Raw genomic sequence first — 72089 nt, 5'->3', positions numbered from 1 at the left:
CACCGTTGGGTGGCTTGCGGAGTATAAATATAGATGTAGATATTGGGTCAGATTTGTGTATGGATTCAAGACTTCGTTGCATGTAGAGGTCAACATGTCGCAATCACCGTAACAAAATCGACAAATGTAAAGGTAACTTCAGGTGTATCCCCAGGAAGTATGAGAGAACCATTACTGCTTATAGTATATGTAAATAATCTACTGGATAACGTCGGAAGCTCCGTAAGGGTGTTCGCAGATGATACGGTTGTTTGTAAGAAGGTACCAATGCCAGAAGACCGTAACGAACTACAGAAAGACATGCAGAGAATTGACGAATGGTGCAGGGAGAGTCAGTTAACTCTGAATGTAAATAAATGTGACATATTGGCATACATAGGAGAAGAAATCATCAACTGTACATTTAACTATTGGGGACAAACCAATGAAATATTAGCTATCCTAAAATACCTTGGAGTAACCGTCTGGAGCGACCTTAAGTTGAGTGACCACATAAAACGAATAGAAAAAACAGATGCTAGACTCAGATTCATAGGAATCATCTTAAGGAAAGGTAATTAACCCACGAAAGAAGTGCCTCACAAAACACTTGTTCGACCGATTCTCGAGTATTGTTCATCAGTCTGGGAGCCTTACCAAACTGGATTAATAGAAGATATAGACAGGATTCAAAGAAGAGCCTCGGGTTTCGTCACGGAATCGTTTAGTCGGCACGAGAGCATTACGGAGATGGTTAACAAACTGCGATTAGAGGCGCATTGTGAACCAGGAAGAGGTTTACTATTGAAATTCCAAGACTGAACATTACGCGAAGAGTCAGAAGAACTTACTTCCATCTACAGACGTCTCGGGAAATTATTGCGATGAGAAAATTCGAGAAATTATAGCTAATGCGGAGATTTACCCAAGCATTCTTCCCACGTGCCATTTGTGAATGGAACGGGGAAGGAGGACATCAGATAGTGCCAGAAGTGACCTCCGCCCCGCACCTTAAGGTGTATTACCAAATATAGATGTATATGGAACTGAACGGGTTGTATTGCTTTTATGCTTCTTTATGGTTCGCTTCCTCGTTTAGGTCATCCTGCTTCGTAGACGGAATTGTGTTACTTGTTGCACTCGTGTTGTGCCCCATTTTGATGTTAGGCAACTCTCTACTACTCTTCGTCACCTTCGTCTTTATTTTATTTCTTCTGCTGTCAAATTCTACGCCAATAAGGGTGTTTCTCACCTTCAGCAGAAGTCCTAAGTCTGCATTACGCTCGACCAGTATCCACTCTCTAGAAAAATGTTCAGCGATGTACATTATGTACTTGTACATTGACCTAGAAGTACAATTTCATAGACAGGTCAAAACTTTTCGCCTTACCCAAGTGACATGTCCCACGTGCGCAAAAGTGAGAATGATAGCACATGCCTTTCTCCTGTATTGTATGATTCACTGAATACGGGTCGTAGCGAAATCCGCCCACTAGCCTCCATGCCGCAGGTCCGCACCTGCCTAAAGCAAAATACAGTGCGCCACCATCGTAACGGTTTCACGTTGGCTCAACACACAAAAACACTTCCGCATGTCTGTGGAACACTGTGTGTTGCCGCAGTCTTGACACGGAAGACTATCTGGATGCCGTCCTCCACTCTAGTCTATTCCTGCAAGTCTTTTCATATCGGAGTTAACTCTGTTTGAACTTATCGTATTCAAGCCTTTGTTTCCCTCACCCCCTCCGCACTTCCTTCCGTTAGTAAATTAACTATTCCTTGATGCCTCAAGTCCGCCCCGATAGCTGATTGGTCAGCGCGGCGGTCTGTCACACCAAGGGGCTCGTGTTCGATTCCCGGCTGCGTCGGAGATATTCTCCGCTCAGGGACTGGGTCTTGTGTTGTTCTGGTTATAATTTCATTGTCATCAGTGGAAGGCAACGGGAAACCACCACCGAAATCACTTCCCTGGACACTCATGCGGTGGACCTCTCTGATGAGGCTTTCCCCATGACAAGACCTGCTGTAAGGCAGAACACAAAAGGTTTTTTTTTTTTTTTGATGCCTCAAGATGCGTCTTATCAACCTCCCTACACCCGTCCTTTTTTTTAGTCCGCTTGCGTCATAAATTTCTTTTCATCCCAGTTCGATCACTACCTCTTCATTACTAATTCCATCTTCAACACTCTTATGTAACTGTACATTTTCAAAATTTCTATTGTCTTGAGCTTCCAGCTGCGTCAGGTGGTCTATACTTCATTTTGTCGACATTTCACTTGCATGTGATGCAGCACTTCACACAAACACTTTCAAAAAAGGCTTTGTAATACTCAAATGTATCATAAAATGCATTCGGCTATGCGATTTACTAGTAACATATGAAAATTTGTGCCAGACCGGGACTCGAACCCGGACTTCCTCTCTGCGCGAGCAGTCGCTTTAACAGCCTCGGCCATCCGAGGACACCCCCAGGACCAAGTTAAACTTCCATGTGTCCCAGTTCATACGTCCCATAGTGCTCACTAACGAATCGTCTGATTCCCAAACAGGGAGAGACACCCTTTTACTCGTCAGATTGCCTTGCTTTGGCACGAAATACAGTATCTGTATTTTTCAGCATCTGTTCAATTTGATGCAAAATTCCTTTGGACATGAATGCATAGAGACACTGCCCTACTCTACCGCTTTAACGTATTTGTTCTTTACAGGAAAGCTTTCCTTGGTATTGGCGTTCTGCAGTCTATATCAGTGTTTCCCATCCTTTATTAGACCATCATTCCCGAGTGCTATCAGACATTAGCTAGTACCCCCGCCCTCCCCCTCACACTGCCATCTGTTGCTCACCCATCCCTTCCCCGCATTGTCACCAACCTTAGCACGTAACTGAACTGTGGGATGAAAGACTTTTCCTGGAACACTTTTATTTTTAAAGTGGCTAAAGATGAATGATATTTAATGTGTGTGTGTGTGTGTGTTAGAATAAATGACGAAGGAATTCGTGGTGCATCTAAAGTGCTACCCACTTCTTGGAAAAGAAAGCTGACTATCCACAGTGAGTGTACACATTTGTTACAAAACATGCTTCACCTGCTTTACTCATCACTTGCTTGAGCTGCAACCCCATTTAAAATCAGACAAGTTACGATGTGTACACTATACTTACTGTTCATAAATCACTTCACTGCTGCACTCCATACTTCTGAACCGGCAAAATTGGACGACTTCAGGCTGTTAATGCTTTGTGTCTAACCACTCTAATATAATAATAATATAATAAAACTATGTACTGCACTATAGTAGCCCTTATGTAGTTACTGCTGCCAATTAATTCATTTATTTATTTCGAAGCGAATAACGAAGCAATTTTTGGATTACTGCAGGTACTATCTGCAACCTGGAGAAGACATTTACTTGAGATATTTGGCATTTGCTATGTATATGCCTCACTTTTATCATCAGTAATGTACATGACAAAGCATAACATGTGTGTAGTGGATGGACTGTGTGAGGAACCTGTAACCTCAACCGTATTTATGCAACTAATTTAGGAAAAGTAATTATTGGTAACTTTTATAACTAGAGTTACAAAATTGTGGTAATAGTAATGATCTTTTGAAGTAATTTAGTTTCTTGATTCAAACAGAATTGAATCGTTTAGTTTTTACCACTCATAAAATTTCATTTTGCCCCTCAGGGGGTAACTACCCTCAGGTTGGCAATCACTTGTTTATATCCTCGTTTCTTCCGCTGTCTGAGTTATTTTGGCTTTACTCTAGGCGTGCTGTATAGCTGGAGTCATGAACGATGGCCATCGAGTTCAGACTAGTTCCGCGCACCTACGTCATGCATTCTCTGACAGCCAATGAGCGTCCAGTAGTGTTCTGAAAGCTCTGCTGTAAATGACGTAGCCAATGCGAGCGTCAAACGTAATCGTAGCGAGTTATTTAGTGAATTTTTATACCATTTGTGGGTAATCATCATAGGTACGGTGACGGTAAGCGACAAATTCTTCACGAGCAAGCGAGAGACATAAATTCTGTGAAGTTTGGAAGATAGGAGAAGAGGTACTGGCGGAAGTTAAGCAATAGGGGCGGCTCGCCGAGTCGTGCTTGGATGGCCAAGTGGGTAATGCTCTTGCCGTGACAGGCTGATTTCCTTGGCTCGAGTCGTGGACCGGCTCACATTTTTGATCCACCAGGAAATTTAAAATGTGTACAGTGTTGTGAAACGTTTTAACAAGCATTTCGTCCCTGTTACTGAAAGGATGGTGTTTTCAGGTCCAGTAGATATTACGATGGAATATCTCAGACCAGCCATTACCAATAATTACCTTAATATGAAGATTACCCTCATTACACCAGGAGAAGTAATGTCCACCATAAAATCTATAAAAAATCTATTAGTTACGATAGAATATCAAAAACTTAATTGCAGGGCGTTCCTCTGAGTTTAGTCACATTTTATGTTATTTGCGTAACCAGTCACTTATTACCGTTAGCTAAAATATGCCAGGGTTACGCCTCTGTATAAGCGATGAAACTTCTGACAGCATTTTCGAAAATTTTAGAAAGGTGATTTTGGAGTTGCTTCTTAAGCATATCAGTAAACCCCAGATACTTTAAAGAATCAAACTGCCATGTATAAATCAGTTTCAAAGGTCTCATTACTTTACAAGCTCGATAATGTGTTAAGTATTTGACGTTAAGCATGTAAGGGAGAAAAAGTTTCGAAAGGATTTGAAATTATGTTTAAAATTTGTTGGATGTCGCTAAATGCTCTCATTATCAAAGACTGGATGAATATAGTCTGGGTTATTCCCACCCCATTTCCAGCGAAAGCTAGCTTTTCAGCGATTACGACGTGATATCAACTAATCTATGTATTGTACAATGATATAATAGTGCATGGACAATCAGTGGTATATGTCAATACTGTCTGCAAAATATTTAGCGAATGGAACTAGAAATAAAGACGTAATAGTTTAAGATGTCGTGCCGAATGTTGAAGTTTCACTACCTGAACGGCGAAAATGTAAGCGATAAACTTTTGTGTGAGGGGGGGGGGGGGGGGGTGCCAACGAGAAAAAGTTTCATAATGGTTTGAAATTATGTGTGAAGTTCGTTGGAAGTCGCTAAGTACTATCATTCTCAAATACTGGTTGAATATAGTTTGGGAAATTTGATTTTTGATTTGCTCACACGAGTTGCGTTGCCTCAAAATACGTTTCTGACTGTAATACTTGTCTTACTGTGTTAAATCTTTAACAGAAGATTATACCTCTTAATGAGTAGATTATGACAGCATTTTAAATTTTTAAATCCGACTAATAACTATACAAAATATTGAAAATCAATTTTGGGTTGCGTCCGGAAGCCGTTAGATACGCAACCTGCAACCGAAAATGCGAAACATAAACAAGGCCAGCCGTTTAGTAATACAGATGACTGTAAATAATTATTCTATCGAATCACAGTTTCGATTTCTAGAGGGTTCAAATATTGAGAAGGCAATTTACACATACAGCAACAATGCAATTATTTCATTAGTCAATAAACTACAGGTTGCAGGCATATTCTGTGATCTATGAAAGCCATCTGACATCTGTCTAAATCATAATATTCTTTTAGGTAGATTACAACATTATGGTGTAACATTACGTGCTGCAAAATTGTTTAAATCGCATGTCTGACAGTAAACGATAGGTTGCCAACAGAAAAGAATTCTATATTAAGATTCTTGAAACTAATCACATGTGGTGTGCCACAAGGCTCCAACTTAGGGCTCCTTAATTTTTCTTGTCAATGGATTTTCGTTAGGAACATTGCCAGATACCAAATTGGTTTGCTGATGACACAAACATTGCAGTAAATGAAATAGCTAGTGCAGTTTTAGAAAGACTGTTTGACGAATTTTTATGGACATTAATAAATGGACCAATACTTTTTAAAAGGATGTAAGTCATCATTTTTACCATATCAGTTTCTCTTGCATATCAGCTAATATAGAGGTAGGCTATCGTTTGTATATAAAAGGGCACCAGTAACGCTATTGATTGGACAGTAACAAGGAAAAAAGTTCATAAGTATTTGTAAATGGGGGGTTGTCACTGTCGGACACCACATTAAAAATGAACAGCTGTCCATGGAAGTGGCTGAAGAGTGAATAGCAGCTGTTCATTATTTTGAGGAGGAAGTGTAATCATTTCTCAGCTGGCCATGGAAATGGCTGAGGAGCGAATAGCAACTGTTTATTATTTTGTGAATGAAGTCTAATTATTTCTCATTCATTTATAAAATCTTATTACCTGAAAACTGATGGAATTACTGATAGTGACTCTAAAGATGTAAGTAGAAAAAGGAAGAGTTACAAAAGTAACAAAATAAAAGCAACTTGACTGAAGGTGAAGCCTGTGTAAAACACAGAGGGAACCCAACTCAAGCTAAAATAACTGAATTCTCTTACAGGCAAGCTAATCTTTCAGTTTATTTACCACATATCTATTATATTACTTTTACTTTGAAATTATTGTCACAAAAATTAACAAAAAATAAGTAGCCTAGTACATTATGCTAGGTTGTCACAAACATAAACTCAAATATCATCAGTTACAAAACTAAAGCAGCTGTGATTAATACCCTTTCTCTTATCCCAAAATTAAATTTATTTATTTTCTTCAGATGTAAGAAGAAATGTTTGCAAGTAATTGGGGAGGAAAACTACTTAGACATTTTTACAAACTTTTACAATATTCCTGATAAGAACGTTAAAGACTTACTTCTTCAAGCGTTAATAGATTCCCAAGAGGCCAGGTGGAAACAACCAAGAAAAAAGGATAGCCCTGTGGCGATACATTCTGATAGTTTTTTATATCACGTGTTGGTTGGTTGGTGCACTCAGATATAGAGGTTTGCATGAAAACTTTCCTTTCAGTTTTTGACATTAGTGAGAAACAAAGACTAAGACAGTTTAAGCTCTCTTGGAAAACCCCACAAGACAGGAGAGATAGGGGCGTTACACATAGTCTCGAATCTTCTGTTCATGATGCAGTATGCTAAAGTATTCAGTCCTTACCCTTACGAGAATTTCATTACACTGCTGAAAAGTTATATTATCGTAGTGCAGACGTAAATATGAAAACCGCGTCGAAATTATTCTTAGAAAAGCCTCCAGAGAGTAAAGTAACTTACTACTTTTATGCGAACTTCTTTAGGAACAACTTCACCTATCGATTTGGACGATCATAGGTAGGTACCTGCTGTGCCTGTGAAGAGCTGACATTAAAAAATACATCTCCATTTCTCACTGTTGTAGCGAAAAACCAACAGAGGGTGCAGAACTGGTGATACATCAGCACAGAAGTCGAAAATTTTACTCGGTTCTCAAGTACGAAGCCTCAGATGAAGCAAAGAAGGAGCTGAATGTGTTATCCTTATCATTTGATTATACGCAAAACACTAGTTTGGCAAAAGTGCGAGTACATGAAATATTTTATTTAAGGAAACGTCCAACGAATTATTTTTCCTTTCGTGATATAAAAAGAAGACATAGCTCATATTACGTTTACCACGAAGGAAATGGTAAAAAGGGCACTAATGAAGTCTGTTTCTTTCTGATTGATTACCTGAAGCCTGTACCCGAAAGCATCATAGAGCTTAGATTGCTCTGTGATAACTGTTCTGTACAGAAAAAGGACCTGTCTCACTGCAGATGCTTACAGTCACTTGCAGATCCTGACCGTTTTAAAAAAATACAGCAATATTACCCTATACGACAGCTTAGCTTTCTTGCTTGTGACAGAGGTATTAGGATTATCTCAAAACGGCTTCGCCGATACGACGGTATGTTCACTACCCATCAGATTATAGAACACATTATTCAAAGTAATGATAAAGTATCCAAGTTCTTAGCAACAGAAGTCGAAGAATACCACATTTTCTGAGTAAACAAAGAACGAGCCTAGAAATGAAAGCTTTAACTTTGTAATCAGCATTCTGTTCCAACTTGTTTACACGCATGATAGATGTGAATATATCCAGTAACATGAACGTACTGTAAAACAACATATTCTTCACGGTATCTAAGAGAGAATTTGTTCCTCCACAATGAACAAGAGAAAAAAGAAGGCATGACTTGAAGATGAAGCAGTATATTCCACACGAACGTATGGTATTTTATGAAGAACTTTTCAACTGGCCAACAGATAATAATGCTGCAAACAGCGACTTAAAAATTATAAATTCCAGTTTAATTGCATGCTTTTTAACATTCTGAAATGTTTTGCACTTTGATCAAAGTTTTCTTCTTTGTATGTGATTCTGAATGGCTTACGTGTAAAATGTTCAAATGTGTGTGAAATCTAATGGGACTTAACTGATAATGTCATCAGTCCCTAAGCTTACACACTACTTAACCTAAATTATCCTAAGGACAAACACACACACACACCCATGCCCGCGGCCCGCGGGAGGACTCGAACATCCGCCGGGACCAGCCGCACAGTCCATGACTGCAGCGCCCTAGACCGCTCGACTAATCCCACGCGGCCACGTAAGTGTAATATAATGCTGTTAATTATCAGTCTTCCATTATCTTTCTCTATGTTCTTAAGCCACACCTTTTTAAAAGAGCGGATTTTTTTCATTTTTAAAATCCTAATAACTACTATTAGGTATTACATATAATAAGAACTTACAGGAAAAACCAATAAATTTTCACTAAAACTAACACTTATGAAGTTCAGATTTACACACTTTCAGATAGTTTGTTCCTAAAATAGTTTTAAATTTCCCACAAATTTATGTTTCTTGACTTACGTCCTTTTAAAGAAGACCGATTAAAATAGTTCCTAGCCACTGTATTGTCACTAAACCTCAAGACACGCCATATGCAGTTCAGAAATTATCAGAGATTTCCCCCTAGTGAGTTGTTACATGCCAAAATATGATGAGAAGAGGTAGACAGTGTCAAATTCTTGGTATTACAAGTTTGCAATAAATTTGGTTGTGAAGAGCACAATGTTGCTAAAGCGCCTAAACGAACAAATCTTCATTTTTCAATGCGGATGTTGTCAGACATAGGCGCTATAGAAGTCATACAGTTGGCATTCTTCACCCACTTTCTTTCCATAATGTCGCACATGATGGTTTTTTTTGGGGGGTGACTCATGAACCAAAGCTAAAACCTTCCGCGTCCAAAAATGTGTAATATGAATTATTTCTGGTGTGGATTCAAGAACGTCCTGCAAAGGCTTATTCAAGCAGCTGGGGATGCTGACTGCTGATTTCCAGTATTTTTATTCCTTGATAAAATTTGCCATAAATAATACAGCTCTTTTTCAAATCAACAGCTCAGTTCATGGAATCAACACTAGAAATAAGAATAATCTTGACAAAGATTTAAAACCACTTACTTTGGTCCAGAAAGTTGTCTATTGTTCAGGAACAAACATTTTCAATAACTTTTCAGCAGCTGTGAAGAATGTAACTACTTAGTTTGCTAGGTTGGTGTGCTCATATTTTTAATAATACCAAAACAAGTGAGTCTTACATAAAATCCTACTTCTGCACATTTTCAATGTAGTAAATGTTGTAAACTGATTGTCTCTTTGATGATGCGTTGCCACAGTAGCCTAGGAATTATAATATGCATCTCACTGCATTGAACATTTACATGTTTTGTGCCAAGTTCATTATTGCTTCTCAAATGAAAATATATTCATGATTTCTTGACTTATTCCACGCCCATGAGGACGTTTCACTTGGGATCTGTGCAAGGTATGTTGCATGGCGCTATTTTTAAATATGTGTCTACATCTACATCTACATCCATACTCCGCAAGCCACGTGACGGTTTTGTGGAATCTTCTACATTACTCAGGATCTCCGCTCAAAAAATCTACGGAGCTTAGTACATCTAAACCGATCTAATGAAACGTGAACAACGTATTTTGGAGCTTGATACCTCATTTTCTAGTGATTGTCGTCTACATCATCTAATTATATATTCGTTTGAATGCTGTTTAGCTTTATTGATCGCTGTGGATACGTAAACATTTCAGTGTTTGCTAATGGTTTGAACTTCCACTAGATTTCGTCAGAATAGAGAATTTAAAGCGGGTTCAGACAAGGAGATTCCATGTACTCAAAACTATTCTAATCAGTCCATGGCGAAATTTCGATGATCATTTGATTAATAAGATAGTTATCAGATACCATAATGCTAACAGCCAAGACGTGGAGAAGGCTGTTGGAAGGGAAGATATGACCTCAGGAGCAAATGGATTAGAGATAGCTGCTGTATCAGAGTCACAGTGAATGGAACACTACGGGGTATCATGTGGTATTCCAAATATTCGACGCATCGCTAACAGCGAAGTTAACCGAAATGCTATTCCTAGTACCCATACAGCTTTTGCAATATGTCAGTTCTTTCCCGCCTCCTGCTCTATCCAGACAATGCCATCTTTCCTTGAGATGCCACCCTAAGCCCTTACTAACCTAGCAAATCATCCAGACTGGCTCTCTCCATGTATCAGAGACGGTGTATTACGGTCGCCTGCTTCACTTTGACTTCAAAACCCTGTGATACAAGGGTCATTGTTATGCCGCACTTCATTTAATGAGTACAGGATAATTGGGATAATTAAGCACAGGAAGCCTTTGAGGCCAGAAATAACATTAGAAATTTGAATTACTGAGTGCTTAATTTCTACTGTTACCTTTATGTGTGTTGCGAATTCGGAAGTAATACACAAAATAGCCATTGCAAATATTGTTACCTCGTGCCCACAATAAAGTTCAAATCTGAAACCAGCTCGTCAATGAAGTACAATACTTAGCAGTGAAAACACATTTATTACAAACAGTGACGTACGGAGAGAACAGAACTGAGCCCTTGGACGTAAAGCATTACTTGTTTATGTATGAGAATTATACGTATCAAGCACTCGAATATGTAAAAGAAATCTGTGTATGTGACCATACACGATACGTTATGTTTTTTTGCTCTCTCTTATGACAAAAACCTAAATTGTCAAATCAGAGTAATAATTTTATGAAACCGTGGACAGAGACGGTAATTAACGAGTCACATTTCTAGAAAAATCGAGAAGTCATAAAGTCATTCTTTTTAACAAAGGAAACTAACTGTCTTCATTTTTTCCTGCCGCATATTTGCGCTTTTACCTGTCTGATATCGAGCTGTGAACATGTAAGTGGCAGCTTCTGTTACTAGGCCGAAATGGATTGTATTCCAATCTTAATGCAGGTTGTGTTTATGTCAGAACGATTTGAAACTCCTAGTTTCATGTCTGATGAATATAATTTCATAAGTATTTCTCTGTTTTTAAAGTGGCCACACCAAAAAGACTGGGGGCGAATTGTTCGTTGGTGTAACGACAGGACTTTTTACGTGGTCTTTCGTTATTTATCCCTTATTACAAATCAGAACCACCCTGAGAATTATTTGCTGATCGTATCCTCATTCTCGAGTACATTTTTAGGGAAGAATTTTGTCAAAGTGATCGATCATCTAGGACCAAACAATGGCGTCGCCAGTCGCCTCAGTGGTCGATGTCCACAGACCCACAGTTTAAGTTTGACAATGAATCATTTCATAAATGCATGTTGACTTATAATCATTCAGGATTCTGCAGCACTTTGACCAAAAAAGGAGTATCTTTTATTCATCGACTTTGGAGCTTCCTCTTTCTCGTCGCGGCATTCGATTTATGCAAAAGTTCTTAATATTCATAGTATCTTGATATCGTGACTTACTGAGAAAATTTTTATTGAAACTTCTCAGTTCATAGAGAGAGGAGGAACACTTCCATGGCGCCCGACGTGGGGCACGAAAATCAAAATTTCATTGTATGTGAGCTCAAAGTTTGTTTTTCTGTTACGTGATTGATTACTGTCTGCTGAGTAAAGCCAAAAATAATAATCCGAAGCAATACTACCAAAAGAATCATAAAACCTGTACTGGACTTACTACAAACTTTATTGTTAAAGGAAGCCACAATGCGTCACAATTAGGTAAGAACACGAACGCTATATGCTTACATTTTTGCGTCTTTACAACTTTTTGGACAGTGCTTTAGATAGTTCATGGTCCACTTACATAGATCTCAAATTTTTATTATGCAAAAGTTCACTATTCATAAATCTCATTGTTGTGAAAAGTCTTACGGACATGACCAGCATTACACAGTGCGTAAACAAGAAGGATGGAAATTGTGCCTCTGATGCTTTATGCGGTGGCATTCCTCTTGTCACTTTGCATTGAGCTACTTCTGCTGCGAGCTACACATTGAATTTTTTTGTGCAGTGTGACGAGTGATTTTAATACACTTTGTTATTCTGCAGTTTAAATAAATTTGGCGAGATAATAAACGTGGGTAATATAGAGGATGTAGGAACTAAGTTTAATGTTGATGGCGCGAATGTTGGCGATCCAACAATACAAGGCGTAGATTCTGCCAACGTAGAAATTTCCAACGTAGAAATTGAAACAAATGTGCAATCAGAGTCTGCTGAGAGGATGGTGCAATCAGTGAAGCTCACGACCCATTTAAAGAATTGTTTAACATTTCAGTAGCCCGTGATAGTTCCCAGTGCTTGGCAAAGAAAGAAAGAAATCACATGAACGCTAATTTCAATCGCAGACTGCAGGAGCAGGCCGTTCAGATAAATACGACACCTGAACGTCTATCAAAAGAACAATCCATGCAGTTAAAAACCGATTTTGATCAGATCGTCAAGGAACATTTAAAGCTAAATTTTGAACACTTTTCGCAGCAACAAACGGTGCACATCAAGGAAAATTTTGGTGTTATCCATAGGAAGATAATTGAGTTCAGAGGTGCGTACAAAGAAGTACCCGAAGTAGTCAAGAAAGTGACAGTCAATCACGGCGTGTTAAAAATGTTGCACGACGTGTTAGAAGGCAATGTTAAGCGACGTTCTGAGCAGTTAAGTGACTTCACTGTCAAACAAGAGTCCTGAACTAACGAGAATCTTGGAGCTCGGCGAACGAGATCTGTAGAGGTAACCGCTGATTAGGCAAGAGAGAAACTTCAATCAATGAAAAACTTGACACAGAATTACGTGCTGCAGCACAGTCAATGGCTGCAAAAGCATTACTTCACTCAGGCGCTTCAGGTGTGAACATCCAAAGCGAATTAGTACAGATTAAATATGTATTGAAGAACGAGTTCCTGAATGGTTCGAAAGCGCCAGCGCACAGACCACTGACATACTTTGTTCGTTTTGAACAACGATGAAGTAGAAATTTCAAACGGTAAATCTGATTGGGAAAAGCTGGTTAGGATCACTTCACCCGTACGTGTTATACTGTGTCGAAGCGAGTATGATTTTTAATCTTATATTTTGTGGAAGTTGCTTTTGTCTTTGTGTGTCGATTTTGTGCCACGTGTTTAGTAATCAATGACCCTTCTGGTCCACCACGGCACCGCAATAGGCTTTATTTTAACAGTTTGCTTGTTTAATGAGCTATAATTTCTGCAAGAATATCTGTTCTTTCGTGCGCTTTCTACAAAGCTGCACAACAGTTTGATTCGGAATGCACCACGTGCTCTAGTTCGGCCGTTTGCAAGCAGCAGACGCAGTTAGTATGTTTGAATAATTATCGCACAACCTCGCGCATTGGTTAAACCTCTGTCCAGAATAGTGCATGCAAAGAATCGTAATGCGAATCTCACTGAGATATTTTTATGGTATGAATGCAAAGGAGATGATAGTATCATTGTCTCCCACCCCCCGCTTTCTGTGTTTCTACTTCCTGTAGTTAAATTGTGCTCTGTTACATTCTCACGTAATTCTTACTTAAATATTTCTAGACAGGTACCAGTTATGTTAGGATGTGCAACCAAATACTTAGATACGATAAATAATCTACGTGAAAGATAAATTCTGTGGTGTTGATCTTACCCACTTACTCCGATTTCCAATCCTGAATTAATCAAGTTGCTTCATGCACGACATGGAATGCTATTTATCTAGCTACTTGAAGAAATTTGCATACTTGTAATTAAATTATTAAAGTAAGTAAACTAATAATTTTCCAGCTCCGTTTTTTTTCTAAATGGTTAGGAAGGGCTGTGGCTGGTGGCGACCCTGAACTCCTGAATTTTTATCATTATTTCTGTGAGAGAAGCAGCTAGAAATGCGAGATAAAGTATATGTCTCGATGAGAAACGTCGTAAAGATAGTAATACGTTACAAGATTTTTTATGCTGCCAGTACCATAAAGGCAAATGTGCGTGTGTGTGAACAGGTGCGACGAAACTGGATTCATCGTAATGAAGCATGTGTCGAATCGAATGGCGGGCATTTTGAACACTTATTATAGTACTGGTGTAAACGGAAACAAAGTAATGTGGTTTCATTTTCGTTACGGTACCGTTGTAGGAAAGCAGAAGAATCTGAATTTAATTTTAGTTATGGTATCGTTGTTCAAAGAGGAAATAGTTGATTGTAATTACCGCACAACAAATTACGTGGTAATTGGTTGATTTTGTACTAAGGATAACACATTTTATTTGATGTTAGCTTTTCTTTGCTGCCATGATCTTCATTATGTTATTGCAAGAGAGAAAATGTCTGGTTGTACTTAATTCATTGTTTACGCAAAACGAATTACACGTTCTTGACAATCCAGTGAGTGTTTACATTGTTGGTTTGGCAGTACCTAGCCGCCGCGCCGCGTCGTTGTACACGTTCAATGTTTACACTGCTCTGGTTCGTCCGTTGCCTTTCTCTGACCGTGGCGTCGATACCAGTAATACACGGACAAGGTCGTGTGGCGTTGCTGACAACGTAAACAGAAATGCGTCTACTTCAAATCTACAAATATCTGTCTTTTAGAAATACAAAAATAAAGAAGGCGATACAACGACATTTCATTTGACTTTTAGTAAAGCACACCGAGATGTACCATCTGTATAATTTTGGCGGCTTATACCGTTTACACCTTGTATACAGGGCATCCACAAATTATCTTCACAAAGTATGACTTAAATAACTTTAAAACTGTACTGGGCAATAACAACTTAATGGTTTTCAACATGTGGCGAGGTAAGTGGTAAAGTGTTGTTTCTTCATTTATATGTCAGTTTGTCTAGTGATGCGGCGTCAGATGAATGTGGCGGACCAATGATACAACTGTGCTGAAGGCAGCAACACACAAAGTCCTTGGGGCTACATTTTCCCATTTGATGTGTAATATGAAGACACACTGATTCTCATATGGGAACGTCATGACGGTTCAGCTTGTCGATTAAATTAAAAGCTGACACATCAGAGAAATACTTATCTTTCTCGAGAGTCATTGTATCAGTTTTGACTAGCAAATCCACTGCAAGCCTTTCGCCCTGAGGTTTGCCCTCGGCTTTAGCACCTGCACCTTATAAAACATTACGTAGTTACGTCTTATTAAACACTCTGTACGTTGTTGATGTGGCTATTCCAAATCTCTCGCCGCCATATGCTTCCTTGCAACCGCCTGCCGTACCTTGTCCACGCTGGCGTCTCAAACAGATGGGCGATCCGCCCTTGTTTGTGGAACACACTATTTCCATTGATGACGCATTAAAGTGTTATTTCAAGTACCGGTCTTAGTTTTCTTGTAACATTCAGTAGGAACCTGTTTCTCTCGCTTGTGTGTGTATTTTATTTTATTTGAATACATCAAAATTTTCTATAAAACTCTGTAACGCAAGAACGATTTAATGTAAAAGTCATACCAAAGAAAGTCAGCGATATAAAATCAGCCTGTGTCTGAAAGAAAACAGATATTCGAAGGTATCTTTCGCTTGTCTTGTGATTAAAGCGTGGGTCTGTATATTTTTCTTACATCTTTTTTTTTTTTTTTTCAACCTGCCTTAGAGAGCAGACGTATATTGTTAAGTCAACTCGATGTTTCCTGAATTTATTCTTAGAATTAAATATGAACGAGACGTAAAAATCCTTTTGTTATTATTCTTATCATTAGTTTCCCCGGTGTGGATATTTACATATTTGTATATACAGTATAAACTCGTTAGCGCGAACTCGCATAAGACGAACTCGCGGTTAACGGGAAAAAAATATTGGTCCCACCAGGAATACATTAGTTCTTATGCTATGTTTTATCGGTTAACACGAATTTCGGTTAAGGCGAATTACGAACACTGTTTCAGGTCCTAGCGTAATTAAATTTCACTGTAACACAAGCTTCCGATCTTTGAGAATTCTAAAGCGTAATTGTTTTTCCGAAATGAATGTAGGAAATGTAGCTACAAAGGTAATTATACTTATTGTTGACTCGTTTTTAACGTATTGTAGGTCGGTAGCCGCGATTATCGCCTCAACAATCAGCGTGTGCTGTACATTGTAAGACATTCAATAATGTGTGCAGCAGCATTTAGGAACGTACTCAAGTGCCAGATTTGACAGGTGTTCTGTTAGTCGTAGCCGTATCGAGTTGGAATACTGAATAAAAATTACAGTTACAACTGGTACCGTAGCACGCGAAAATGGCAAAGAGGAATCAGACAGCTCTAAATGTACAGTTAAAGCTTAAGATTCTAGATGAAGTGGACCGTGGTACCAAGATAACAGCAATTGCATAGCAGTTTGGAATACCTAAATCTACTTTATCTACGATTATTAAGAATCGAGAAAAAATTATTAATGCTGCGGCATCAGGTTCTGGAAACAAATGTAAACGACTTCGTACAGCCAAGTATGAAGACATCGAGACATTACTGCTAGAATGGTTCAATCATATGCGTGCATCTAACATACCTTTAACTACCCCTGTGATTCAGTCAAAAGCAAATGATATTGCTAAAGATATGGGCATCGAAGACTTCCATTGTTCTGCTGGTTGGTTGTATCGGTTCCAAAAGAGACATTCAATTTCATCTGTACAAATTTGTGGTGAAGCAAATAAAGTTGATGAAGAAAGTGCGAACAGCTGGTTGCATGAATTCAACCGAGTGAGGGAAAAGTATGCCTCGTGTGATGTGTTTAGCATGGATGAAACTGGATTTTTCTAAAAGCTTTTCCAAATTACACCCTGGGGATAAAAGGTGATAAGTGTCACGGTGGAGCACGAAGCAAACAACGTGTGACTGTTGTACTGTGCTGTAATGCTGACGGCAGTGAGAAGTTTCGTCCCTGGGTTATCGGTAAATCCGAGAAACCACGTTGTTTTAAAAACATAAATATGGACACTTTACTTTGCATCTACTCTTACCACAAGAAAGCTTGGATCGATGGCACATCATTTCGCAAGTGGCTTCTTCGTTTCAAAAGTCGAATGATTGCTCAAAATAGACATGTTCTTCTTACATCGGACAGATGTACTGCCCATAACGTTCATGATCTGAAACTATCCAACATAAAGGTTCAGTTTTTTCCACCCAACGCCACAAGCCGCCTTCAGCCTTTGCACCAAGGCATAATCTCTCTCATAAAGAGAGCTTATCGTAAGCGGCTTGTAAGAGCTACAATTCGTGCTGCTGAAAACAATAGTACAACCCCAAATTGGAATCTGCTTGACGCAATAGAAGCCATCGCAGCAGCCTGGAACTCAGTATCGCCACATCAGATAGGAAAGTGCTTTAACAGAGCTTGGAGACATAGCAACACTGAAGATGTCCACGAGTTAGAAGATGCCACTTCACCTGATGAATGGACAGTTCTGGCAGGACGTTGCGAACCCTGGGTTTAGTTTCGAAGAATTCATTAGTGTAGACGACGATGTCGCCGTATGTGCTTCTGTGGAATTGGATGTGCCAAAAGCTGTGAACGAGGTGCAAGAATGGTCATCAGAAGAAAGTGAAGAGGAAGAGAATACAGATACCATTCCACCTACCAGTCAGGAGATGTTTACAGCCTTGGACAGTTTAGAACGGTTCGCTTCAACATCCGACGTCACTGCTGGGTTTACGGACGCTATCATTACACTTGGTTGTGAAATTACAAAATATTATCGTTCCCATGAACGTCAGCGAACCATGACCGAATTTTTTCCAAGAAAGTAACGTACATAATTTGTGAGTACTTGTAATTTTACAATCACTTTATAGTGTTATAAGTCTACAATAACGTGAGTGATAGTGTAGTGTATTACACATTAGTGTACTGCTGTACATGTATACTTATTAAAATCTGTGTTTTTCACTTAACATGAATTTTTTTTAACACGAACTCCTGATTTTTCGGTCCCTTCGGATTCGTGTTAACGAAGTTTTACTGTACTTTTTTTAGATAGTTTTTGGCTTAAACAGCTTAGTCGGCAGATCATTGTGAAGAGATGTAATGGCGGAACGCGCAATGCGTTCAGTCTCTTTGTTTCCGCTCTTAGCAAGTCGCGGCTCTGGGATTAGATTCCGATCATTTTAATGTGTCTAGCGCTTATTGTGTCCAAGAAATTATTGTATATGATTCGGTCATTCGTCTCTGAGCAATGATTCCGTCAGATAGCCATTCCCGTCAAATAACCATCACACTAAACAATACTAACAGATGGTGGTTGTCATAAACTGGGTCAGGTATTTGTTAAGGTGCGTTTAACCCGTGCACCTTGCGCCTAGTCGCCGTGCGGCTGTAGCTTGCCGCACACGGAAGTGGAGGTCCCCATTGTGAACACAGGTGTGAATGCAAACATTCGCACGCACATGTTGAGCAGGAGACATGCACTTACTCGCGTGTCTCTACTTGTATTTGCGGTAAGCTACAGCCGCACGGCGACTACTGGCAAGGCACACAGGTGCAAACGCACCTTTAGCAATATATCTACATCTTTTGCCGGGCATACTACGTGCTCACACCAAGCACGACAGCGGTGCGTCATTGAGACCACGTTACCACTATCTAAATGACGTGTTGCTATGCCTCCCTCTATGGTGTTATTACTAAAGATTTTAATTTATTTGAAATACTATGAAATTAAACTGATCGCCGCTATTACGAACTTCACGTTCAGTCTTTAAAGGCACATCTGCGGAAGAGCGTAATTTACATACGAAATATTTGACACGTAATAAATAAATAAATACAGTATCAATTAAAAATTAAGTACTATGAACGGTTGTATCGATTGTAGGATGCAATCGCAGAAACTAATGTAGAATTACGTTCCTCAGTTATTTTTGTGAAGGGGACGCCACCTTTTCGTTTTAGAAGCGAGCCAAGATGGACGCTTTTCTGCGATTAATGCAGATTTATACGGCACACCGCCATTATTATTTATATTTTACAGAGGCGGAATCGTACTAGGCGCACTTGCGTATTGTTGCATACAGATACTGAGTTAATGTAAGTCTTATTATTAATTTATTGTTTATGTGTGACAATTGAACATAGTGGTATTACTTAATATTTATTTCATTTTATGTCAAAGGTCATCCTGCGTGTTGACATGGTAGAAGGGCACTTGTTCATTAAATGCACATGAATAGTCCGCATGGTGAGCAAATGTTTTAGAAGTCTGATAAAAGAAGTTTTCGTTTGAAGAGATGGTCCGGCCCCGGTAGCTGAGTGGTCAGAGCTACAGAATGTCAATCCTAAGGGCCCGGGTTCGATTCCCGGCTGCCTCGGAGATTATCTCTGCTCAGGGACTGGGTGTTGTGTTGTCCTAATCATCATCATTTCATCCCCATCGACGCGCAAGTCTCCGAAGTGGCGTCAGATCGAAAGATTTGAACCCGGCAAACGGTCTATCCGATGGGAGGCCCTAGTCACACGACATTTACATTTGAAGAGATATCCAGAATCGAATAAAAGAATCAGAACGGACCTTACAGAGAAATCCATTGTCAAGCGCGCCTAACAAAAGTAATGCATTTACAAATATTATTTATTTAAGAAATTACTAAAGTACTGTAATAAGTTGGCTCACTCCCTAGCATTTATCCATACAGGATCACGTCAGAATTAATAATAAAAATTTTTAAAAGCGCAAGCTACAACTAAATTTCCATAGAAAAGTAACTCGTCAGCATGCCAAGTCCGAATAACACAGGTCTGCGACATAAAAAACTGTTTAAAATTTATTAAATGATTTTTATAGTGTTTTCAACGCTGATTTCAGAAAACATAGTGAAAAAAATCCAACACATGCAGTTATTTCACAAACTGTTTGTCTAGTTTTAGCTTTTTTCGATATTTCAGCACTCTAGTGAATTTGAATTTTGGTTTTTAGGATCTCAAAATTGGCTCTGAGCACTATGGGACTCAACTGCTGAGGTCATAAGTCCCCTAGAACTTAGAACTACTTAAACCTAGCTAACCTAAGGACATCACACACATCCATGCCCGAGGCAGGATTCGAACCTGCGATCGTAGCAGTCGCGCGGCTCCGGACTGAGCGCCTAGAACCGCTAGACCACCGCGGCCGGCTTTTAGGATCTCCATAAACTGTTATTTTGCTGATTTTATACTAGATATACGTAAAATAAAGAGTAATTAGGAGAAATCAGCAGTATTTTCATGTCAGTGCCTGTCTGTCGCGCTGTCCTTTCTCCCGCCATCACCAAGCAGTGAGCTTCTGCTATTGTCCTTCAGTTCACAGAATCTCTTCACTCTGTGCCGTTCACGTGTTGTTGTTACTAGTGCTTTAAAGTAGTGACTTTTTTCTTGTGGTGTGAAGTTGTTTTATGGACAATGGACAATGGCTACCAGAGGTTGTATAAACTCACCAGATTGCTTCTGTAACATTTGTGGCAACTATACCGTTAAAAAGCAACAAAGAAACATTTCCGATTTTGTTGAAAAAGTATATTTCGCCTATTTTTGTATAGAGTTAGGCGATCAAGGTAAGCCTTGGGTCCCACACAAAGTTTGTTCAGTGTGTGTTGAAAACTGAGGCAATGGATTCAACGTAAAAAGCAGTCCTTACTTTTTGGAATACAATTGGTTTGGAGGGAGCCCAAAAATCATAGTGATGACTGCTATTTTTGTTCTTGCAACGTACGAGGTCTCAATTTGAAAAATAAAAAGTATATTTCTTACCCTAACATTCAATCAGCCATTCGCCCTGTGTCTCATGGACCTGAAGTACCAATACTCTCTCCTCCAGATTCTTTGGGTGATATAGGTGGTCACGAGCCATTGGCTCAGCAAGGTGATAGTGAAGAAGACAGAGATTGCTACGATCCTGGCACAACCGATCCCATTCTATTCTCACAGTCTGAACTGAACGATTTAGTTACAGACCTAGGCCTTTCTAAAGAATCGGCAGGGGTTTTAGGATCTAGATTGAAAGATAGACGTATGTTGGCTCTGGGTACATTATTTTCTTGGTATCTATCGAAGGAAAAGGAGTTTGTATCTTTCTTCTCTCAAGAAGGTGACCTGGTGTTTTGCAGTGATGTTCCTGAACTTATGACACGTTTCAAAGTAGAATATGCTCCTGATGAGTGGAGACTTTTTATTGATTCTCCAAAAAGAAGCCTTAAAGCAGTACTTCTACCCAATGGCAATAAGTATGCTTCTATACCAGTTGGACACTCGATTCACTTAAAAGAATGTTATGAAAACCTTGACCTGGTTTTAAACAAATTCTGCTATACAGATCACAAATGAATGCTATGTGGTGATTTAAAAGTGATTTCAATGCTGCTTGGTCAACAAAGTGGCTATACAAAGCTCCCTTGCTTTCTCTGTGAATGGGACAGTAGAGACAGAAAGCAGCACTACATAAAAAAAAGCTTGGCTCTTGACAAAAACCTTATCGTAGGGGTTAAAAATGCTGAGAGGAAAAGCCTTGTGGATCGCTAAAGCTGTTACTACCACCACTTCACATTAAGTTGGGGCTGATGAAACAATTTGTTAAGGCATTGCCAAAAGAAGTGAGTGTTTCAGAGATCTTTGTGGACAGTTTCCTGGTTTCAAAAAAATGGTTCAAATGGCTCTGAGCACAATGGGACTTAACTTCTAAGGTCATCAGTCCCCTAGAACATAGAACTACTTAAACCTAACTAACCTAAGGACATCACACACATCCATGCCCGTGGCAGAATTCGAACCTGCGACTGTAGCGATCGCGCGGTTCCAGACTGTAGCACCTAGAACCGCTCGGCCAGCCCGGCCGGCTTTCATGGTTTATCCGAGGCAAAGCAAAAGGAAGGAATCTTTGCCGGACCAGATCCAAACTACAAGACAATCGTCGCAGACATGCTCGACAACTTTAAGAAGCTGGGCTGTAACATGAGCATTAAAGTTAATTTTCTCCACTCACATCTTGACTACTTCCCTGCAAACCTTGGTGATGTAAGTGAAGAGAAGGGCGAAAGATTCCACAAAGACATCAAATAAATGGAAAGAAGATATCAAGGAAGATGGAACTCAACATGATAGCGGACTACTGCTGGATGATAAAAAGAGATGACCCTCAACCAGTCCACAGTTGGAAAAGCAATAAAAGAAGCTTTGACACAAATCGAAAGCGTAATTATAAGGACTTATGAGCGTAAAGAGAAATAGAAGTGTACTGGAAATGTAGTTTAGAACATGATTTACAAACAAAATAAAATTTTATAACGTTGGAAAAAATGTGATAAATTGCTTAAATTTTGTTATTAAACCCAAAAATACTCCTTTTTTGTGGAAAATCCGACGTGATACAAAAAAATGGATTGCATTTTTGAAATCAGCGCTGAAAAGTACGTAAAAGTCAGTTATCAAATTTCAAATAATTTTAAAAAAATATTTTTTTTCAGACCTGTGTAATTGGTCGAGACGATGTTTCCCTTGCACTTGGATATCGGACTTCGTCGCTATGAACCAGGCTAAACACTTCTACTGTGGCCCCCATATTTTTAATCAAATCTGCGGCAACTGGAAAGTAAACCAGCTGGAATTATCTACTATAGTTTTAAAGTTATTCAAGTCTGTAGTTGTAAAGATAATTTATAGACGCTGAGTATATTCTTCTCTTAGCAGCGTTACATTCCTTTCTGGCCACTGTGTGACTCACGCAACTCAAGCCAATAACAAAAGCAGTCCGAGCTCAAAACTTCAAATGTTTCAAATAGCTCTGAGCACTATGGGACTTAACTTCTGAGGTCATCAGTCCCCTAGAACTTAGAACTACTTAAACCTAACTAACCTAAGGACAACACACACATCCATACATGAGACAGGATTTGAACCTGCAACCGTAGCGGTCGCGCGGTTCCAAACTGCAGCGCCTAGAACCGCTCGGCCACTCCGGCCGGCTCAAAACTTCAGACAAACGCTCTCTATGGTGCATGAGCCAAAGCAGAGAACACACTCACTTCTTTCCATGGTGCGCTGAAGGATCGACAACCGGCGGGACAGCAGCGAACACCTGCGAATGTGAATCGGAACACAAACGAATGCTAGTGCTGACTTGCCTCTTGCACCAGAGAGAAATTTCGTTCCTTCCGATGTAACCTGGGCCTTTACACCGCACCATCGTTTGGTAGGTGAGCTTCTGTGTATTCCTGCGTATTGTGTAGGCGGCGCTCTGTCGGCCAGAACAGCCGGTATGCTAACGCCACTTCCGGTCGACGCCGGCACCCAATTGATATGCGGTCTAACGCAGCGACACGTGAGCTGTGAGCTCTTAGAGGCTACAAGTTTCCCAGTATTCGGCCCTGTCTGCGGCTATAGTGCGCGCTACATATCAACGGGCATTTCCCCTGGCTGCCGTAGAAACTGGCCGTCATAAAAAATATAATCTTGCCCACGTGGCAATCGGACAGTCGCTTCAAGTTATTTTCATTGTGGTCTTCAGTTCGAAAACTGCTTTGATGCGGTTCTGCGCGATAGTCTATCCTGTGCTACGCCTCTTCTTTTCTCCGCAACTACTGCGGCCTACACCTATTTGAACTTGTTCATTGTATTCAAGCCTTGCCCTCCCTCTACACTTGTTACCTCTAACACTTCATTACCAAATTTACGAATCTTTGATGCCTTAAGAAGTGTCCTATCTACTAATTCCTTCTTTTAGCCAAAATGTTAGGAATTAAAGTCCATGGAGCAGAAATGAAAACTTTGAGGTTCGCCGATGACATTGTAATTCCGTCAGAGACAGCAAAAGGACTTGGAAGAGCAGTTGAACGGAATGGACAGTGTCTTGAAAGGAGGGTACAAGATGAACATCAACAAAAGCAAAACGAGGTTAATGGAACGTAGTCAAATTAAGTCGGGTGATGCAAAGAGAATTAGAGTAGGAAATGAGGCACTTAAAGTAGTAAAGGAGTTTTGCAATTTGGGGAGCAAAATAACTGATGATGATCGAAGTAGAGAGGATATAAAATGTAGACTGGCAATGGCAAGGAAAGCGTTTCTGAAGAAGAGAAATTTGTTAACACACAGTATAGCTTCAAGTGTCAGGAAGTCGTTTCTGAAAGTACTTGTATGCAGTGTAGCCATGTATGGAAGTGAAACGTGGACGATAAATAGTTTGGACAAGAAGAGAATAGAAGCTTTCGAAATGTGGTGCTGCAGAAGAATGCTGAAGATTAGATGGGTAAATCACGTAACTAATGAAGAGGTATTGAACAGAATTGGGGAGAAGGAGGAGTTTGTGGTACAACTCGACTAGAAGAAGGGATCGGTTGGTAGGACATGTTCTGAGGCATCAAGGGATCACCAATTTAATATTGTAGGGCAGCGTGGAGGGTAAAAATCGTAGAGGGAGGCCAAGAGATGAATACACTAAGCAGATTCAGAAGGATGTAGGTTGCAGTAGGTAGTGGGGGATGAAGAAGCTTGCACAGGATAGAGTAGCATGGAGAGCTCCATCAAACCAGTCTCAGGACTGAAGACCACAACAACAACAGCCAAAATGTGGCACAAATTTCTTTTCTTCCTAATTCGATTAACCACCTTTACATTAGTTATGCCATCAACCAATCTAATCTTCAGCGTTCTTCTGTAACACCACATCTACATCTGTGACTACTCTGCAGTTCACAATTAACTGCGTGACAGAGTGTTCATCGAACCACCTTCAGTCTATTTCTCTACAGTTCCACTCCCTAACAGCGCACAGGAAAAACGACCACTTAAATCTTTCTGTGCGAGCTTATTTTTTCATGGTGATCATTTCTCGCTGTGCAGGTAGGAACCAACATAATATTTTAGCATTCGGAGGAGAAAGTTGGAGACTGAAATTTCACGAGAAGATTCTGCCTCAACGAAAAACTCCTTTGTTCTAATGACTACTACCGTAATTCATGCATCATGTCCTTTGCACTATCTTCCCTACTTCGCGATAATACAAAACAAAGATGCTTCTGTTCTCATCTTCTCTGAATTGATTATCGACCACTTTTCCTTTCTACAAAATCGTAAAGATAATTTATAGACGCTGAGTATATTCTTCTCTTAGCAGCGTTACATTCCTTTCTGGCCACTGTGTGACTCACGCAACTCAAGCCAATAACAAAAGCAGTCCGAGCTCAAAACTTCAAATGTTTCAAATAGCTCTGAGCACTATGGGACTTAACATCTGTGGTCATCATTCCCCTATAACTTAGAACTACTTAAACCTAACGAACCTAAAGACATCACACACATCCATGCCCGAGGCAGGATTCGAACCTGTGACAGTGACAGTCGCGCTGTTCAGGACTGAAGCGCCTAGAATCGCTCGGCCACAGTGCCCGGCTGTTCACAAAGGCAGCAGTCCAGACGTATATACCTTCGGAAAACACCTCCTAAAGCTTGAACTTATCATAACTGAAGTCTGAGGTCACAATACCACTTTTAATGCTTATTCTGAAGTGAACTAGGTGTGTCTTTCTTCATTAACTTAAATTTGTATTCGATGTTCACAAATTTCTCGCTTTTAGAAAAGTTTTTTTCTTGTTATTGCCAGTTTGTATTTTGTATCCTCCCTACGTCTGCCATCGTCGTTTCTTTTCCAAAATAGCAAATCTCATAGATTACTTTTACTGAGCAGCGCCTGATTTAATTTGCGTCTACCCATTACCCTTGTTTTATTTTTGTCGGTGTTCATGTTACAACTTTTTCCAAGATCTTTAAGGTCTGTGACAAACCTGAACGTCATCGACAAACATCAGAGGTTTTCTTTCTTCTTCCTAAATGTTAATTTCCTTTCTGAATTTCTCCTTGGTTTCGCTTACTGATTTCTCTCTGGATTGGATAACTTTAGGGATACGTTGCAACTCTTCCTCGTTCCATCTCTTCTCTTGTAACCATAGAAACCGGCATCTCAAAATGAGTTCACAGACGGCTTGCTGTTATCGTTGTTAATTTAAATGGTGGCAAGAAAAATCTGCTGAAACAGACTACATAATATGCTTTTAGTGTGTTTGGGGATTATTCTTTCATTATATTTGTCATATTTCATGGAGCCCATGTATAGCGGTCATTCTATTGAAATGAATTAAAAGAAACGATTTAACGTTATGCAGTACTGTGTTGCAATGCTAATATTGATTATGAAATTAGAAAAGAGGAATGAATGTTGTTAACTACAATAGATATTCTATTTTTATTACGTTTTGGCGCCCACATAATCTCTGCCACGAATGACTTCTGTAAAAGTAATTCATAAGTTACATATAGTTGAACCCTGCATTGTTATACTGTAGACTGAGGACTCCAACTGTTGTCATGTTCGCTCTGCTATTATTATGATTACCTAAAGCTTGAGACGCTCATCATCTACACTCAGGTGATAAAATCGATGGTGAAAAATACTGCAGTAGCTCACCATCATCATTATGAGCCATTTGACATCTACACTCCTGGAAATGGAAAAAAGAACACATTGACACCGGTGTGTCAGACCCACCATACTTGCTCCGGACACTGCGAGAGGGCTGTACAAGCAATGATCACACGCACAGCACAGCGGACACACCAGGAACCGCGATGTTGGCCGTCGAATGGCGCTAGCTGCACAGCATTTGTGCACGGCCGCCGTAAGTGTCAGCCAGTTTGCCGTGGCATACGGAGCTCCATCGCAGTCTTTAACACTGGTAGCATGCCGCGACAGCGTGGACGTGAACCGTATGTGCAGTTGACGGACTTTGAGCGAGGGCGTATAGTGGGCATGCGGGAGGCCGGGTGGACGTACCGCCGAATTGCTCAACACGTGGGGCGTGAGGTCTCCACAGTACATCGATGTAGTCGCCAGTGGTCGCCGGAAGGTGCACGTGCCCGTCGACCTGGGACCGGACCGCAGCGACGCACGGATGCACGCCAAGACCGTAGGATCCTACGCAGTGCCGTATGGGACCGCACCGCCACTTCCCAGCAAATTAGGGACACTGTTGCTCCTGGGGTATCGGCGAGGACCATTCACAACCGTCTCCATGAAGCTGGGCTACGGTCCCGCACACCGTTAGGCCGTCTTCCGCTCACGCCCCAACATCGTGCAGCCCGCCTCCAGTGGTGTCGCGACAGGCGTGAATGGAGGGACGAATGGAGACGTGTCGTCTTCAGCGATGAGAGTCGCTTCTGCCTTGGTGCCAATGATGGTCGTATGCGTGTTTGGCGCCGTGCAGGTGAGCGCCACAATCAGGACTGCATACGACCGAGGCACACAGGGCCAACACCCGGCATCATGGTGTGGGGAGCGATCTCCTACACTGGCCGTACACCACTGGTGATCGTCGAGGGGACACTGAATAGTGCACGGTACATCCAAACCGTCATCGAACCCATCGTTCTACCATTCCTAGACCGGCAAGGGAACTTGCTGTTCCAACAGGACAATGCACGTCCGCATGTATCCCGTGCCACCCAACGTGCTCTAGAAGGTGTAAGTCAACTACCCTGGCCAGCAAGATCTCCGGATCTGTCCCCTATTGAGCATGTTTGGGACTGGATGAAGCGTCGTCTCACGCGGTCTGCACGTCCAGCACGAACACTGGTCCAACTGAGGCGCCAGGTGGAAATGGCATGGCAAGCCATTCCACAGGACTACATCCAGCATCTCTACGATCGTCTCCATGGGAGAATAGCAGCCTGCATTGCTGCGAAGGGTGGATATACACCGTACTAGTGCCGACATTGTGCATGCTCTGTTGCCTGTGTCTATGTGCCTGTGGTTCTGTCAGTGTGATCATGTGATGTATCTGACCCCAGGAATGTGTCAATAAAGTTTCCCCTTCCTGGGACAATGAATTCACGGTGTTCTTATTTCAATTTCCAGGAGTGTATATCTGTTAGATGATAGCTTCCTCCAGACTCGCCCAGTCGTTTCTGCTGTACTATGCATTACTGCATCTCCCGGAAATTTTCTAACGCCGTCTAGTGCAGTGTCTCGGTGCGTTTTCCGCGATGACACTTTTGTATAAAATATTCTCTGACTTCTTGCCGCGCCAGTTCAGGATGAAGCTTTCAGCTTTCGAACATTTTCACCTTCTTCGTCAGAAGCAACTGACTGGTACTGGAACCACTTTATCCACCCATATAGAAATCTTGGGTGTCTACTTCAAAAAGTGGTGCCTACACATAAACCCTCAGAAAACAGTTATATCTGCATTTCACCCACGCAACAGAACAAATCACAAACCAAAAATCAGATCCACAGGGCAAGTCTTGGTGTACTGCAGCACACCAAAATACATCAGATAGTACTCTCATTTACAAGTAGCACCTGTGAAAGGAAGCCCCTAAAGTCAAAACGAGAAACAACATTCTTAAGAAACTTGGTGGTATCTTATATGGAGCTAATCCTCATGTTTTAAAATCCACGGCGGTAGCCATATCGTGTTGTTTTGCTGAAGGCTGATGTTCAACCTGGATCAGTAGTGCTCACACTAAGAAGACCAGCCGACCGCTGTGACCAAGCAGCTCTAGGCGCTTCAGTCCGGAACCGGGCTGCTGCTACGGTCGCAGGTTCGAATCCTGCCTCAGGCATGGATGTGTGTGATGTCCTTATGTTAGTTAGGTTTAAGTACTTCTAAGTCTAGGGGACTTATGACCTCAGATGTTAAGTTCCGCCCGCATCTCGTGGTCGTGCGGTAGCGTTCTCGCTTCCCACGCCCGGGTTCCCGGGTTCGATTCCCGGCGGGGTCAGGGATTTTCTCTACCTCGTGATGGCTGGGTGTTGTGTGCCGTCCTTAGGTTAGTTAGGTTTAAGTAGTTCTAAGTTCTAGGGGACTTATGACCACAGCAGTTGAGTCCCATAGTGCTCAGAGCCATTTGAACCATTTTTGTTAAGTTCCTTAGTTGGTTTCGAATGGTTCGAATGGCTCTGAGCACTATGGGACTTAACATCTATGGTCATCAGTCCCCTTCCTTAGTGCTTAGAGCCATTTGAACTAAGAAGACAGACGTTCAACTCAGTCAGGGGATGACAATAATTATGGGATGTGTTCGGAGTACAAATGCTCTGGGGCTTCTTGTTCTCATCAGAATCCCACTTCCAGCTCTGAGAAGATCAGAAGCTCTTCTGAGGGTCTGAAATAACATTCAGATAAATCCTCAGCTATCCACCCATTGAGATATTACACAAGCAGAACAGCAACGCTTGAAATCAAGAAAACTGTCGTGGCACACAGTAAACAACCTTGTTGGTTCCTCTTCCAGTGGTGACCATTCATGGAAAATCCAGTGGGAGCAGTCATCAGTAGTCAACAAACATCTAGTTGAGAATACTTCCATGCAGATATACGGATTCAGCATCCACTGCCGTCAATGAAAAGGATTCGAACCGGGCAAAGCACATGTTGTTATCTAATGCACAAGTGGGGACGGACAGGTTCTCCAAATTGTGACGTTAGCGCCTCCTCACAGTCAATCCAACGTATCGTTAATGACTGCTCTCTTCGAGTGTACGCTAATGGACGTTCACCACGCATCGAATGAAGCGATCGAGTGGATCAGGAAACTAGATCTGGAGATGTAAGGTCACACGATCTTGAGATTGTGCACATTTGTCCAAGAATGTTGTATACATTGTAACCTCCCCACAAAAATTGTATAAGTATTCTTATTCTAATGCTAATGGACATAGAGCTAAGTGTAACCTCCCAGCAATGGAATTTAATATGACAATAAATGAAAAAGAGCAATCTGAGCCATGTGTAAGCTCCCCACAAAAATGAAAGTCAATTCAATAAAAATGAAATCTCAGTGACAATGAAAACGCAAATAGACCGAAATGTCGATCTTAGGCCCTGTTCACTAATTAAACTCAAATTCTTACCTCAGTAAAACTGCATCTGCTCTTATTTTTCGCCATAGCTTGGAGGAAATGCATCGCAAATATTCTCTGAATTTAAGTGAAACTTTTCTTTAAGGAAATGCATGGGAAACTTTCTTTCAATTCAAATGATTGTTTTCTTAAAAAATTGCTTTGAAAACAAAATTATTATTGGGGCTATTCTTGGACAAATTAATTACAGTTAAGATACATTACATTAACAGATGTGCGCAATGCTGCTTCATTACCTTATTTAAAAATTATACCTCGTCCTGAGTCTTGACCAGAGGCCCATGTCGACGCCCGCCGACTCCTCACACACAACTCCGACTGTCTCTCGCGCGCTACTACATGCTCTCGCGACTCGCTACGTACAACTGAACTCTCTCACAACTGGACTGCAACTGCACCTGCCGACTCCCTACATGCAACTGAACTGTCGCGCGGTCAAGCGCAGACTAGCAACGATAAATAACTCTCTGGTCAGAGATTCTGTCATGACTCGCCATCGCTGTACTAAATACATACGCGTTTCAACATATATTTGTTTTCACTGTAGGGTAAATAAATGAATAAGCCATGAACTGATGCGGCAGAATGTTGGAGAACTTTTTACACATATGTGTCTCGATGTTTTCACATCGCTTGCGTAGTTACCACCCAATCCATTCAGATAGCTACATTTTTCGTACATCACCATTTCATTTTCCTGAAAGTAAAAATTGCGTCCTTCTCCAAAGGCTGCTCCCTGATCCATTTGTTTGATCCCTCGTCTTTCTCAGTAGTTCGCGACAGGCATCTCTCTGTTGCTCCCTGAGAAATTATTAGTTTTTGAAAGATTTTCGCATAGGACGTCCATGTGTCATAAGTCAAACTGGTAACACATACTACAGTGGTGTGGCCCTAAGAAGGCGGATGGTGCGGCGATTCGCAGCGGCTAGAAGTCGTGTACCACGAGACGCTCCAGCCAATAGCGGCATTCTAATGCGTCCGTTTGTAGCGTGCGCTGCGGGATGCCCGTAGAGTATTTACCACCGATTTCCATGTTAGCTTAGTTGTAGTGAGGTTACTTAGTTAATATAGTGTTCGCTATGGGTGGCATAAAGCAAACACGTTAAATGTTACGTTAAGAAGCAACAGCGGTAGTTTTCCGAGTATATAAATTGCTCCAGCAAAAGTCAGAAGCAGGAACAGCAGCATGATGTGACGATGACCGCAGCCATGCCATTTACCAAGGTAGGCAATAGTGTGGCGTGCGATAGAGACAGAGAAAACGCTGGCGAAGCCACAGAACATTCTCCATGTGTCTCTGCGTAGAATGCACCACGCAGCCGCTTCCTTATTCTCACAACACTATATCGTGTTTCCTTCCCCATCAGTGTCGGCCGCTAAACATAAAAACTCAATTGCTTCTATGATTTCATTGTTAATTTCCACTATTTTCATTTCTATGTATTTGTTAACAGTTACCTATATTACACAGAGGTAACGAAAGTCATGGGATGGCGATATGCGCATATACAGATAAGGTAGCATTGTATACACAAGACATAAAAGGGCAGTGCATAGGCGGAGCTGTCATTTGCACTTAGGTGATTCATGTCAAAAGGTTTCCGACGCACACTCCGCTGCAGAGTGAAAGTTTCATTCTGGAAACATCTCCCAGGCTGTGGCAAAGCCATGTTTCAGCAATATCCTTTCTTCCAGGAGTGCTAGTTCTGCAAGTTTCGCGGGAGAGCTTCTGTGAAGTTTGCAAGGTAGGAGATGAGTTGCTAGCGGAATTAAAGCTTTGAGGCTGGGGCGTGAGTCGTAGTTAGGTAGCTCAGTTGGTAGAGCACTTTCTCGCAAAAGGCAAAGGTACCAAGTTCGAGTCTCGGTCCGGAACACAGTTTCAATCTGCTGGGAAGTTTCATATCGTTGCACACCCTGCTGCAGAGTGAAAATTTCATCCTGGTTTACGGCGAGATTACAGAGGCACGACGGGAATTAACAAATTTGAACTCGGAATCGTAATTGGAGCTACACGCACAGGACACTCAGTTTCTGAAATCGTTAAGGAATCCAGTATTCCGAGATCCACAGTGTCAAGACTGTCCCAAGAATATCAAATTTCAGGCATTATCCCTCATCACAGACAAGATATTGGCCGACGGCCTTCACTTAACGACCGAGAGCAGCGGCGTTTAAGTAGAGTTGTGTGTTGACAGACAAGCAACAATGCATGAAAAAATGGCAGAACTCAATGTGGAACGTGCGACGATCGTACCCACTAGTACAGTGCGGCGAAATTTGACGTTAATGGTCTATGGCAGCAGATGACCAATGCGAGTGCCTTTGTTAACAGCACGACTTCACCTGCAGTCTATCTCTTGAGCTCATGACTGTATCGATTGGACCCTAGACGACCGAAAATATGTGGCCTGATCTGTTGACTCGTGATATCAGGTGGGAAGAGCCGATGGTAGGCTTCGAGTGTGGCGCAGACCCCACTATGTCATGGACTCAAGTTGTCAACAAGGCACTGTGCAAGCTGTTGGTGGCTCCATAATGGTGTTGGCTGTGTTAACACGTACCACTGATTGGAAATGGTTATTTTCGGCTACTTGGGGACCATTCTCAGCCATTGATGGACGTCATGTTCGCAAACAACAATGGAATTTTTATGGATGACAATGCGCCATGTCACCGGACCTCAATTGTTCACCATTGGTTTGAAGAAGATTCTAGACAATTCGAGCGAATGATTGGCCACCCACATCGCCCGACATGAATCCCATTGAACACTTATGGTACATTATCAAGAGGTCAGCCCGTGTATAGAATCCTACACAGGCAACTCTTTCGCAGTAATTATGGACGACTATAGAATCAGCATGACTCAATATTTCTGCAGGGGATTTCCAATGACTTGTTGAGTTCATGCCATGGCGAAATGCTGCACTATGCTGGACAAAATGAGCTTCAGCATGATATCAGGAGATATCCCACGACTTTTGTCACCTCAGTGTAGTTTAATGTTAACGGCCTTGCCGCAGTGGTGAGACTGATCGCTGTTGATCACGGAAGTTAAGCATTGTCGGAAGTGGCTAGGACTCGGGTGGGTCACCGTCTGGGTCTGCTGAGTGCTGTTGGCAAGTAAGGTGCACTCAACCCCTGTGGGGCCAGTTGAGGAACTACTGATTAAGAAGTAGCGACACCACTCACGAAAACTGGCAATCGCTGGGAGAGCTGTGTGTTGACCACAAGCCCCTCGGACCCGCATCCGTTGTCACCCAAGGGCGGACGATGACACAGAGGCCGGTCGGTACCGATTAGTCTTTGGTACACAGCTCGCCCAGCACACAGCTGTCCCAACCTGTTTGGGCGGTGTTTGTATGGGCTGTAGAGCCAAGGAGTAAGTAAGTGAGGTTTCATCCTATTATAACTGATTTTCGATTACAATTCTTTGTTGAAGAAGTCCACAAGGCAGCAAGGCGAGGTGGTTGAGGTATGTTCCTATAACACGTACTCTAGTTTATGGACCTCAAACATCATATAGAGCTGCTGTGCTGAAAATGGTTAAGGTGATGGCGAATCTCATTGTTTGCACATTCTTTCACTTCCGAATTTCTCGCTATCCTGAGGAAGTATCATGTAGACTATAGCATTGGTGCGCATGTTCTTCAGTATACTATCATACTTTGGGTCAACGCCCTGTCTCAAACATGGAACCTAAGGAAAGGCAGGATTAGATGTGAACGGGGCCTTACTCAGTTACCGTTGGTTGCCCATTTTTTTAAATCACGTACACTTTATTTGGAACCAATTTTAAATAAGGTTGGCAATAAGGCACAATTAATAAATTTTACTGTTAAGACACAATGTATAATAACAAATTTCTTAAGCAAGTTGCACTCACAGCTGAAGGTCTTATTGACCAGAAATTCAAATTATTTGTCGGCTAAAGGGCCCAATAGTAATAATTCAAAAACAATTTAATGGCTGAAGGCCCGGATAACAATTCATAAGAACAGTTAAACTTCTCCAAGAGATACTAAAATATTTTTTTTAAAGAAGACAATTATCAAATTTTCACGATTAAGAAACAATGTCTAATTAAAAATTCTCAAGACCAATTGCGTTCACGGCTGAAGGCCTTATTCACCAGAAATTCAAATTATCTGTCGTTTGAAGGCCCCAATAGTAATAACTCAAAATTAATTAAAAAAACATTCATTATAATCTGATCAAACGAAGAGAGAAGTGGGCTCAGACAGTGCTCCAAGGATCGGCCTGGGAACGTCGCTCAACTTCGTAACCGATGAGCCAGGCAGCCAAGAGTTGTATTCACTTAACCGGATGGCAACTCAAACTAGTGACAGTTTAAACGCAGACCAACACTCATGCAAAATCTACCTAACGTCTGATAACCAAAACAACGATGGAATAACCCAGGCAAGGCGAAACCGGTGGACAGTACTGCGTCTTCAGAATCTAGCGTTTTGAACATCCAGAAGCAAAAGGAACCACTACGACCAAGGTAGTCCAAAAGAACAAAATATCCAAACCACAAACAAGGAGGCTGTCGAATTACACACCTTACCGGACAGCAGCGGCAAGGTGAGGAAAAGTTCACTGCCGCAAAAATATGCTAACTTCCAGGACAGGTAACTGGGGCGTTAGTGGCCATTAGGCAGAAAAATACCACTGGTTGAACTTCATGAATAAACACAAGGAATTCAATGATTAATAATAAGAAGTGGAGGATGGCTGATTAATTTCGCCAACTCCGAACACTCCACTTGTTGCTCTTCATCTCAGCAACCCTGCAACCAGCAACACATGAACAAACGGTATGATCTCAAAATAGTGGAGGTTTCACTACTGGGTTCATGTTCACTCAACTCAAACATCCTGGGTACGGTGGACAACGAGGATGTAGACCTCGCAACTACAGCCCCTCGATCCGGCAATGCCTGAATGCTGCCAGTAGTTAGGGTTGTTTGGGGGAGGAGACCAGACAGCGAGGTCATCGGTCTCATCAGATTAGGGAAAGACGGGGAAGGAAGTCGGCTGTGCCTTTTCAGCGGAACCATCCCAGCATTTGCCTGGAGCGATTTAAAGAAATCACGGAAAACCTAAATCGGGATGGCCGGACGCGGGTTGAACCGTCGTCCTCCCGAATGAGAGTCCAGTGTGCTAACCACTGCGCCACCTCGCTCGGTGCTGCCAGTGGTCCCGGCATGTCCTCGCAGTGCCAGACCTCCCTCCAGCTGCGTCCCAACTGAACTCCCCGACACACTCCCAAACCAGAAAACACTTGCCGTCCTTCCAAAGATAGTACCACGGTGCTAGATATCGATAACTGTTGCTGCTGCCACTCAGACAATGCTAGTAAACGTATTGGTGCCAGGAAACACAAGAAGAAAACGAGATGCCACTATCCCTATTACACGATGCCAATGGCACTAATGCAAGCCACAACACGGCTCACTGCCTCTCAGGTATTATTGTGCGTAAGTACACTGGACAGTAAAAAATATCAGTCATCCCCAGGTGAAATCGCGTTAGTGCCATGTAACTCCTTTTCTAGCCTTGATAAAGGCGTCAGATCGATGGGAAAGAGACTCTACAAGTTTCTTCAGTATGCCGTACTCAACTGATGCTGCTCACTGATGATATCACAGAGTTACAAAACTGCGAGGATGTTTATTCTTGCATTTCACTTGCTCTTCCAAGTAGTTCCTTACATTTTATGTGGGCTTAAGATCCAATGATTCAGTGGGTCACTTCAGGTGTCATAGTGCTCGTCACACCAGGGACGCATGCTTGAAACTCTGCGAACAGAGATGTTGTCATATTAGAAGACGGGACTCACCATGGCATATTCATCATGAAAATTAGAAGGAGGCTGAGTTAAATACCCTGGTTCATACTCAAGTCAATCTGGACGAGTGGAGCCAAGTCAGAATACGAAGCACCAACCCACCTCCCCCTCCAAGAAAAAAAAAAAGCTTCTCAGAAACTCTTCCAGCCTGAACAACACCCTCAAGACACTGCGGGCTTGACGCATCACTGGGCCGTCGATGCATTGCATCGTTTGAAACGTCGGACCACACTAAATGCCTACAGTCAGCTACCGTATAGTTTCTGTGTTGCTGGACCCAATGGAGACGTGCAGATTTATGTGTCGCTATGGGAAGTGACCTTTTGCGAGACACCTTATTCCAAATGCTCATTGCATGCAGTCCCCTTCGCAGTGTTTGTACGGAAACTGGTACAGAAGCATCGGCAATCACTGGCAACAGAAATTCCTGTTGGGCCTGAAACTATCACCTACAGGACGTGATACTGAACTCTAGTCCCTGACGGTTAGAAGCTTCTTATTATCAATTGTTCTTACGCCATGTTACATGTAACTTACATGAGTTGTATGCCATTCCGACTGAACGTGTCAGAAAGTATTCGGTGATCAAGCAAAAAATCGGGTAACTTCATTCAATCTGCGATAATAGTGGTGTTCAAATACGGTAGCTCCTTTCTGCCTCTCTGTCACATCTCCACATCGACCCATCTTACTGCGCTGATCCCATACAACCAACTGACACATTCACACCGCTTCAATGCCATGACTTACGTCAGCAGTGGAGTATCCCATGTCCTCCTGGTGCACTTGCACACCATCTGCTGTGCTCTGAAGCAATAAGTCTGCTCTTCTGAGGGGCTGACTAATATTTTCTTCAATGAGCGTATTTTATTGAAAGTGATTGAAAATCTTTCCCAGACTCTACTAATCTCAGACAAAATGGTAATTCCTACTCATGACTCCGCTCCTGTTATTCGTTCTCGACTTGCCAGTGGTCCATTTCCAGCGGCAACTTTTTCCTTTGTCTGATTAAACTATAGTGCCCTTTTTTTATGTACCACCTCCGTAGTGGGACGGTCAGCTAGTGTGGTTGCCATCTGGAAGATCCCAGTTAAAATACTGTCACTGACAGCGATTTTCCTTCGCAGGAGTAGTGCAAATGGCTGCATCCCCGCGGCGCCAACTGGGCAGCGGCTTGAGTGAGAGGTAATTGCTGTGTCATCTGGGAAGCTGACAACTACCGGGAGAGCGGTATGCTGGTCCAACACCTCCACACCGCGTCTGAATGAAGCCAATATAGACGATGGGATCGTGTCCAGCCGGAGCTAAGTGGTTTGCCAGGACCGGAACGCAAAGATGGTTTTTTTCAGTGGACTTGGTTGTAATTTCACTAACACCTTGAGCATCATGAAGATGAGTCAGATAAGCCTACGACTTCTTTTGTTTTGTCTTGTTTCTGGTGACAGAACAGCTACAGAATCGTTCCAATTCTGTGGATTATTTCCTCTGTAGATTGTCTGTAAACACCCAAAAGCTATTGTCACATCTCAGTGTAACTTCATACACGTTCACATCACTGGCATGTATGTAAACGGTCAGAGTTGCAATTCTCTGTGACAGGTAAAACGGCCACCAGAGTGTACTAGTGTGGTTTGCATTTAGTGTTGTTGCCAGAGCTGATCTCATATATAGGGTGCGTGAACAGCACCAGACGTTGAGCGATCACTGTGAAGGACAAAAATACCGCATCCTCAAGCGAGACAGCATTATCAGCACCTGAAAGGATTTAAAAGAGGCCTCTTTGTGGATCTCCATTTGGCCTGCTGGTTGAATAGTGCTATAACTAGATTTGTGGAGCATTCGGATGTGATGATGGCCCAGTATTGGACCAGGTTAGTACATACTCATTGTATAGGTTCTGGTCAACCTCTTATAACCACCATAAGGGAGAATATCCATATTGTGCATCAAGCTCATCGAACTCCTCATCTGCGCCTGCCATCTGAGAACCAGTAAGAACTCGCTGCAACATTCTTTGTCGATTCGCACCATCGCTCGGAGATTAGCAGCAGAGGAACTAGAGAGTTACAGTACCATGCATAGGCTGCCATTAGCACCACATCATTAAAATAGGGTATCTCTGCAGGAGAAACTTAATATAAATCCCTTGTAAGATAAGGGAGTTATCATATTACACATCGTGTGTCATGAGGCAGTTGGGTGAGTTATATTCAGGGTCACCCTCCAGTCCCCTCCACCTCCAATAGAGCCCCACCCTACACACGAATACGTATGCAGCACATTCAAAGTCATCCCCGTCCCTTCCCCACCTTCTCTCAGGCCTAACAGGACTCAAGAAATCAACCTCCCCCCCCCCCTCCTCCCAACACATCTAATGCTAGAACCACTTCCTGGGATGCGTCATTCGATGTGTATACGCTGTAGTGAGAGGATCACTTCTGTCTGGGGTTTGGGAGTGAATATTTCTCATAAACAATAATAATAAATTAATGTTATCATTATTCCAATTACATGAGTTTCGCCAATCCCAGTCTGTGAGCGTATCAGGTTTCTTTAGGATCACAGTTTGGGAATTTGCTATAAATAATAATAGCAAATTAAATTTATTGTTATTTTAAATACGTGAGTTTAGCCATTCAAGGTCTGTACACTGTAGTTACAGGAGCTCTAGCACCAGAGTTATCGTATTTAAAAATAAGAGATGAAGATTACTATAATTTACGATATAAGGCACTTTGATGTTGTTATGGTTGTTCTGGTCTTCAGTCCAGAGACTGGTTTGATGCAGCTCTCCATGCTACTCTATCCTGTGCAGGCTACTTCATCTCCAAGTACCTACTGCAACCTACATCGTTCTGAAACTGTTTAGTGTATTCATGCCTTGGTCTCCCTCTACGATTTTTACCCTCCGCTCTTCCCTCCAATATTAAATTGACGATCCCTTGATGCCTCAGAACGTGTACTACCAACCGATCCCTTCTAGTCAAGTTGTGCCACAAATTCCCCTTCTCCCCAATTGTATTCGGTACTTCCTCATTAGTTACGTGATCTACCCATCTAAGCTTCACAATTTTTTGGTAGCACCACATTTCGAAAGCTTCTATTCTCTTCTTGTCTAAACTATTAATCTTCCATGTTTCACTTCCAAACATGGCTACACTCCATACAAATACTTTCACAATGCACAATGGACATGAATAGATGTAGGTGATCAGAAAGGATGCTTACCGTACGTGTCACCTATCAGAGTCGTGTCTAGGCGTATCAGGGATCCCATATCACTCCAACTGCACACGCCCCACACCATTACAGGGCCTCCACTAGCTTGCACATTCCCCTGTTGACACGCAAGGTGCATGGATTCATGAGGTTGTCTCCATACCCGTACACGTTCATCCGCTCGATACAATTTGAAACGAGACTCGTCCGATCAGGCAACATGTCTCCAGTCATCAACAGTCCAATGTCGGTGTTGACGGTCTAGGTGAGGCGTAAAGCTTTGTATCGCGCAGTCATCAATTTCGTTGAATGGTTCGTACGCTGATACATGTTGATGGAGCAGCATTGAAACGTGCAGCAATTTGCGGAAGTGTTGCACTTCTGTCACGGTGAACTATTCTCTTCAGTCGTCGTTGGTCCCGTTCTTGCAGGATCTTTTTCCGGCCCCAGCGATATCGGAGATTTGAAGTTTTACCGGATTCCTCATATTCACTGTACGCTCGTGAAATGGTCGTACGGGAAAATCCCCACTTCATCGGTACCTCTGAGATGCTGGGTTCCATCGCTCGTGCGCCGACTACTCGTATAACATCATGTTCCAACACACTTAAATCGTGAAAACCTGCCGTTGTAGCAGCAGTAACCGATCCAGCAAGTGCTCCAGACACTTGTCTTATATAGGCGTTGCCGACCGCAGCGCAATATTCTGCCTGTTTACATATCTCCATATGCGAATGCACATGCCCACACTAGTTTATTTGGCGTTTCAGTCTGTATCACTAAAGGTATCTACAAAATTATATCGTTATACGACACATAGTTCTGGAGATATGACGTCATAAACATTGAGATGCGTAATAAACTTGCTTTCGCTTAAAATGAAGGGCAAATTCCTCGGACTGTATTCATCCAGTTACATAGTGAGAGTATTGAGTGACATCCAACAAACGTTCAGCATAATTTCAAACCTTTTTTAAACTACTTCTCCGCCGGCCGCAGTGGCCGAGCGGTACTAGGCGCTTCAGTCTGGAACCGCGGGACCGTTACGGTCGCAGGTTCGAATCCTACCTCGGGCATGAATGTGTTCAAATGGTTCAAATGGCTCTGAGCACTATGGGACTTAACATCTGAGGTCATCAGTCCCCTAGAACTTAGAACTACTTAAACCTAACTAATTTAAGGACATCACACACATCCATGCCCGAGGCAGGATTCGAACCTGCGACCGTAGCAGTCACGCGGTTCCGGACTGAGCGTCTAGAACTGCTAGATCACCGCGGGCGCCTTACATGTGTAAACTCAAATATTTAACACGTTAACTCATTTGTAAGGTGATCAGACGTTTTAAGTTTTTTTATATTCGAGAGTTCGATTATTTAAGGAATCGAGGGTTTACTGGTTGGGTTACTTTAGTCAAATATTCATCGATCGAGTCACACACATGCGAAGATAGTCCGTATGATTGTATTTTGCTAAGCAGCTGACGATGTGGTACAGTGTCGAAAGCCTTTCGGAGATCTAGGGAGACGTAGTATAAACGTTCATCTACATCGGTTTACAAGATGTTTGTGTAGATGCAGGATACGCGAAGGCGGAGCCTAAATCCCGGTGCGGCGGGTGGCTTGACGGTGGAGGACGTTCGTGGCTACGCAAGCCGCGGCGTCAGTTGGTCTCGTTCTAATTTCCGCTTTCGCGTCAGGCGGGGCTTTTGTGTGCGCGAGAACAGAACAGGCCGGCTGGCTGGCGGCGCCGCCACGCCGTGATAGCGCGGAGATACACACGCGAGACCGGCCAGCGCGTATCGATTCCCACTCCTATCGTGCTCGCTTCGAACGTCAACTAGTAACACGGCGAACACGAGGTAAAACATTTCCCGTATGAAAGCCCTGCACAGTGGCTTAATTAATAGCGGGACGTAATCTGACAGGGTATCCAGGCAAGTTCCGTGACGCAAATCTGGCACTCAGTTGATACTTCTGTTTCGCTGTTCGCACCCAAGGGCAGAAGCCAAGAATAGGCTATTACAGTAAGTTTGACCTTGATGTGTGACGTAAACTCATACTTTAAAAATATGTAACTAGCACGTAATCGCTGTCGATTTAGCAACACAGGAAATGAAATGCATAATATTCTAGTTCTATCTTCATTTCTTTGTCTCATACTGCAGAAGATAAATATGTATCTTCTTTCTACCTTCAATTTCTTTTACTGTATAGTCATAATAGAGAATCTGTATGTTACACACCTTGTTGGTCAATCCTCTACTGACTATATCATCTCCTTCTTCATTACTATACACTGTAGCGCCAAAGAAACTGGTATAGGCCGGTGTGGCCGAGCGGTTCTAGGCGCTTCAGTCTGGAACTGCACGACTGCTACGGTCGCAGGTTCGAATCCTGCCTCGGGCATGGCTGGGTGTGACGTCGTTAGGTTAGTTAGGTTTAAGTAGTTCTAAGTTCTAGCGGACTGATGACCTCAGATGTTAAGTCCCATAGTGCTCAGAGCCATTTGAACCATTTGCAACTGGTATAGGCATGCGTATTCAAATAAAGAGATATGTAAACAGGCAGAATACGGCGCTCCGATCGGCAACGACTACGTAAGACAAGTGCCTGGCGCAGTTGTTAGATCGGCTACCACTGCTACAATGGCAAGCTATCAAGATTACGTGAGTTTGAATGTGGTTTTACAGTCGCCGCACGTCCGATAGAACACAGCTTCTCCGAGAGAGAGATGAAGTGGGGATTTTCCCGTACGACTAATTCACGAATGCACAGTGAATTTTAGGAATCCGGTAAAACATCAGATCTCCGACATCGCTGCGACCGGAAAAAGATCCTTCAAGATTTGGACCCACGATGATGGAAGAGAATTGTTCAACCTGACAGAATTGCAACCCTTCGGCAAATTCCTGCAGATTTCATTGCTGGGTCATTAACAAGTCTCAGCGTGTGAAACATTCAACGAAACATCATCGATATGGGCTTTTGGAGCCCAACGCCCAATCGCGTACCCTTGATGACTGTACGACACAAAGCTTTACGCCTCACCTGGGCCCGTCAACACCGACTTTGGACTGTTGATGACTGGAGATATGTCGCCTGATCGGACGAGCCTCGTTTCAAATTGTATGGGTATGGAGAAAACTTCATGAATCTATGGACCTTGCATATCAGCAGGGGACTATTCAAGATGGTGGAAGCTCTGTAATGGTGTGGCGCGTGTGCAGTTGGAGTGATATGGGACCCTTGATACGTCTATACACGACTCTGACAGGTGACGCGTATGTAAGCATCCTGTCTGATCACCTGCATCCATTCTTGTCCAACGTGCATTCCGACAGACTTGGGCAATTCCTGCAGGACAATGCGACACCCCACACGTCCAGAATTACTACAGAGTGGCTCGAGGAACACTCTTCTGAATTTAAACACTTCCGCTGGCCACCAAACTTCCCAGATATGAACATTATTGAGCATATGTGGGATGCCTAGCAACATGCTGTTCAGAAGATATCTTCATCCCTTCGTACTCTTTCGGATCTATGGACAGCCCTGCAGCAGGAAGGGCGAGAGGGGAGGACATACGCAGAAGTTACTTCTATCTTGCTTGGAGGGGATGGCCGCCGTTCTTCCACTCCTTAACCCTGCAAGAGACCGGACCGCCTTCACTAGCATCGAACTGGCCAAATAACCTCCAAGTCGCTGGTGTGTTTTCCAAAATATCATTTCCACTCACGGAAACTACTTTCGGGGCAGGTTATAAACCGACTGTTAAAACCAGGCTCGGTGCCTTCACAGCAGCCAATTATTTCTCTCATTTACCATCCAGAACTCTGAACCACTTGCCCCCTCAGTCGATTCGCTCCACACACCACACACTCCCTCCCCTAAATCTTCCTGCTTCACAGCTATTGTCCCCACAGATGATACCACAAGCTTATCTACAAGATTATCCAGACAAAAGTCGTCAATGTAGGGCAAAATCTATAGAAGGCCGAGCCTGCACATCTCACCCGTCCCCACTGACAGCTGGGGTTCGGCACCACGGGCAGAAGGTAAAGATGGTACTAGCTACCCTCCTTAATATGATGAAGAAGTACTGTAGAGACCTCCCTATACAATTCATTGTGGACCAAGATATTAAATGAACTTGGAAATCTTAAAATTTTAGAGGGGCCTATAAAATGGTGAGCCAGTTTATTACAAGGTGTTGCTGCAGCCTTGGCTCTTACGTTAAAAATACACGCAATCACGTGGTCTCCGACCTTCCCCTTGCGCTCGCGCCTCACACAGTTGTACTTATGCACCTGATGTCCAGCGCAGTACTGGACGAGCCGTTAGGAACAGTAGAGTTTCGTGGACCACAACCTTATATCCCAAAAGGTTTAACAGCAGCAGTGTCATCCGGCCGTGAAAGCTTTCATTCTCTGAGGTGGTCCAAATGCCCGCGAACGTGGCACGTTAAATCACCACACCATTAAGATTGTTATAAACGGTTTTGAACTTAAGATCTCCCAAAACATGTGCCAAATGACGAGACAACACGGCCGCGACAGCAGACAGTTCAAAAGCAACACGATTAAACTCGTAAAGGTTCCACAATCAGTAAAAGAGCCAGTTGAAGGTTTGGAATCTTCGGTCGATGGTATCTGATGGTAGGTTTGATTGAGGTCCAGTACAGAGAACAGATGGGCACCCACGAACCAGGTGAAGCAATTGTGAAGGTCGGGCAGTGAACTGATTCAAAGACCACCTTCAGGTTGAGTGCCTATAATCGACGACTGGGCAATTACGGCCACTCTTTCCTTTAGGAACAAGACAAAAGGGTGAAGCGTAGGGAGAAGTCTAAGGTCTAATGACACCACCCCAAGCATGGTGTTAATCAGCCTACACAAAATCTTCATCCTGGATGGGAATAATTCATAAGGCGCCTGACGAACCGGAATATCGTCAATCAAGAGAATCTTCTATCGTATCTTACTAGCGACGCCTAATTTATTAGTAAGGACGTAGGGAAATCGGGATCACATGCTCAACAGTTGTTAGCATCGCCAGGTTTCAGATGATCAGTGACAAACCCAGTCTATCCCGAGTGCACATTACTAATAAATTGAGAGTGCCGACACGAACGCAGTGCTATCCTTTCATTGCGACAAAATCTAAAAATAAAAGGCGCGAGCTTGATAATTAAGAAACATACCGATACACTCAATGAAATCGCAGCCCAGTATTAAGTTAACTGACAAATTCTTAACAATGACAAAGCTGACAGGCCATGTAAAATCCTGTATGCCTAACTTGTCCCGAAAGTCCTCTATTAGAGGTAACTCTGGTCCATTAACCACACGACATCTCTGAGACAGCGGGTAGAGGGGGCGGGAAAGGGGGGGGGGCACAGAGGAGGTTAAAAAAATGATTCAAATGGCTCTGAGCACTATGGGACTTAACTTCTGAGGTCATCAGTCCCCTAGAACTTAGAACTACTTAAACCTAACTAACCTAAGGACATCACACACATCCATGCCCGAGGCAGGATTCGAACCTGCGACCGTAGCGGCCGCGCGGTTCCAGACTGTAGTGCCTAGAACTGCTAGGCCACAACGGCCGGCCACAGAGGAGGCATTCTACATAATTTCCCAAGTTCGATGTACCAGTTATAATCAAATAGTGAAACAAAACTCCCAGAATCCAAAAGGGCGCATATAGGTTCATTATTCAAGTGGGCGCACACAGAAAGAAGCTTCAGATTCCGCACTGCTCTAATGTGGAAGCAATTCTGAACAGGCATTGGATGTTCTGACGCGAGGCCCGTTCTCTGGACATCACCGCACTAAATGTCAACTGTCACCACACCTAAAACAGACCTTTGGTTTAACGTTACCGAGCACAAGGCGCGTGGTCCCCTGCTGGGCCCCCCCAGATGCAGCAAATAGGCGACTCCCGCCTCCCTTCCATCTCGGCAACCAAGGTATTTAATTCCACAAAGCTGGTAGGTTTCCTGGAAAAAGCCACACGTAATCGATCCTCAGGCTTCATGCCTTCTAATATGTTTTTAACCACATCACCTTCAAATACTTGCAAACCTCAGTACGATCTCATCAGTGTATTATAGCAAGGTCTCGTGCTGGTATTGCACACACCAAAAATGCTTGCTCTCCAATTGATGCCTGATACAGGATGACAACTGCAGTCGAATAATGCGTTATCTCAAATGACGAAGGGATCCTTCACTCTGCGTAATTTCAAAGAAAATCTAAGATGGCATATGAAACGCACAACTCATCAGCATGCCAATTCAAACCGAACCGTTAACCATCACACAAATTTAATGTATTCAGCCTGCTAGATAGAGAGCTCGTTAATCCCTTGCAGTAGATGCAAAATGGAGTTTGGCAACCTAGCGAAAGCATTAGAGGAGACGACATTTGGTGGTCCATCGGTTTCCTGTCTACTCTCCCACACCGTTCTTCTTGCTTACGCTAGTGGGGTCATCTAACGCGAGAAGACTCAAATCTGTCTGTAGCTCCCTGAATTGAGTAATTAAACTACCGATGGCAGTACTTTCTTCCAGCCTCATGGATGCTTGCTTTAAATCGCCAAAATGATTCACCCAACGCGTGGCTTGCTCTTGAATCCAATACCCTTGTTTGCACATAGGCTGGCTGTCCTGTAAGAAGTTCATATTTTCCCGCAATCCTGCCAACACCGCCCCACCATCACTGAGCACAGCACATACCTCTTCAGCGGAGCCGAGGCTGAGGTTCACGGCTTTTCCAACGGCGCCGCGCAAACACGCAGCCAATTCAGGCACTGCGCCCTCGCCCGATTGCTGCCTAATGCGTAATTCGTACAAAAGGAGGTATTTCTTGTGGTAGCCTATCGCTGGGCGCGGCCTGGCTTCCATCCTGACGATTGCTATCTGGAAAAAAAAACGTTTGACTGAGGAAGTCGGGATGAGTGGTACACTTAGCATGGCAGCTCAAGGCCCCTATAATGTCACTTTTCAAACACAACGACTACCAAATCAATAAATTAACAGTTTATTCAAAAACAATATTTATAAAACAGATAAGAGACAATCAACACGTGGCCATCTTTAAGACAATACCAAAATATCACAGATAGCTTGCTTCTCAAGCAAGGCAGAAAATTACAATTACCAAAACTGACTTAAATAGATGAGACACAGAGATTTTAGTACTTAAAGGAACAATAAATGACAACCAGGAAGTAATTTAAAGAAACGTGGCATAGATAATTTATTTTAAAAAAGCAATAATTTGCAATATGAAAATGATTTATGGACCACACACCAGTTCGTTAAGAACCCAATTAACACAAGCAACACATAGTTACAATTTAATACAATTCAGTCCCAAGCAAATAAAAAAACCTATATTTTTTTAAATATACATAAAACACGTTAAATGTTTACCAAACGGGCAGTGATGCCAGGCTGCCCCGGGGCAAAAGGTGACTTAACTTAAAATGCCGGAAGCAGCAGACCAGCCGTCCAAAACAACACCCGAACCCCGGGACCCAACCAGGAGTCACTTCCAATTAGACAGCTCGCCACAGCTTCTGTGCACTGAAGCAGAATGTGGCGCCGCTCCCACATACCCCAACTCGCAGAATACTGGAACAGAAACAGACCGCAGAAGACATGGCAAACACCAATCAAACATCAATTAATATAAGTTAAGAGATCAATAAACAACACGAATAAATGAAGAATCAATTGCACTTTTACTAATACTGAGTGAGTGCATTCAAGCAAAGGCATGCGTATTAAGTTATACATAAAAATGATTGCCTTTTACAGAATACGAGCCTTTACTAATAACTGAGTGAGTGCTTTCAAATAAATGAATGTATATAAAGGAACTACGTACAAATGAATAGCTTTACAGAATACGAGTCTTTACTAATACTGAGTAAGTGCTTTCAATAGAAGTGACCCAAATTTTACAGCAATATACAAGGGACGTCGATGTGATGGTAATCAAAATACACTGAAAATCTCATACAGACAATACATAAACTTCTGGATACTGTCCCCCTCCTCCACAATATATATATATATATATATATATATATATATATAGCAAAAACGTCTTCGAGCTAATCAGCTTCCTAAAAGTAATCCAACCAGCGGATTTTTAAAAAGAAATAGTAACTACTGGTTTCCATGCAGTTACACACTCTGGCGGCTGTCTTACTTCAACACGCCGCGCGGAACTAGTCGAGCGGACTAGGGCGCTGCAGTCATGGACTGTGCGGGTGTTCCCGGTGAAGATTTGAGTCCTCCCTCGGACATGGGTGTGTGTGTTTCTCCTTAGGATAATTTAGGTTAAGTAGTGTGTAAGCTTAGGGACTGATGACCTTAGCAGTTAAATCCCATAAGATTTCACACACATTTGAACATTTTTTTCTTACTTCAACAACACGTACCGGTTGATCAGAAAGTCAGTATAAATTTGAAAACTTAATAAACCACGGAATAATGTAGATAGAGAGGTAAAAATTGACACACATGCTTGGAATGACATGGGGTTTTATTAGAACAAAAAAAAGCACCCCATATTGCTAGACGCGTGAAAGATCTCTTGCGCGCGTCGTTTGGTGATGATCGTGTGCTCAGCCGCCACTTTCGTCATGCTTGGCCTCCCAGGTCCCCAGACCTCAGTCCGTGCGATTATTAGCTTTGGGGTTACCTGAAGTCGCAAGTGTATCGTGATCGACCGACATCTCGAGGGATGCTGAAAGACAACATCCGACGCCAATGCCTCACCGTAACTCCGGACATGCTTTACAGTGCTGTTCACAACATTATTCCTCGACTACAGCTGTTGTTGAGGAATGATGGTGGACATATTGAGCATTTCCTGTAAAGAACATCATCTTTGCACTGTCTTACTTTGTTATGCTAATTATTGCTATTCTGATCAGATGAAGCGCCATCTGTCGGACATTTTTTGAACGTTTGTATTTTTTTGGTTCTAATAAAACCCCATGTCATTCCAAGCATGAGTGTCAATTTGTACCTCTCTACCTACATTATTCCGTGATTTATTCAGTTTTCAAATTTATACTGACTTTTTGATCACCCGGTACATTAGGGCGACCAAGCAACAAGTCCACTCGCAGCAATGCAAATCGTTCAACGAAACGAAGGCACCAAAATCACTTACACCTTCGATGGAGAGCGTTGTTCGAGATGGTCTCCAGGGATGGGTCTCTCCTAGAAAACCGGCACCAAAGCAATGCGACGAACAGCGCCCGGAGTTGACATCAGACAGGTCCACCACAAACTCGCGACCGCCTTACAAGGTCGACCCGCCGTGCCGCTGCTGGCCGAGTCCGCGTGTTTTCCTCCTTCGTTCAACCAAGTACGTCCTTGCGCCTCATAGCGAGTCCAACACCGACTGCCCCGAGCGCCGGACACCCACGAGATCACGACAGCGGCAAAAATCCTATTACAGCCGGGTAATCGATAGTCGCACCAAAGAGCTGGTGTACCAGAAAAGGCGCACCACGGCTGAGTGCGGAATTAACCAAATCGATAGAAGGCAGAACTCGCACGGCTCAGGTCCACCTTTGGAACGCAATACGTCTGCGAATCTGCACGAGGTGGATTCTACAAGTCGATTTTCCTGAGGTATGTGGCACCAGAAGTCTAAACACAGGTCTCCTAATTCCCGTAAATTACGGGCCAGTGGTCTGTGCGCACCAAGCTGGCGCCCGACAGCATCCGGAATGTGTTCCATTGGATTCAGATCAGGCGAATTTGGTTACCAAGGCATCAACAGGAGTTCAGTATCATGTTTCTCAAATCACTGTAGCACGACTCTGGCCATGTGGCAAGGACAGTTATCCTGCTGGAATATGTCATCGTCATCGCCTAAGACATCAAGTGTGAAGGGACGTAGGTAGTGCGCTATAATGTCATGATGCCTGCTATTACCATCACAGGTCCCACGAAAGACAATGTGAATGGCCCTCATACCGTAATGTTGCCAGTATCGCCCTATATCTGCGGCGCAGTGCATCTTTGGAGCAGATGTTCGGTTGGATGACGTCGTAAGCTTTTGTAACAAGAAACGTGATTCATCCTACAAAGCGTCACATTTCCATTGATCCATGATCTGATAATGATGTTCCTGTGTCCACTACAGTTATAACTGACATTCTAGTTGGGTCAACATGGGCACACGCAGATGTACGCTGCAGAACGCCATGTTCAACAGTGTGTACTGGGCAGTGTGCACTGAAACACTTGTGCCTCTGTCATCACCTCTATCACATATCGCCGCCTATCTGCTATACATCATATGATGAGGTGTGTACGCCCAACACCTTCTCATTATTTTTGATTTCACTGCCCTTCGGCCATTTCCCAAAGATTCCGTAATTCCATCTTGTGTACCTGGAATGGAGCTCCGGCTGGTCGAAGACTTGAAGTAAATAGATACCAACAGCGGTAGTTTTATTTAACAAGTTTATTTACCTACCAGTTTCGGCGCCTCATCGGTATTATCTTCAAACCCCTAGACACGAAACTAGGTAAATCATCTAGTCCTTTGTGCTATTATACGGATCATTATATTCAACTGGTTTAGAAGTCTACGGAAACCAGTTGGATATAGGGGTCGCTGTAATAGAACAACAGACTAGATGACTTACACACTTTCGTGTATATGGGCCTGTAGATGGTGCCAACGAGGCATCGAAATTAGTGGCTAAATGAAATTGTTAAACAAAATTATGGCTGTTGAAGTCTGTTTTCTTCAAATTTCCCAGAGATGCTGAAGAGAGTAGCACGCGAACTGCCGACCAGCTTTGCCGAGATGCTCGTCGCCACTCGCCAGGCCATAATAGCCCTTTGTCAAAGTTGGTTACGTCAGTGGATTTCCCCCTCTGCGGCTTGTCTCGTCGCTAGAAAGATTTGTCTTATTTTTTCTCCACCGTGTCACATACCCGCAACACCAACAGGCAGCATTCAGACTCTCGGTGGACAGTGGCCAATATGTTTTGCATCTTCGCCATATATCTGCATCTCCATTTACATGGTTACTCTGCAATTCACAATTAAGTGCCTGGAAGAGGGTTCATCGAACCACCTTCAAGCTATTTATCTACCATTCCACCCTCGAACAGCGCACGGGAAATACGGGCACGTAAATCTTTCCGTGCGAGCTCTGATTTCCCTTATTTCATTACGATGATCATTTCTCCCTATGAAGGTGACCACCAACTAATTATTTTCACACTCTGAGGAGAAAGCTGATGACTGAAATTTCATGAGGTCTTGCCGCAGCGCAAAGCGCCTTCGTTTTAATGATTGTAATCCCATTTCGTGTATCTCATCCATAGCAATCTCTCCCTTATTTCGCGTAAATACAAAACGAGCTGCCCTTCTTTGATCTTTTCCGATGTCCTCCGTCCCTCCTATCTGATGCAGATACCATGTTGCACAGCAGGCCGGTCAAGCGTAATGTAAGCAGTCTTTTAGCAAACCTGTCGCAATTTCTCAGTATTCTGCCAATAAATCGTTGTATTTGGCTTGCTTTACCCGCAAAATCATCTGTATGATCGTTCTAAATTAAGTGATTCGTAGTTGTAATACCTGAGTATTTAGCTGAATTTACAGGCTTTAGTTTTGTGTGCTTTGTCTCGGAACCGAAATTTACCGATTTCTTTTGTACTCATGTGGAGCACTTCACACTTTTCATTGTTTAGAGTCAATTGCCACATTTCGCGCCATATAGATATCTTATGTAACAAAATGGAACACCTGCAGTCGTCAGTTAAGGCCTGAAGACAGTGTACTGAACTGCCGAAACTGGTTACTATGTAATCAATAACATGGAAATGATGTTATTTATTATATAGCTAACAGTTTCGGTGATACAGTACACCATCTTGAGGCCAAAATGATGCTGAGGGGGTGAACTCCAATTGTATACACGTTCCCATCAGTGGCCAACTTCTATGAACTAATTTCTGTAGAATATAGGAAAAGCGATGTTGTGTCTGCAGCCTTGCACTACCAAGTCAGTGCTGGTAGTTGATGGTTGCAGACACAACGTCACTGGCACAGTATTCTGCGGAAACCAGTTCATAGATGATGGCCACTGATGGGATCGTGTATACGATTGGAGTTCACCCCCTCAGCATCAGTTAAGGCCTGATGATGATGTACTGAATGACTGGCACTGGTAGCTATATAATAAATAACATCGAAAGGATGGCTGCAGGTGTTCCATTTTATTACGTACACTACTGGCCATTGAAATTGCTACAACAAGAAGAAATGCAAATGATAAACGGGTATTCATTGGACAAATATATTATACTAGAACTGACATGTGATTACATTTTCACGCAATTTGGGTGCAGTACCCAGAACAACCACCTCTGGCCGTAATAACGGCCTTGATACGCCTGAGCATTGAGTCAAACAGAGCTTGGATGGCGTGTACAGGTACAGATGCCCAAGCAACTTCAACGCTATACCACAGTTCATCAAGAGTATTGTGACGAGCCAGTTGCTCGGCCACCATTGACCAGACGTTTTCAATTGGTGAGAGATCTGGAGAATGTGCTGGTCAGCGCAGCAGTCGAACATTATCTGTTCCAGAAAGGCCCGTACAGGACCTGCAACATGCGGTCGTGCGTTATCCTGCTGAAATGTAGGGTTTCGAAGGGATCGAATGAAGGGTAGAGTCACGGGTCGTAACGCATCTGAAATGTAGCGTCCACTGTCCAAAGTGCCGTCAATGCGAACAAGAGGTGACCGAGACGTGTAACCAATGGCACCCCATACCATCATGCCGGGTGATACGCCAGTATGGCGGCGACGAATACACCCTTCCAATGTGCGTTCACAAGATGCTGTAAACAGAACCTGGATTCATCCGGAAAAATGACGTTTTGCCATTCGTTCACCCAGGTTCGTCATTGAGTACGCCATCGCAGGTGCTCCTGTCTGTGATGCAGCGTCAAGGGTAACCGCAGCCATGGTCTCCGAGCTGATAGTTGATGCTGCTGCAAACGTCGAACTGTTCGTGCAGATGGTTGTTGTCTTGCAAACGTCCCCATCTGTTGACTCAGGGATCGAGACGTGGCTGCACGATCCGTTACAGCCATGCGGATAAGATGCCTGTCATCTCGCCTGCTAGTGACACAAGGCCGTTGGGATCCAGCACGGCGTTCCGTATTAGCCTCCTGAACTCACCGATTTCATATTCTGCTAACAGTCATTGGATCTCGACCAACGCGAGCAGCAGTGTCTCGATACGATAAACCGCAATCGCGATAAGCTTTATCAAAGTCGGAAGCGTGATGGTATGCATTTCTCCTCCTTACATGAGGCATCACAACAACGTTTCACCAGGCAACGCCGGTCAAATGCTGTTTGTGTATGAGAAATCGGTTGGAAAATTTCCTCATGTGAGCACGTTGTTGGTGTCGCCACCGGCGCCAACCTTGTGTGAATGCTCTGAAAAGCTAATCATTTGCATATCACAGTATCTTCTTCCTGTCGGTTAAATTTCGCGTCTGTAGCACGTCATCTTCGTGGTGTAGCAATTTTAATGGCCAGTAGTGTAAGTGAACGATCGAAGCACTCAAATGTTCAGTAAGAAAGATGAATACACAAAAAAGTACGAGGGCTGTCCAGAAAGTAAATTACGATTGATCGCGAAATGAAAATCACAGTGAAAATCAGAAATGTTTCATTTGTAACAGTTAGCTACACCTTTCAGCCACTTCTCTACGTAGTCGCCGTTCTGACTCAGACATTCGTCGTAGCGTTGTACCAACTTTCCATTACCCTCATCGTAGAAGGCAGACGCCAGTGCTTTCCGCTAATTCTCTACGCTGGCCTAAAGTTCGTTGTCTGTGCCAAAATGTTGTCGGTTCGTTTGAGCAGAGATGAAACTCAGTGGGAGACAATTACGGGCTGTATTGTGGGTAACCAAACATTTCCAATTGAAACGATGCAGGAACATCTTCATTGCCCCTGCAGATTGAGGCTGAGAATTGTCGTGAAGAAGAAACCGCACGACAGTTATGTAATGTTGGTTGCATAGCTTCAGGGGAAAATTCTCACCAGGCCCTCGTACTTGGCGGGAGACACCATTTTCTATAACATCTTTACGCGCTCACTACGAGGTCAGGAATGAAAAGAGCGACGTAATTCTACCTAGAGTCATACTAGAGACACTGCCCAACACATCTTTGCAAAGTTTTATCGGATTTTCATAGTCGTTTCCATTTCGCGACCGATCGTAACTTACTTTCTGGACACCTCTCGTATATATCTTGTCTAAATCGTTTTGCAATTGGTTTTGATCATCTGGTGACGTTATAAGACGATAAATGACATCATCATCTGCAAACAATGTAAGAATGATACTCAGCTTGTGTCCTAAACCATTTATGTACATCACGAGCAGCAGAGGGCGTATAATACTTCTTGGAGAACGCCACATAGTACTTCTGTTTTACTCGATGACTTTCCTTCAGTTACTTCGAACTGTGACAATTCTGACAGGAAATCACGAATCCAGTCGCACAGCTGAAACGATAGTCCATAGGCATGCAGTTTGATTACAAGCCGCTTGTGAGGTACGGTGTCAAAAGCCTTTTGGAAATCTAAAAATATGGAATCCATTTGACATTCCCTGTCAGTGGGACCACAGAGACTCAATGATCCTGAGGTGACTGTGGTGACCAGGGGAGATGCGAGAGTTAATCCCACTGGTCACGAAACCAGTGCTGGACGGTTCGAGCTGTGCGAACAGGGGCCTTTTCGTCTTGGGACACAGCGTGACCACTAAGGGACAAACATTGTATCATGGCACCGACCTGATCAGGGAAAATGGTCACTTAATCCTAGGCAGCAATGCGACCTTGCAGAGTAACCATGGGGCCCTCGGAATACCATGGTATGGCTGCCCAAACCGTCACCGAAACACCATCATGGTCGTAAACTCGGCTAGAAGTTGTTCTATGCTTTCGGCATCGCGTTTCCTTGTTACTAGCAGTTGCATCACTGATAAGTCATTTTGGAATTCCATCTCGTCCTCTAATTCCCTGCTTATAGAGCAGTGATAGTGACCGCCCGGCACGATCACACACACATTCGATCGCTTTGTGACTTAGCGGATGATGTTTTTCTGCTTTTCTTGAACGCACTATAAATCTTCGATAGAGTATCTCCTGAAATTCTTTCGTTACGGATGCACCAACGATACGAGAAGCAACAACGTGTCCCTTTTCGATTTCACGTATAGCCAATATTATGTACTGACAACTACACACTACACTGTTACGATCACGACTGACACTTGCAAATATTGAGGATATTGCATGGGTGTCGCTTGTGGCCAAATACAATGGCTTGCCTAGCATCTGCCTTATGTTCAAGCCTGCATTTCTCGCGGTGTTTCCGTGACATAACAAGGTGTTGGTCCACCTCTGAAACGCAATGCACAAGCAGATCTGCCTGGCGTGAATTCGACAAGTCCTTTACGTTATGTACAGAAGAGATCATGGGCCTGGTGTAGCAAGAAGCGTGAGTCATCCGACCAGGCGAACGTTTCCACTGATCCACGGTGCAGACTCGATAACCTTCCGCCAACATCAGTCGGTAACTAACGACACTGTTGTGCCAACATGGTAACACGTAAGCATCAGCTTTTATGAAGCTCTGTGTTCAACAGTGTGCGCTGAAAGGTGTATTCAGATACACTTGTGACTGGACAATCACTGTACTCTGTCGTCAGGTCTACGCACACAGCCTTTTGTTCTGCTTTACAGACTGGGAAAGCCTCCACCTCCACGTTCTGTGATGAGGCTTTGCCATCTTGCCGCTAACTCAGTTTCACCGTCCTTGAACCCCTTTTGTTTCTTCTTTTTTTTTTAACTTTCACTACAGTAGCACAGGAAATGCTCCTTCCCGTTCGCCAGATCCTAAGAATGTCGTTTATATGGGTGGATTTCGCCATTTGCGGCCCTTGCCGTGACAAGGAAGATTTCCTATTCCTCTCTACTCTCGTCATACACTGAAGAACCATAGAAACAGGTACACCAGCCCAATATCGTGTAGGGCCCCCGCGAGCACGCATAAGAGCCGCAACACAACGTGGCATGGACTCGACTAATGTCTGAAGTAGTGCTGGAGGGAACTGACACCACGAACCTGCAGGGTGTTCACAAGTCCGTAAGAGTAGGAGGGGGTGGAGATCTCTTCTGAATAGCACGTTGCTAGGCATCCCAGATATGCTCAATAATGTTCATGTCTGGGGAGTTTGGCGGCAAGCATAAGTGTTTAAACTCAGAAGAATGTTCATGGAGCCACTCTGTAGCAATTCTGGGCGTGTGGGGTGTCGCATTGTCCTGCTGGAATTGCTCAAGTCAGTCGGAATGCACAATTGACATGAATGGATGCAGGTGATCAGAGAGGATGCTTGCATATGTGTCACCTATCAGACTCGTTTCTAGACGTATCGGGGGTCCCATATCACTCCAACTGCACGCGCCCCCCACCATCACAGAGCCTCCACCAGCTTGAACAGTCCCCTGCCGAAATGCAGGGTCCATGGATTCATGAGGTTGTCTCCATACCCGTACACGACCGCCTGCTCGATCCAATCTGAAACGACACATGTTTCCAGTAATCAACATTCCAATGTTGGTGTTGATGGTCCCAGGCGAGGTTTAATACTTTGTGTCGTCCAGTCATCAAGGGTACACGAGTGGGCCGTTGCTCCGAAAGTCCATATCCATGATGTTTCGTTGAACGATTCGCACGTTGACACTTGTTGCTGGCCCAGAACTGGAATCTGCAGCAATTTGCGGAAGAGGTACACTTCTGTCACGCTGAACGATTCTCTTCAATCGTCGTTGGTCCCGTTCTTGCGGGCTCTTTTTCCGGCCGCAGCGATGTCGGAGATTTGATGTTTTTCCGGATTCCTGATATTCACGGTACACTCGTGAAACAGTCGTACGGGAAAATCCCCACTACATCGCTACCTCGGAGATGCTGGGTTTCATCGCTCGTGCGCCGACTATAACAGCACCTTCAAACACACTTAAATCTTGATAACTTGCCAGCAGTAACCGATCCAGCAACGGCTTCAGACACATGTTGTCTTCTATAGGGATTGCCGACAGCAGCGCAGTTATTCTGCCTGTTTGCATATGTCTGTGTTGTTAATATGCATGTCTACACCAGTTCCGAGGGATGCAGTGCGGGCTGTATACATCACAGGACACTGCTGCATCGTATGTTCACTAATCGGTGCGCTCGAGGAGTATGCTGAAAAACATAATAGTTCCATCCTCTGCCACCACTTGAAAATATAAAGCTGCAAGCACGAAGAAAGTGAAATGTTTCCTGTTTTGACCTCAATATGTTTGTTGCTTGGCGACTCTTGTTGATTTCTTTTGTGTGGTGACTGTTGGTGTAAAGGGTCAAAAAAGTTCAAGTTTCCCTTACAAAACGCAATGAGTATTGAGAAGAAAGACAGTGCGATACTGGTAAAATTCATTTATCAAAATGGCACCAAAAGCAGCGCTGCATTGTGAGAATAACGCCGACAGAAACAGCTGCGAAGAGGTCCCATATCAATAAATAAACTAAAGAATCTGATCAAGGAATCTGAAGAAACAGGTGAATTAGGCGGCTTAGCAGGGAGAGGGAAGCCGCCCATTCTCTTGTCAGTTGTTGATGAAGCTGCTGCAGCTATAGCCGACCGTACGGCACTTGCCTCAAATTCTGCAGCCAGTGCCCGAGCAGTTTCACGAGAACTGTTTCTCTCCTGGTCAACAGTTCAAAAGTTTTAGTGGTGCATTTTACACCTAGAGGACTGAGAATGCGCATCAAATAAAGCCCCTGGTAGGCTACGACGCCATGACTTCCTTTTCTGGCACTCTTGTTAATGGATGATATGTGGCCTGGGAGTATTGTTTGGACAGACGAGAAATATTTCACTCTGCATGTGCCATGAATGCAGAGAATTGTCGCATATGGGGTTCTGCTCGGCCACATGCGGTGCAGGAACATCCAATATACTCAGATTAAGTGACTGTGTGGTGTGGATTCTCAAGCTCGGTCGGTTTTTCTTCGAGTAGATGACACCGTATCGCAGACTTGTTAGGTATACAGCGATATTTGCACGTTATACGGGGCCTCCATGTGCAACACTTGATTCCAGCTTTGCAAGAACCCTGTCCACACAACTACACTTCTGGGCATCAAAATTGCTACACCGCGAAGATGACGTGCTACAGACGCGAAATTTAACCAACAGGAAGAAGATGCTGTGATATGCAAATGATAATCTTTTCAGAGCATTCACACAAGGTTGGCGTCGGTGGCGACACCTACAACGTGCTGACATGAGGAAAGTTTCCAACCGATTTCTCGTACACAAACAGCAGTTAATCGGCGTTGCCTGGTGAAACGTTATTGTGATGCCTCGTGTAAGGAGGAGAAATGCGTACCATCACGTTTCCGACTTTGATAAAGGTCAGATTGTAGCCTATCGCGATTGCGGTTTATCGTATCGCGACATTGCTGCTGGCGTCGGTCGAGATCCAATGACTGTTAGTAGAATATGGAATCGGTGGGTTCAGGAGGGTAATACGGAACGCCGTGCTGGATCCCAACGGCCACGTATCACTAGCAGTCGAGATGACAGGCATCTTATCCGCATGGCTGTAACGGATTGTGCAGCCATGTCTCGATCCCTGAGTCAACAGATGGGGACGTTTGCAAGACAACAACCATCTGCACGAGCAGTTCGACGACGTTTGCAGCAGCGTCGACTATCAGCTCGAAGATCACGGCTGTGGTTACCATTGACGCTGCATCACAGACAGGAGCGCATGCGATGGTGTTCTCAACGACGAACTTGGGTGCACGGATGGCAAAAAGTCATTTTTGTCGGATGAATCCAGGTTTTGTTTACAGCATCATGATGGTCGCATCCGTGTTTGGCGACGTCGCGGTGAACGCAAATTGGAAGCGTGTATTCGTCATCGCCCATACTGGCGTATCACCCGGCGTGATGGCATGGGGTGCCATTGGTTACACGTCTCGGTCACCTCTTGTTCGCATTGACGGCACTTTGAACAGTGGACGTTACATTTCAGATGTGTTACGACCTGTGGTTCTACCCTTCATTCGATCCCTGCGAAACCCTACATTTCAGCAGGATAATGCACGACCGCATGTTGCAGGTCCTGTACGTGCCTTTCTGGATACAGAAAATGTTCGACCGCTGCCCTGGCCAGCACATTCTCCAGATCTCTCACAAATTGAAAATGTCTGGTCAATGGTGGGCGAGCAACTGGCTCGTCACAATACACGTAACAACTCTTGATGAACTGTGGTATCGTGTTGAAGCTGCATGGGCAGCTGTACCTGTACACACCATCCAAGCTCTGTTTGACTCAATGCCCAGGCGTATCAAGGCCGTTACTACGGCCAGAGGTGGTTGTTCTGGGTACTGATTTCTCAGCATCAATGCACCCAAATTGCGTGAAAATATAATCACATGTCAGTTCTAGTATAATATATTTGTCCAATGAATACCCGTTGATCATCTGCATTTCTTCTTGGTGTAGCAATTTTAATGACCAGTAGTATATTTTCACGCAAGATGACGACACAACACATCGCTTGCCAGGTAAAAGATTTGCTTCGAGAAACCTTCGTTAACGGCCGAATCACCGTATCATCTCAGCCAATTTAAAGACTGCGGCCTTGCGATCTCTCGACTTAAATCCACGTGACATCCCGTTGTGGAGATATCTGAAAGATTGTGTCTACCAGGGATGTATCCGATCTCATCCTGGCCTGAAGGATACCATATGGTGACATATCGCTCTAATGATACCAGATATGCTGCGAGGAACTGACGACCACGCCGAACTAAGGCTCCAGCATGTTACTAAGTCGGGAGTCCATACTGAATACACGTTCTACTGTGTGACCATATCCTAATAAAACTGCGAGAACCACCGTTATCATGTTCTTAATCATTCCTCCCCTTTTCCTAAACCTACGCCGCATTGACTGATTACAGCGCCATGTTTTCACCTGGTGGCAGAAAGATGAATTATTATTTTTTCAGCATACTCCGTTTTTCACCGATTAATGAACATTGCTACAATGTTTCAGCGCCCTGCGATCTACACAACACTCAACGAAGCACCAGGAACACAGTCAGTTTCATTAGAACCACTTGATACTTCCCTTACTTTCCCCAACACGTTACGTGTCTGCAACCACACCACGCAGCGGACAACCTCGTGTTGGGCAGTAGTCGAAATCTTTTGGCTTCTCAGTGTAGCTGACCGTGGGATAGAACCTCAAGTGAAATTATGTACCAGGGGAAAGGCAACTCTGCCTCTTCTAACAGTCGTCCACGGTAGGTTACTGGAGGAACGAAGCTTTCCAAGTGACTGGAAAATGTACATTTCATCCCCCTACCCAACACGAGTCGTCGGACAGTCACAAGCTATAGGCCTATATTGCTGCCGCCTGTCTTTTTTAGACATTTGGAACACATTTCATGTTGGCGTATACCTTTATGGATTGCGAATATCTCTTCTGACGGAATCAATATGGATTCCATAATCAACCATGGGTTGAAACCCAGCTCGCTCAGTTTGTTCTTGAGACATAGAGGGCAGTAGGTATATTACACCCATGTTTATGCCTTATTTGTCGTATTATTCACCTTCCATAAAGTAGTCTATAAAATTCCGCGCTATTGCCTGCTGAAAAAAACTGAGATTCATTGGAGGAATCCTCAGGAAGTGTAGTACGCCCACTGGTTCGGGAGATACTTCAATATTGCTCTCCAGACTGAGATTCTTACCAGGAAGGATTGCTAGAGGAAACAGACAAAATCCACAAAAGTGCAGGGTATTTCATCACTGCAGAGGCGTTGTGGTAACGCTCACCCAATCACAAAGAGGTGCTGCGCCTCACGATGTGGTTTATTCTGTTTATCTTCCGAGAGTGTACATTCCTAGAATTTTTTGGAAATTTGTGGTAGGATCTTACGGGACCGGACTGCTGAGGTCATCGGTTCCGAAGCCAACACACTACTTAATCTAACTTAAACTAGCTTACGCTATGGACAACACACACACCCCCGCCCGAGGGAGGACTCGAACCTCCGGCGGGGGGAGCCGCACGGACCATGACAAGACGCCTCAGATCGCGCGACTACCCCGCACGGCCATTCCTAGAAGAGTCAACAAATATACAGGGTAATTATAGATCCCATGAAATATTTCAAACGATCCGTACAGAGAACAACATAAACTATGATACAATATATGAAAAAGATTTTTTTCCAGTGTTAAAGTTCTGTGAGTCCACCCCAACGTTTGCACACCTCTAACGGTCGTCCAATTCGCCCACACCCGACCCAGCATATCAGCAGTGACGGTAAGAACAGCTAACGCGGTGCAGTATTGCAAGTCTCTGACGTTCTGTGGTGGAGGTGGGACATAATCGCTACCCGTGATGTACCCCTATACGAAAAAAACGCAAGGTTTCAAATCCAGCGACCGCGGCCACTGGAGTGGCGCAAGGTCAGAGGCTTCTACAACCGTCGGTGGCACCCATGCTGGTGGTATTCAAACTAATTTTCCGGCAATAATTTGAAGAAAGGCTCTGAGAGTTTGTCTATAACGTAGTGTATCATTTGTCAGGCTATGTTTAGCCATTTACCTATGCCGCTTTTTTTTAAAGTTTCATGGACTGTTTAATTCTCCTGTGGTGCTTCCTCCAGCATATATTTTTCGAAAAGAACACGAATGCTAGATTAGAAGGATTCGAGCTCGCATGGAGGCCAGCCAGTAATCTTTCTTCCCGCCAATGGAACAGAATAGGAAGGAAGGGACAATGCTACACAACGTACCCTCTGGCACACACCATTCCGTAGGTGTAGATGCAGACGAGGCATGTAGCCAGACGATTGGATGGATAATAAGTAAAGTAAGTTTTTTTCTGGACTCCAATAAAAAGGAAAACACTGAGACGGTGGAGTTAGAAAACACGCTGGGACAACATGGAGGAGTGCATGATGGACTCTAAAAGAGGCCTTTACCCAGCATAGAATGTCAGATGGCTGATGATGATGATGATGATGACGAACCACTGGGGTCTATGAGACGAGCTGCTGGTGCGCCCCTTCCGTGGACTCCGGTATCGTGTTAACTTATGTGTGACGCAGTGTTTCAACACTGGAGACCAGGACTGATAACGGCGCGCTGTATCGACCGCCAGCCTGTACGAACCGCCTCTTTCATGTCACTGCCACTCCTGAAACCGTACGAAAACTCAACGCGTCTGGTCACTGACGATCCAGCGCAGTTCATGAATCTCTTAATAGAGTGCGCACTGATCACTGTCAGAAGTGCATCCGATTTCATAGGACTGTATCTTCTACATGAATGAAGATAGACGCTTCGAGCAGATATGAACTTGCGTGTAGGACAACAAAGTTATTATTTTCAAAACAACCTTCAGCTTTTACGAGGATGAACATGGTGCTTAAAAAATCGTTACATATTCCAAAAGGGGACAAATGGTTCAAATGGCTCTGAGCACTATGGGACTTAACATCTGAGGTTATCAGTCCCCTAGAACTTAGAACTACTTAAACCTAACTAACCTAAGGATATCACACATACCCATGCCCGAGGCAGGATTCGAACCTGCGACCGTAGCAGTCGCGCGGTTCCAGACTGACGCGCCTAGAAATGCTTGGCCATACCAGCCGGCAAAAGGGGACAGTACTGATGAAAATTAGGAGAAAAGTTTCTATAATGGTATGTCCGGAAATCGATGTCTGTTGCGATATGGGCTGCACTTAATAGCCTCCATTTTGTGAATGCAGGCTTTCCCGGTGTATACTGCTGATGAAATCTTCTCGGGCGTCCATCCGGGTAGCTGCGTCGAAAATCAGCCAGAAGATGATGAGAATGACAGTCATCGAAAGGTCGCGGATTTTCGACGCAGTTACCCGTATGGAAGCCCGAGAAGATTTCATCAGCTTCCATTTTATTTACATATGTGTTAAGATTTACAAGGGATGCCATAGTAAATTACTACAATATGTACATGTGGGCCACGAAAATCCTCGTTCAGTAACGGAGGTGAGCCATTAGGATCAATGTATGGGCAGCAATTGTAGGTGACAGACTCATTCAAAGAGCCACGCACTTTATCAAGGAGATTAAGAGAAGCTGTGTGTTAACTGTGCGTTACACTCTACCAGGCACTTAGGTGTGACTTGGAGAGTGGCCATGTAGATATACAGGGTGTTTCAAAAATGACCGGTATATTTGAAACGGCAATAAAAACTAAACGAGCAGCGATAGAAATACACCGTTTGTTGCAATATGCTTGGGACAACAGTACATTTTCAGGCAAACAAACTTTCGAAATTACAGTAGTTACAATTTTCAACAACAGATGGCGCTGCGGTCTGGGAAACTCTATAGTACGATATTTTCCACATATCCACCATGCGTAGCAATAATATGGCGTAGTCTCTGAATGAAATTACCCGAAACCTTTGACAACGTGTCTGGCGGAATGGCTTCACATGCAGATGAGATATACTGCTTCAGCTGTTCAATTGTTTCTGGATTCTGGCGGTACACCTGGTCTTTCAAGTGTCCCCACAGAAAGAAGTCACAGGGGTTCATGTCTGGCGAATAGGGAGGCCAATCCACGCCGCCTCCTGTATGTTTCGGATAGCCCAAAGCAATCACACGATCATCGAAACATTCATTCAGGAAATTAAAGACGTCGGCCGTGCGATGTGGCCGGGCACCATCTTGCATAAACCACGAGGTGTTCGCAGTGTCGTCTAAGGCAGTTTGTACCGCCACAAATTCACGAAGAATGACCAGATAGCGTGATGCAGTAATCGTTTCGGATCTGAAAAATGAGCCAATGATTCCTTTGGAAGAAATGGCGGCCCAGGCCAGTGCTTTTTGAGGATGCAGGGACGATGGGACTGCAACATGGGGCTTTTCGGTTCCCCATATGCGCCAGTTCTGTTTATTGACGAAGCCGTCCAGGTAAAAATAAGCTTCGTCAGTAAACCAAATGCTGCCCACATGCATATCGCCGTCATCAATCCTGTGCACTATATCGTTAGCGAATGTCTCTCGTGCAGCAATGGTAGCGGCGCTGAGGGGTTGCCGCGTTTGAATTTTGTATGGATAGAGGTGTAAACTCTGGCGCATGAGACGATACGTGGGCGTTGGCGTCATTTGGACCGCAGCTGCAACACGGCGAACGGAAACCCGAGGCCGCTGTTGGATCACCTGCTGCACTAGCTGCGCGTTGCCCTCTGTGGTTGCCGTACGCGGTCGCCCTACCTTTCCAGCACGTTCATCCGTCACGTTCCCAGTCCGTTGAAATTTTTCAAACAGATCATTTATTGTATCGCTTTTCGGTCCTTTGGTTACATTAAACCTCCGTTGAAAACTTCGTCTTGTTGCAACAACACTGTGTTCTAGGCGGTGGAATTCCAACACCAGAAAAACCCTCTGTTCTAAGGAATAAACCATGTTGTCTACAGCACACTTGCACGTTGTGAACAGCACACGCTTACAGCAGAAAGACGACGTACAGAATGGCGCACCCACAGACTGCGTTGTCTTCTATATCTTTCACATCACTTGCAGCGCCATCTGTTGTTGAAAATTGTAACTACTGTAATTTCGAAAGTTTGCCCGCCTGAAAATGTACTGTTGTCCCAAGCATATTGCAACAAACGGTGTATTTCTATCGCTGCTCGAATAGTTTTTATTGCCGTTTCAAATATACCGGTCATTTTTTAAACACCCTGTAGATGTAGAGGACTTCTGCGCAGTGAGTTACAGAGCTATTGGACAACTTTAGCGTTGCAGATTCGAGCCGTTGGTGGAGCGCGTGCCAGAACTGTAGCCCGGCGTGTTCGGTCACAGGGCTGGCTGCCGTCTCTAATAAAACACCGAGTGAAGTGCTCAGTGAATAACTTCGAAGGGTTTTATGTGAAGTCGACCCACACCAAATGCCGAGAACAATGACTAACATAATGAATGGAAAAAAGAAAGGCGGTGAAGTGTTTGGCTGCAAACCAAGAGGTCGCGAGGTCGAATCGCGCTCTGTCAGACTTTGGTTGTTTCAGTCAGCGTTTTAACCTAAACTTCACCTCTCAGCAATGTGAGGAGTCGCCAGAAACGACGCGTGGTTCAGATTCCATGTTAAAGTGTAGATCTCCTTTCCCCGATTGCTTAACTGGGGTAGGTTAAAGAACATGCAAGTCGCCGAAATAGCGTCCGATTGAAAGACTTGCACCAGACCGGTAATGCACATGGAAATAATTATTAATACTTATTATTATATCCTTGCAGGAGGACAAAGAATGGTTTGTGCACGACTGGGCACTACTTCATCTTCTACGAACTGTGTTACGGCACCGCGCTGCAACGTGTCAGGCGATGGATCAGTCGAGAAGGTCCGGTATCATGGCCTCCCCAGTCGCCGGACCTGAATCCATTGGATTTCTGGCTATGTGGACAATTTAAAAGCATTAATGTATGCCCAACGCATCAACAATGTTTAGACATTACAGGAGCGTGTGGCTAACGATGTGACGCAATCCGAATGGAGTCAGGTGTATTTGAAAGAGTGCGTGATTCACTGCGAATAAGGGCTAAGGGAATCTGTCTGGATGCGTGGTACGCATGTCAGCACCGCCTATAGAATCTATTTCTACGTGATGGACAGACGAGAAAGGGCTAAGGGAATCTGCCTGGATGCGTGGTACGCATGTCATCACCGCCTATAGAATCTATTTCTACGTGATGGACAGACGAGAATTAGAGGATGGATTGCCCTGTATCTCTAACAGGCGTTGATTTACGAACATATCGTTGTAGGAACTATTCTTCTAGTTCTGATCAATACTACGTCCTTTATGAATGTGTGACACTTTTTTTAAACACCCCCAGTATCTTTCGAATGCATGCACATAAAACATTCAAGCGGAGTACAATGCCACGAACTTCTTAAGCGGGCCACATTGAAATCAATTGCGGGCCGGATCCAGCCTTCGGTTGCCCACCCGTGCTCTACCACGAATGGATATCTGACATGCAGTAAAGCATCGGAAGTCTTTAATTGCTAATCACACAGGTAAAGTTTAACCCGCGTAGTTCTGGACAATTGGTGGTTTCACAGAGCTTCATTTTTATTACGCCTATACACAAGATTATAAAATTTGTTAAATTGCGTAGAAAAATTACAGGGAGGTAGCTTAACTTCTGGCAGGGAAGGCGGGCGGGGAAGTTGGGGGGGGGGGGGGGGGAGGGAGAAGGTGCAGCTCTCGGAGTTCTAATAGGGATGCAAGACCTCCTCGGTCAGGCTCTGCTGCGCAAAGTGAACCTTCGTGAAAAATAAATGAAAGGATGAATTTTTTGATCCCAAGTATAATTATTTACACCAATGTTTCATGTACATGCATCCAAAAGATAATAGATGTGTCTAAAAACAGTGTCACACATTCCTAAAGGACGTAGCATTGGTCAGAACTAGAAGAAAAGTTCCCGCGACGGTACAACCAGAAATCAGCGCCTGTTAGAGACACGGGACAATCCGTCCTCTTACTCCCAACTGTCTGTTATGTAGAAATAGACACTATAGGCAGTGCTGTACAAGGTTACCGCTCATCCTGACATATCCCTTCAGCCATTATTCGCAGTGAATCACGCACTCTTCCCGCCTGGGACCAACACCAGCTGAACTACCTAGAAGGCGTTGCTGGAACGCATATTCCGGTATTTTCCCCAGCAGACAGCTGGCCTCGGGCTTGCATCTGATGACGCAGACCAGTGAAAGTTTTACTTATTCCGCGCATGCGTAATGCTACATAGTCGTCGCTGGATTCGAGCAACAAAAAGAAACAAGTGTTCAATCTGAGCCCGAATATATAGCCCATGTGCTGCTCATGTGAGGGCGGAGGATGAGGGAAACAGCTCACTGCCTTGCAGGGGAGAAATATTTTCGCCTCTGGATGCGTTGGCAATGCACACGTTATTTACTGCTGACAGAAACAATGGTATGAGTCATGAAAAGTATTTTTGTACAAATAAATGTTTGCTAATAGTGTTTATGGATATTAACACACTGAATATTTCAAACATTCCACCTACCTTTGACCAAAAATCGAAAATTACTCATTACTGTTTGTCGACTGGGATTTTCTGTATCTCGTAGTATTTTGTTTTTTTGTTCTTTCTCCTATTAAAGTCAGTAAATAATTCTACTCAATTGTGGACGTACTAGAATATTGCAGTTGTTGAACGTAACTGACAACGAATTAGCTGCACCCATTTATTTTTCCATGATGTCATTTCAAGATGCCCGGCACCCCATCTTCAGATGTTAACATATATTTACATGTAGTGAACAGTGTTTCCTTAATAACGTCGTTTCATAATTTTGTAACGGAAGTTTTTAAGGCAGCTACCGTAAAACGTCGTAAATAAGGAAAATATGTTCACGACGTGTACGTAAATGTGAACACATGAGCATGGGGTGAAAATAAAATGAACGTACTCTCAAAAATGCATGCTTCGAAGCATAATTTGTCGGCGTGCCGTGTTGGGAAAGGAGTGTCATTCATATCGGCGCGTTATCCCAAAACATTAAAGTCACAGACGCTTTAGTTTCAATTTTATGCGCCAAGAGTGCAGCCGTCGAATCACATGACTAGGCGGCCCGCGAACTAAAGTATGTGAATCAGGCCTGCGGGTCACGAAAGTTCGCCCAAAGCTGCTATAACACCCCAACGCCCCCCTTACAGTCAATTAAGACAGAATATCATAATGTGAAGTAGGGAAGAGTTATCTTGGCAAATACTACATCTTTGCCGATAAGGTAACACCAAGAAGTTTCGATAACAACAACATTATACATCACTGAGAGTTTTTGTTATGAAAAGAGAAGGAAGAAACCTCAGATTTAATTAATGGACAAATATCCAAGTGATGATTGCAATTAATATCTTCAAAGCTAAGCCCAAGGTGATGTTAGAGGTAACTTGAGATTGTTTTGCGTTCAGAAGTGTTTCTTGCGTGACGTGATTTACGAAATCGGAAACTGATTTTCTAAACAGAGACAGGAACTGATAGATGCGTTTAACCGTGCATAACGAGTTAATTGAATTTTATTGACGAAACTAGTGAATATTGTAGTGTCGGTAGCTGGACCGACACTGGGAAGTGGATTGCTGAAAAAGAAAGCTTGACTAACGCGGTAGCCGATAGTGCACGCATACAGCAGACGGGCGTGAATTCTGGAACATGAGAACTTATGAATGAATAAGAAGAAAAGTATGTAGATGCTTTTTACTTAACTTTTATTTCTCTTGAATACTCGTAAGCTATAGGCACTGATACAAATGGCTCCTTGCTAGTTCGTAGCCATTAACTTCTGATGGCTATTCTGTCTCTCGGCTAATGAGAGAGAAAGGCTTCGTACAACTGGGCGATAGCTAGGTTCGCGTACAACTGGGCGGTAGCTTGGTTCTCGTACAACTGGGGTCGAGTCCACTCTCGTATCACGAGACCTGCCTAGGTGGTGGCGCTAGGTCTGCGATCACAGTGGCGACACGCGGGTCCGACATGTACTACATGGACCGCGGCCGATTTAAACTACCACCTAGCAAGTGTGGTGTCTGGCGGTGACACCACATTCCTCCCCCGCAAATCGGCGAACGGTCGTGGAATAAGGCTTCCGCCCGCCGTGGGGAGGACCACATGTTGACGTATGCGATGAGGTGGGGAGCCTAACAACAGGCGAGGCTGTGCCACCCGCACCCGGCCATCCGGTCCGAGGGGAGCTAGGAAACGCCTGCAAAACTAGTCCAGGGTGCACGTCAACATGCGGTGTATGCGCCCGTAAAGAAACATGAGGGGCCGAAGTGTCGACCTCCATGGCGTCGGGGGAGCCGACGCGCGATGACGTCATGTGGTCCGGAGCGGGCTGGAGTTCCATGGCGGAGGACAGCTGGTCACGGGAAGCGATCGGCGGCGCGTGACCCTGGGAGGCGCCTGGCGGCTGCAAGGAAGCGTCGAATGCGGTCGGCGGCGGCGGCGGCTGCTGCTGCTGCTGCTGCTGCTGCGGCGGCGGCGGCGCGTCGCCATGGGGCAAAATGGAAGGCATCGTCGGTAACACCTGGGGATGAGGCGAGCCAGTAGATGGGTCCCCAGGGCGCTGACCGGACGGCACCGTCGCTGAAAGCAGACGGGGAGCGGCAGAACCCGAGCGACGACAGAGGCGCAGCTGATTGAGATGCCGACGCACCTCACCAGAGGCCCCCAAAACCAAATACATCGCGCGGCCGAGGCAGCGAAGAATGCGCCCTGCGAGCCAACGCCGTGAACCTCGATAGTTGCGATAAAATACAACGTCGCCTGGAGCAAAAGCAGGAGTCTGCCGCTGCACAGGAACCTGATGCGGCGGATGCAGCAAAGACATCAATGTGCGATGAGGACGACCGTGGAGCAACTCAGCCGGCGAGCGCCCATCTCGGGGCTGAGAGCGATACGAAGACAAAAAGAGCAACAATGCGTCCTCCCGAGAATGCGACTCTTTCAGTTTCAACATCTGTGACTTGAAAGTCCGGACCAATCGTTCAGCGGCACCGTTGGACTGAGGCGAAAACGGCGCGGATGTCAGATGTTGAATACCATTGGCCTGGCAGAATGACTGAAATTCTGCGGACATGAATTGTGGGCCATTGTCGGAAACAATAGTCTGCGGAAGACCTTCAATGCAAAAGATAGCAGACAACGCTTGGATGGTGGCGGAGGACGTCGTGGAAGACATCCGGACAACAAAAGGAAAATTACTGAAGGCGTCGACCAGAACCAACCATCGAGCATTCCAGAATGGACCAGCAAAATCAATGTGCAAGCGTTGCCAAGGGGAAGTGGCTTTTGGCCATGCAAAGACTTTCCGCGGTGGTGCGGATTGTTGTTCGGCACACGCCGGGCACGAAGAACACATATTCGTAATCGCAGCATCGATTCCGAACCAAGTACAGTGCTGACGAGCAAGTTGTTTCGTTCGCACTATACCCCAATGTCCTTGGTGAAGAAGCCGTAAAACAGAGGACTGTAACGAACGTGGGACCACGACTCTGGACTGATCATTATCAGAACGCAACAACAAAACACCACGTCGAACAAAAAGTCTCTCCTTGTGAGCAAAAAATCGGCGAACCAACGGATCCTCGATCCGAGACTTTGACAAAGGCCATTGCGTAGCAACAAAACGTAAAACAGTAGCAAGGACAGGGTCAGCAGCTGTGGCTGTAGCTACACGACGAAAATCAATCGGAAACGATTCGACCACTTCATCGGTTTCCGAATCAATGAACATGCAAGCAAGTTCGGAAGAATCGAATGCTTTATCCTCAGCAACAGGCAAACGGGACAACGCATCGGCGTTTCCGTGCTTAGCAGTGGACCGATACAAGATATCGTAGCGGTACTGCGAGAGGAAAATAGACCAGCGAATGAATTTCTGCGCTGTACGTGGAGGTACAGGCTTGTTCGGATGAAAAAGCGATGTCAAAGGTTTGTGGTCTGTGATGATGGTAAAGTGACGACCATACAAGAAATCATGGAACTTAGTAACACCAAACACGAGAGCCAACGCTTCTTTCTCTATCTGTGAATAATTTCTTTGCGCAGACGAGAGCAATTTGGACGCAAAGGCAACAGGGCGATCATGTGAGCCAACTTTGTGCGCAAGCACAGCACCGATCCCGAAATCCGATGCATCTACCATCAACAAAAGGGGTTTCTGGGGATCGAAAGGCGTAAGGCAAGTTTTAGAAAGCAACGCCGATTGCAACTGGCGAAAGGCGCGTTCGCATTCCGTCGTCCAGAGAAACGGAACACCTGTACGGCGTAAGCGATGAAGCGGAGCTGAAAGGAAAGAGGCATTGCGCACATTCACTTACACCTTGTGATTCGACATTGTTCAATGTTCTTGCGACCTCCTGACGCAATGCGTGGGGAACATTGCGCGCTCTGAAAAATTTCGGTCGCGCGTTGACCTTTAGTTCTAAATGTGCTTCATAGTTTTTAGCGCAACCTAAGCCCGGTGCAAAAATGTCTGCAAATTCGTCACACAGCCGAGAAACACTGTCTGTAGGCACAGTCTGATGCACTGATAGGACCTGATTTTCAATAGACATGTTAAACAACTTAAATAAATCTAGACCAAATAAGTTCACGGCAGAAGAAGAACGAAGAACGTAAAATGACACAAGTTTTGATTGTCCCTTGTATGTTGCAAGAAGGCTGCACTGTCCTAACACAGGAAGTTTCTGTCCGGAATATGTAGTTAGCTTAACATTTGCGGCACGCAACGGAGGTGCGCCCAGTTGTTTGTACGTGTCGTGAGTGAGCAATGATACTGCAGCTCCGGTATCGAGCTGGAATGGTATCACTTTGCCTTCAAAGTCTAAGTCCACAAAAAGTTTATTGTCCTGCTGACGACAAGAGCGACTGTTTTGTGCAATTTGAATAGACACTGGTACAGAATCACCTGCTAATTGACGTGATTTCCGGCGACGTCGACGCACAGTTTGTGTGGGACGATCACAGTTACTGTTAGAGAAAGTGTCACTGGACGAAGCGGAATTAACGACATGAATGTCCATAGGCGAAGGTCCACGAGCCCGTGTGTCCTTGGTTCGATTCCGGCGCGAAGCAAAGGGCCTGGAATGATTGTGATTGTCTGATCTGAGCTTTTTCTGGCAAACACTTTGAACATGTCCTTTCTTATTGCAGAAAAAGCAAATAGCTTGGCGTGACGGGCAATGTTCACGCGAATGTCTAGTAGCACACCGCGGGCATGATTTCACTGCATTTGCGGGCTGGCGCGGCACACCTGGCTTAGCACGCGGCGGTCGCTGTGTGTCCGTGCGCGAGGCCCGGTTACCGGGCCGCGCCGCGCGTCCAGCGGGCCGGTTAATGTTACACACGGCTGGCGAAGTTTCAAAAGATTCCTGAGCACAGTCCAGTGTGTCCTGTCTATCCAATATGTCTATCACTTGTTGAAGGGAGGGATTAACTAGTTTCAAAATTTGCTCCCGTATGCGAACATCAGAAACGTTCTGTGCAATTGCATCACGCACCATTGTATCTGAATAAGAAAGACCACAGTCACATTCAAAGGCACAGTCCCTAGTAAGTCCTTGCAATGTTGCTACCCACTCCCTATTAGTTTGACCGGCCGTACGTTTTGTACGAAAGAACGTATACCGTTTTGCAACCACATTAACTGTTTCTTTGAAATAGGTATCTAAGGCAGACAAAATTTCCTCGTAGGACAGAGTTGCTACGTCGCGCCGGGGAAACAATTTCACTATCACACGGTATGTGGACACACCGACACAAGAAAGCAAAAACGGCTGCCGCTCATTACCTTGAATTCTGTAGGCAGCCATGTGAAATGCAAACTGACGAGACCACTCTTGCCAGGTCTCATCGGCTGCCACGTATGGTCGAAAGGGAGGTGCAACAGCGTTCAGTGGCAGCGGTAGCGAAGAAGCGGCGGCGGCCGCATCGGTTTGAATGGTACGTTGACCCTGGACGAGCTGTCCAAGGGCATCCAGTAACGCCTGCGTCTGCTGAGTCTGCAAGCGATAAAATTCGGACAGTACATCTGGAGAATGTGGCGAAGCCATGACACAATTAAATAGAAACAATCAGAACACTTGAAACGTCATCAATGGTACAAACAAAGG

The sequence above is a fragment of the Schistocerca piceifrons genome, chromosome 5, assembly GCF_021461385.2.
Source record: "Schistocerca piceifrons isolate TAMUIC-IGC-003096 chromosome 5, iqSchPice1.1, whole genome shotgun sequence".
Lineage (NCBI taxonomy): Eukaryota > Metazoa > Arthropoda > Insecta > Orthoptera > Acrididae > Schistocerca > Schistocerca piceifrons.
The sequence above is the reverse complement of the archived record's forward strand: the minus strand, read 5'-3'. Positions refer to the sequence as shown.